The sequence below is a fragment of the Bos taurus genome, chromosome 6, assembly GCF_002263795.3.
Source record: "Bos taurus isolate L1 Dominette 01449 registration number 42190680 breed Hereford chromosome 6, ARS-UCD2.0, whole genome shotgun sequence".
NCBI lineage: Eukaryota > Metazoa > Chordata > Mammalia > Artiodactyla > Bovidae > Bos > Bos taurus.
In genome coordinates this window covers 2757164-2829252 of record NC_037333.1, presented here as the reverse complement: position 1 = coordinate 2829252, position 72089 = coordinate 2757164, and positions in this window count along the sequence as shown.

Here is a 72089-nt window from a genome sequence, read left to right as displayed (position 1 = left end):
TATATTATATCATGTAATCAGATATGATATATATTATATCACACCTGATTGTTTATAACACATCAGAGACTGCACTGTGCCAGATGTGCAAAGGTGAGCAGTGAAGCCCTGGGCCCAGCATTCTCAGCCAAGCATATCATGGGATACTCTTGGGTCACGTGCCTCTGGGACATGCGGCAGGAGGAAGAGTTGAATAGCCAAGGTGGGGCCAGAATAATGATGGTGCCAAGCTTTAGAGAGCACTGAGATGAGAGACCACTCCAATAACAACAATGCTGAGGGCCTGTGCTGTCGTAGACACTTTCTATTCGCCATCTTATTTAGCTCCAACGATTTAAATAGTCTTAGCTCCATTTGCAAATGAGGACACTAAAATTAACAAATTTCTTAAACTAATCTACATAGTAAAATTGAGAGCTAAGATTTGAACCCAAATCTCATAGTCTTAACATTTATGCTTTCTCCCTATACATTGCTTCTACACCAAAATCCAAGGAAAGGAGGAAATGGCATTCATGTTCAGTTTTATTAAAAAATTTTTTTGATGATATTCTCATTAATTCATGTCAATGACTAAGTGATTCTTGTGACTATTTCTACAACTGACTCCATAGCATTGAATACATCCTACACCTATGTGCTATCCAATAGCAAGAAACAGTGTATGTTCAATCTTCATAGATACGTTAAAGCCTGAAGTAAACAGCGTTGCTTCATCAGTGCAAGTTTAAAACAACCTAGCTGCATGTTTATGTCTGAAAATTACAAGAAAATAAAAGAGATGTTAGTATATTTTTAAAGGTAAATTTAAATTAGAGTAACAAATGTAAGCATACTACAACACTGATAAATTCAAAACTACTATTGTTAAGTCACTTTAGTTGTGTCCAGCTCTTTGTGACCCAATGTCCATGGGATTCTCCAGGCAAGAATACTGAAGTGGTTTGCCATTTCCTTCTCCAAAAATGTTATTAGGTCAGACTATGTGGTGACACTAGTGGTAAAGAACCCACCTGCCAGTGCAGGAGACACAGAAGATGCGGGAAGGATTCCTGTGTTGGGAAGATCCTGAGGAGGAGGCATAACAACTCACTCCAGTATTCTTGCCTGGAGAATTCCATGGACAGAGGAGCCCACAGGCTATAGTCCAGGGGGGTCACAAAGAGTCAGACACAACTAAATCAACTTAGCATGTATACATGCATGTTAAAACAAACCTTACCTAACAGATTATGCATTGTTTATACAGCCTCTCATTTACAGGACATTTATGAAAACAAGACCATTTGAGATGGTTCAGCAGTATAAAGTATAAACCACACTGTATGGATGCTGTTAGCAAATATGCTCCCAAAGGGAATAGTGCTTCTAAAGAATATTACTTTTGAGGAAAGTTCATGTTACAGCTTTCTCATGTCTCAGAAATGCAATTTTTAAAATTTGAAAAAAGTAAACTATATAAATATAACATATGTTAGTGCCCATCTTGATCTATATCTTTCATTTTCTTCTGACAGCAGTGCAAAGCTCGGAAATCCCAGAATCTACTATGAATAATGCATAAGCAATGACATTAGCTATGTTAAAAATCCTCAGATTCATGTTGGCATAAAGTAGGGGAGAGAGGATTCTTTATTTTCTAGTTCCGTGGACTGCTTTAGCTCACTCCTTGTTAAAGCGCACACACTCACACAGGTACATGTGCATGACACCCACCTGCACACACACACATACAGGAAGAGCAAGCAATTATTTCAAGCTAAGATATTCAAATCCAAAACTGTGAGCTACTAACAATAATGTTGGATGATTCATTGGATACAAGATAATATATACGTTACTTCAAAGAGCAAAATCATTACCCAAAGTGAATATGTCATTTTGAATATATTGTATTTACTTAAGTATATTCTCCGACAATAATTTGCATTGTGTTTGCTCACTTAGGCTTAACAAATAACACTACATCTAAAATGAGACTGGAGCACTGGAGTCTGAGAGATTCCATGTGCTGCAGACAGAAGGACAAGTGATTCCCAAGTAGTCTCAAGTCTTCCCGCTTCCTGGGTTCCTTCTTTTTTTCAGAATAAAGTAGCTTAATACTTCTTCATTTCAAGTACTCTAAGAACTGCACCACTGCCTCAAGTATTTCTGAAGTTCTTGAAGGAGGTGCTGTGTCAACTTTATGCCCAGATGTAAATTCCAGTGATTCCTGCATGGTTGGACTCCTGCCTGCCACTCACCTCCTGTAGCATCTTTCTTCTCTCTCTGTTCTATTGCTTTATGGGTGCTCTAATCCTTCATTCTCATTCCTTCTCTTAAATCTTCATTTGCATCCTTTGGTATCACCAACTTTGACTCAAGACTTTGGCAGAATGATGGAACACTAACAGAGTACATAAAAGAAAGCAATTTTAATTGCTTTAATTTAATGTATTACCTATGATTTCTGGGGCTTTCCTGGTGGCTCAGAGGTTAAAGCATCTGCCTGGAATTCAGGACACCCGGGTTCGATCCCTGGGTTGGGAAGATCCCCTGGAGAAGGAAATGGCAACCCACTCCAGTACTCTTGCCTGGAGAATCCCATGGAGGGAGGAGCCTGGTAGGCTACAGTCCATGGGGTTGAAAAGAGTCAGACACGACTGAGCGACTTCACTTTCACTATGATTTCTAGTTTTGTTATTCAATTGCTCAGTCGTGTCCAGTTCTTTGTGACCCTATGGACTGCATCCATGTCCTTCATTATCTCCCAGAGTTTTCTCAAACTCATATCCATTGAGTCAGTGATGCCATCCAACCATCTCATCCTCTGTCACCTCCTTCTCCTTCCTTCAATCTTTCCCAGCATTAGGGTCATTTCTAATGAATTGGCTCTTAGCATCAGGTGACCAAAGTATTGGAGCTTCAGTTTCAGCATCAGTCCTTCCAATGAGTACTCAGGACTGATTTCCTTTAGGATTGACTGGTTTGATCTCCTAACAGTCCAAGGGACTCTCAAGTGTCTTTTCCAACACCATGGTTCAAAAGAACCAATTCTTTGGTGCTCAGCTTTCTTTATAGTCCAACTCTCACATCCACACATGACTACTAGAAAAACCATAACTTTGACTAGATGGACCTTTTCAGCAAAGTAATATCTCTGCTTTTTAATATGTTGTCTGGGTTGGTCATAGCTTTTCTTCCAAGGAGCACACTTCTTTTAATTTCATGGCTGCATTCACTGCCCACAGTGATTTTGGAGCCTAAGAAAATAAAGTTTCTCACTGTTTTCATTGTTTCCCCATCTATTTGCCATGAAGTGATGGGAACAGATGCCATGATGTTAGTTTTTTAAATGTTGAATTTTAAGCCAGCTTAAATTGACAATTCCTAGTTAATTTTACTTATTTCACAAAATATTTAGGATTTTAAATTCTAACAAAAGTCAGAAAATAGCAAAGAATCCAAGGCTTGTATACTGGCTGACTCAGAAGCCAAATTGACAAGTTACCAAGCAGTTAGTAGAAAGAGTTGACCACAGAGAAATAAAACAAGGAATTCACAAAAATATTGGATCAAGCCATGAAACTGGGAGTTCCTTACAAGCTTTTCTCAGTCTTTTAACATTTCTTGAGTTAGGCATGACTTAGGTACTAAACCACCACCATCATGATCTTACTTATTTTTTGCATAGTTTACTCTCAGAGATAAGTATGCTAAAGTCTCTCACTAATATCTATCAGTAAAAAGATCCTTTCTATTCTGCTTAATGTTAAAGGAAAGCAATTTTAAAGTTATTACTAGATATCAGTGCCATTAACTGTATTGGTACAACATGGTCACACAAAACTTCCTACTAGTTGCTCTTATTCTAAACCTGATTATTTGCTTATTTTTAGAGAAATTTTTGTGTTTTCATTTCCTCTAACCAGAGCCTTCTCTCATCATGTCATCTTCACATTGTGGCCTCTTGTTCTCCTCTTCACGTTGCCCAGTCAAGAGCTCAAAACTCCAAATTTCTGTTATTTTATTGATATTAAGCAATTAAGGAGAGGAAATTAGTTCTCTCAGCTTCATTGTTATTCATACCAAAAGTTCATTAAAAGATTTCCCTAAACAAAAGATCTGTCACCTGTGAACTCCAGCTTAAGACATACCCAAACAGACAATCGAAAGTGAAGTTTTCCTTTCATATAAGATGAAAAGCAAACTCTGCTCCACACAGTCACTGAAAATGTAAGGAAGTTTTAGGAAATTGACTCGTTGAGCACTGAGAAAATCTGAATCATGATTGGTTGGTTGCTTACTTCTTACCATTTTACACAAAATTAAATTAGGGACATTAACCCTCTTGATTCTAAACTACAGCTCTGGAAAAGTTCAATTGTAAACATATTTTGGAGTGCATTTACAACAAAAACACAAGAAAGATGCTGGGTTTGTTTAGAGAGAGGACTTCTGCCTGTTTTTCCCCTGGTTCCCTCAAAAGCCCACCTTTTCACAAATACCTTCCCCATTTTGAGGCCAGTCTCAGCAATGCTAGCGTGGTATGTGTTGTGCAAAGTCAGTGGAAGATTTCTGCCCAAATAAGTCAGGGTGTTATCGAGTTCCTGCAGTCTGTATCAGCAAATTCAAAAAAACCAACACTTTTGAACCAAGATTTTCTCTGGGTGTGTGCCCAGGAGTGGGATTGGTAAGTAATCTGATAGTTCTATTTTTAATTTTTTCAGGAACCTCCAGACACTTCTCCGTAGTGGCTGTATTGATTTGCACTCCCACCAACAATGTAAGAGGATTGCTGTCCTCCCCCACCAGCATTTATTGTCTGCACATTTTGTGATGATGCTAATTCTGACCACTGCACCCCAGTGTTCCCTGGACCACTGTTTACAATAGCCAGGATATGGAAAGAACCTAAATGTCCATTAACATAAGAATAAATAAAAATGTGGTTACATATATAAAATGGAATATTGCTCATTCATAAAAGGTAATGAAATTGGGTCATTTGTAGAGATGTGGATGGATCTAGAGACTGTCATATAGAGTGAAGTGAGTCAAAAAGAGGAAAACAAATATAGTATGTTAATGCATGTATGTGAAATTTGAAAAAATGAGTATAGCCGATTTTATTTACAAAGCAGAAATAGAGACACAGACACAGAGAACAAACTTATGGATACCAAAGTGAAAGAGAAGGGTGGAAGGAATTGGGAAATTGGGATTGACAGATATACGTTATTGATACTATGTAAAATACATAACTAAGGAGAATTCACTGTTTATCACAGGGAACTCTTGCTCTACTGCTGCTGCTAAGTTGCTTCAGTCATGTCCGACTCTGTGCGACCCCATGGACTGCAGCCTACCAGGCTTCTCCGTCCATGGGATTCTCCAGGTAAGAACAGTGGAGTGGACGGCTATACTACTTCTCACCAAACTCCCCTGGGTTGAGACAGTTTTTTCAGGAACATGAGCCTGATGGCCCCTTCCCCCTTTGCTTGGAAAAGCAATAAAGCTATTTTTTTACTTCACCCAAAACTCTGTCTTCAAAATTTGATTCAGCACCAGCACACAGTCTGAATTTTTTGGTATCATCTTTGCAAGTTTTCATTCTTTCTAAACTGAGTAAGTGATGTTAAAACTAAGGTCAAATTAACTTCAGAAGTGAGTGGTAAGTCTTTTTTTATCTCTTCTCTAATGTTAATGTGAGAAAATAATGCTGGGTCAAATGAAATCTTTAGGAATGGTAATCCTCTAGGTGTTGATGTTTCCTTAAGGAAGAAACTCCATTAAAGGAACACTCCAATCTCTTTGACCTGATGCTCCTCACCTCTGGGAGGACAGTAAGGAAACCACTATACTCAGGATAGGACTTCTGTTTTCACAACCCCATGGAGATATTATTTACACTGTAGTCTCTAGATTCTTTAGGAAGTTATCAGTGAAACTAACCCTTATTGAAGGGTCTAATTAGCTACAGAGAGGTTGTTTTCCTTTGTTCTTAGCAAATAAACTCAACAAGGTATAGTCTTATAGTTTAAGGGGATAAATTTAATGATAAGGAGCAAAATTAACAAAACCACTTGTCTGCAAATCTAGGCTATATTTTCCACACAGTTTCCTCACACATGAAACTGATTTTTTTAATGTATTTATTTTTTAATTGAAGGATAATTGCTTTACAGAATTTTGCTGTTTTATGTCAAACCTCAACATGAATCAACCATAGGTATACATATATCCCTTCCCTTTTGAACTTCCTTCCCATATCTGCTCCCCCTGCCATCCCACCCCTCTAGGTTGATACAGAGCCCCTGTTTGAGTTAGAAACTGATATTTTTGACTCTCATGTTATTTACTTCCAAATTCATGTGCCAGGAAAGGGAATTTATTTATTTAGTGAGCCTCCTTAAATATCAATAATGGTTGCCTCTTTTTGTAAATCACTTCCAAAGCCCCATAAGAGGACAACAGGTGTGATCTTGGCTGTTGGCTGTCTGAGTATCTCAGAAGATAAATATAGGTGTCCACTGCCTGTGGAAAGAGAAATGGAGTGTTGTCTCCCGTCTCATTTTCTAAGACAGCAGAAGCCAGTAAACTCAACTTTTACATTTCTAGCATTTCTGTATTTTTAGCGTTGAAGTCTTGTACAAATCAATGCAGTCATTCATTTCACCCAAGTTAGTGTTCTACTGAGCTGGGAGCTACAGTTTTTCACATGAAGGCTCTGTAACTAAATTGTCATAAGAAACATTTTGTCCACCTGGGACACTGCTAAACTATCGTGATGTGATATATCAAGCATTAACAATTTGTCACTTGCCATTACAATGCTTTGGAAAACCACTGGGTTAATTAATTAGTAAGCATAACTAGTTCAAAACATTCAACAATAAATCAGTTAATTTACTTTTAGTAGAACTAGTATGGATACTAAATACCTCCCAGGAGAAAATGCAAAAATGGGCTGTAATGTTAGACAGGTTAGTCAAAATAACATAATCAGAATGTTGGGTAATTTCACAGTTGCTTTCCTAGTGAGGCCTTTATAACCACTCTTTCTAAAATTTCAACCTGATATCCTGACACTTTATAAGTCCCTTCTCTGTTTGTTTGCTTGCTTTTTCTTCTTGATTACTTATCACTGATTAAAGTGATATGTATATTGTTTATCTTTTTTTTTCTCCAAAATACACACTCCATGAAAACAAGGATCTTTTGCTCATTTCTGTGTCTCCAGACCCTGGAACAATACCTGACACATTACAGACTACGATAAAGGACAGAAATGGTAGGGACTTAACAGAGGCAGAAGATATTAAGAAGAGGGGGCAAGAATACCCAGAAACTGTACAAAAAAGATCTTCATGACCAAGATAATCACAATGGTGTGATCACTGACCTAGAGCCACACATCCTGGAATGTGAAGTCAAGTGGGCCTTAGAAAGCATCACTACGAACAAAGCTAGTGGAGGTAATGGAATTCCAGTTGAGCTATTTCAAATCCTGAAAAATGATGCTGTGAAAGTGCTGCACTCAATATGTCAGCAAATTTGGAAAACTCAGTAGTGGCCACAGGACTGGAAAAGGTCAGTTTTCATTCCAATCCCAAAGAAAGGCAATGCCAAAAAATACTCAAACTACCACACAATTGCACTCATCTCACACGCTAGTAAAGTAATGCTCAAAATTCTCCAAGCCAGGCTTCAGCAATACATGAACCATGAACTTCCAGTGTTCAAGCTGGTTTTAGAAAAGGCATAGGAAACAGAGATCAAATTGCCAACATCTGCTGGATCATAGAAAAAGCAAGAGAGTTCCAGAAAAAAAACTATTTCTGCTTTATTAACTATGCCAAAGCCTTTGACTGTGTGGATCACAATAAACTGTGGAAAATTCTGAAAGAGATGAGAATACCAGACCACCTGACCTGCCTCTTGAGAAACCTGTATGCAGGTCAGGAAGCAACAGTTAGAACTGGACATGGAACAACAGACTGGTTCCAAATAGGAAAAGGAGTATGTCAAGGTTGTATATTGTCACCCTGCTTATTTAACTTATATGCAGAGTACATCATGAGAAACGCTGGGCTGGAAGAAGCACAAGCTGGAATCAAGATTGCCAGGCAAAATATCAATAACCTCAGATATGCAGATGATACCACCCTTAAGGCAGAAAGTGAAGAGGAACTAAAAAGCCTCTTCATGAAAGTGAAAGTGGAGAGTGAAAAAGTTGGCTTAAAGCTCAACATTCAGAAAACAAAGATCATGACATCTGGTGCCATCACTTCATGGGAAATAGCTGGGGAAACAGTGGAAACAGTGTCAGACTTTATTTTGGGGGTCTCCAAAATCACTGCAGATGGTGACAGCAGCCATGAAATTAAAAAATGGTTACTCCTTGGAAGAAAACTTATGACCAACCTAGATAGCATATTCAAAAGCAGAGACATTACTTTGCCAACAAAGATCCATCTAGTCAAGGCTATGGTTTTTCCTGTGGTCATGTATGGATGTAAGAGTTGGACTGTGAAGAAAGCTGAGCACCAAAGAATTGATGCTTTTGAACTGTGGTGTTGGAGAAGACTCTTGAGAGTCCCTTGGACTACAAGGAGATCCAACCTGTCCATTCTGAAGGAGATCAGCCCTGGGATTTCTTTGGAAGGAAGGATGCTAAAGCTGAAACTCCAATACTTCGGCCACTTCATGTGAAGAGTTGACTCATTGGAAAAGACTCTGATGCTGGGAGGGATTGGGGGCAGGATGAGAAGGGGACGACAGAGGATGAGATGGCTGGATGGCATCGCAGACTCGATGGACGTGAGTCTGAGTGAACTCTGGGAGTTGGTGATGGACAGGGAGGCCTGGTGTGCTGCAATTCATGGGGTCGCAAAGAGTTGGACATGACTGAGCGACTTAACTGACTGAATAAGCATTTTTAAATGAATGAACAGATACATGAAGGACAAAATTCTGAAAAATTCCTTTAATTTTCTCTTCCTCGCAGTGAAGAAAATTACCTTTTTTGCAGGAAAGAAAACTGCTTTTCCCTGCCCCAACCTTGTCCCTGCAGAGTTCCTTTAACTTCACTTCATCACTCTGATCTACATCATTTCCCATAAAAACAACAATACAGACACTTAGAAACGTGTGAAATATGTACCTAAAAACATAGATTTGTTTTACCTCTCTCACTGAGGAGTTGTTTAATGTGGGCCTGTTATCTCACTTATGAAGTGGAAATACAAATACATTCACAAAGATGTAGAAAAGATTAAATTAGCATTGGAAAGTGCTCTGCAAACCTCAAAATCCTATATAAATATTTATAATAACAGGCCAACTGTCATTTCTACAAGAGCTTTTTCTTCTCCTTTCTGCCAAATCAGATCAGATCAGATCAGTCACTCAGTCATGTCCGACTCTTTGCAACCCCATGAATCACAGCATGCCAGGCCTCCCTGTCCATCATCAACTCCCAGAGTTCACTCAGACTCACGTCCATCGAGTCTGTGATGCCATCCAGCCATCTCATCCTCTGTCATCCCCTTCTCTTCTTGCCCCCAATCCCTCCCAGCATTAGAGACTTTTCCAATGAGTCAACTCTTTGCATGAGGTGGCCAGACTACTGGAGTTTCAGCTTTAGCATCATTCCTTCCAAAGAAATCCCAGGGCTGATCTCCTTCAGAATGGACTGGTTGGATCTCCTTGCAGTCCTTGCAAGGGACTCTCAAGAGTCTTCTCCAACACCACAGTTCAAAAGCATCAATTCTTCGGTGCTCAGCCTTCTTCACAGTCCAACTCTCACATCCATACATGACCACAGGAAAAAACATAGCCTTGACTAGATGAACCTTTGTTGGCAAAGTAATGTCTCTGCTTTTGAATATGCTATCTAGGTTGGTCATAACTTTCCTTCCAAGGAGTAAGCGTCTTTTAATTTCAATTCTCCAATCCCATATATGTGTGTTTTAATTGTAAATAAACCATTCCATGAGCTCTTTATTTGAAAATGGATAGAATGGCAGTCCAGGAGCTTCTGTACCACTGGTTATAGAGGTAAAGGCCAGGACATTGGCCATCATGTGTGTGACTGCTGCTGCTTACGGACCTCTGACAACCAGATGTAAATCCATGAGCTGATAGAAAAGATAATAACACATTAAAGGGTTCAACAGCCAAAGAGCAAAATATCAGACAAAGCAAACAAAGTACATGCATGGTAAATAAGCATGGTAAATAACAGCAGAAGTGGAGTAAGTAATATAATTAGAAGGGTACTAGAAAGATCTTTCCTCATTTGCTGTGGACTCTGAAATTACAAAATGAGATATTGATTTATTTGTTCCACGACATTTCTCTTCAGAAGTCTTCTATTAGTAAGTAAATGCCATCTGAGAGAGACACATAAAAGCCAGTAGCAATCTTCAGTATCTTTGCATAAATTAGGTTTTATAACTAGCCCTCTCATTGAGAGAATGGAGGGGTTTTTTCACTTCTGTATTTTTTTTTTTTTTTATGGCTGTGTTGGGTGTTAGTTGCAGTATACAGACTTCTGTAGTTGCAGAATGTGAGTTTCTCTCTAGTTGTTGCATGGGGGTTCCAGAGTGCCCTTGCTCAATAGTTGTGGCAAGCAGGCTTAGTTGCCCCACAGCATGTGGGATCTTTATTTCCCCAACCAGGAATCAAAGCTGTGTCTCCTACTTTGGAAGGTGGACTCTTAACCACTGTATCACTAGGGAAGTCCCCAAAAGAGTAGGTCAACCTATAGCAAGGTTCATCAAATCTTTTCCATAAAGGATCAGATAGTAAATATTTTAGGCTTTTCAGATTTGGTATCTATTACAACTACCCATCTCTGACATTGCAGTTGTCAAAAACAATAACCATATGAATGGGCATGGCTGGGTCCCAATAAAATTTTAATATTTACAAAAACAGGTATTGGACTGAATTGGCTGCTGTGCCATAATTTACCAACTATGGAAGTTTGGCCTGGAGGTTCGGCCTGGAGGTTCAAAATGGGCAGCCACAATTGGGATGCACCAGGGGGTGCCTGGGACAGTAGAGACCTGTTGGATGTTGGTACAGTTTGAGGTGGTTGTGAGCTCTCCCAGAGGAAGATTCCCCAATTCATGGCTCCCTGTGAGGAGCCATGCTGTTTAAGCCCCCAGCAAGGTGTGGGCAGTAACCTGTGCCTGCTCACAGCCTGGTGGTAGCTCCACCTCTGGCATCAGGACTGCATCAGCAGGGTTTTGTCCACCGCCTCAGGCACCTTCCCTGGGTTTGGCAGCGGCAGTCACACCTAATTCTGCAGCTGGGTCAAAGTAGCATTCTCAGCATATCCTCATGGCCAGCAGCCCACAGCCTCTCCCAGGGATCTTTGTTGGAGTCTTTTGCCACCTCCACCCTCTGATACAGGCAGAGGCTTGCTAGCCATTTCACTCAGCAACCTGTCCCCACCCTCCAGTCTGGGCTGAGGCTTGTGAGAAGTGTTGTTGGTTAGTGGCAGTGATTTTTGTGGTGAACTTTCTCTGTGTTTTGCCCTCTGAGCTCCCACTCAGAGGAAGATGCACTCTGAGGCTCCCATAGCTCCCCTTTGGCCCCTCCTGTGAGGTGGTTTCCTAGTGCATGGAAACTTCGCCTCCTTCAAGACTCCCTCCCCCACTAGAGGCATGAGTCCCCTTCCTGAAATACTTGTCTCTTTTTGTGTCTTTATCTTTTGTCCTACCTCATTCTAAGGAGATTGTCTTGTGAAAGTTTGTGGAAGTTTGGGGTCTTCTGCTATTGTTCAGAAGTTGTGTTAAGTAGGAATTGTTCCATATTCCAGTGAATTTTTGATATATTTGTGGGGAGGCAGTTGATCTCCCTGTCTTACTGCTCTGCCATCTAATTGAGAACATTTTTAAGAGTCCCTTCTAGTGAGGGATTCAGAATGACTGCTACTTAAATGAGTGTCCAGGGGATTTTGTAACTGTGATCTCTGAAGAATGACTATAGCAGAATCTACATAACAAGAGGGCTCTGGCTAATGATGAGCTTGCTGTTTTTCAGCTGTGTCCAACATTTTGCAATCCCATGGACTGCAGCACCTCAGGCTCTTCTGTCCTCCACTATCTCCTAGAGATTGCTTAAATTCATGTCCATTGAGTTGGTGATGCTATCTAGCCATCTCATCCTCTGTCATCCCTTTCTCCTTTTGCCTTCAATTTTTCCCAGCATCAGAGTCTGTTCCAATGAGTTGGCTTTTCACATCCGGTGGCCAAAGTATCAGAGCTTCAACTTTAGCATCAGTTCTTCCAATGCATATTCAGGACTGATTTCATTTAGGATTGACTGGTTGGATCTCCTTGCAGTCCAAGGGACTCTCAAAAGTCTTCTCCAACACCACAGTTCAAAAGCATCAACTCTTTGGAGTTCAGCTTTCTTTATGGTCCAATTTTCACACCTGCACATAACTCCTGGAAAAACCGTAGCTTTGACTATATAAACTTTTGTCAGCAAAGTGATGTCTTGCTTTTTAATAAGGAGCTTAGCAGCATCCCAAAGCCTGTTTTAAGGCTGCACTTTAAATTCTAAGATGTCTTAGCATTTTCTAGTCTTTGAAATGCATTTCGAAGAAGATCTTTCTTTTTTTTTTCTTTTTTTTTAATTTAATTTTATTTTTTTAAATTTTATTTTATTTTTAAACTTTAAATAATTGTATTAGTTTTGCCAAATATCAAAATGAATCCATCACAGGTATACATGTGCTCCCCATCCTGAACCCTCCTCCCTCCTCCCTCCCCATACCATCCCTCTGGGTCATCCCAGTGCACTAGCCCCAAGCATCCAGTATCGTGCATTGAACCTGGACTGGCATCTCGTTTCATACATGATATTTTACATGTTTCAATGCCATTCTCCCAAATCTTCCCACCCTCAACCTCTCCCAGAGAGTCCATAAGACTGTTCCATACATCAGCGTCACTTTTGCTGTCTCGTACACAGGGTTATTGTTACCATCTTTCTAAATTCCATATATATGTGTTAGTATACTGTATTGGTGTTTTTCCTTCTGGCTTACTTCACTCTGTATAATAGGCTCCAGTTTCATCCACCTCATTAGAACTGATTCAAATGTATTCTTTTTAATGGTTGAGTAATACTCCATTGTGTATATGTACCATAGCTTTCTTATCCATTCATCTGCTGATGGACATCTAGGTTGCTTCCATGTCCTGGCTATTGTAAACAGTGCTGCGATGAACATTGGGGTACACGTGTCTCTTTCCCTTCTGGTTCCCTCAGTGTGTATGCCCAGCAGTGGGATTGCTGGATCACAAGGCAGTTCTATTTCCAGTTTTTTAAGGAATCTCCACACTGTTCTCCATAGTGGCTGTACTAGTTGGCATTCCCACCAACAGTGTAAGAGGGTTCCCTTTCCTCCACACCCTCTCCAGCATTTATTATTTGTAGACTTTTGGATCGCAGCCATTCTGACTGGTGTGAAATGGTACCTCATAGTGGTCTTGATTTGCATTTCTCTGATAATGAGTGATGTTGAGCATCTTTTCATGTGTTTGTTAGCCATCTGTATGTCTTCTTTGGAGAGATCTTTCAAGTAACATGGATTAGTTTCTCAGGGCTGCCACAACAGTGTACTACAAGCTACGTAGCTTAAAACAAGAGAAATGTATCTTTTCAGTTCTGGAGCTAGAAGTCCACCCAGAAAGCTCTTGTGGAGGATTCTTCCTGACTTCTTTCATCTTCTCCTAGCTCCAGGCATTCCTGAGCCTATGGCAATGTGAGCCCGTATCTGCTTCATCCTCACACAGGACACTCTTCTCTGTGTCCTTCTTCTTACAGACATCCCTCAGGTTGTATTACCCACCCAAAGGCCCCTTCTTAACTTGGTTACATCTTAAAGACTCTACTTAAGGTAGCATTCACAGGTACCAGGAATTAGGATTTCAATATTTTTGAGGGACACAATTCAGTCCATAAGATAAGCAACAAACTTGTACAAATTTCATTTGTATTGTGTTGGGTTTTGAAGACATTGATTAACATTCCTTGCCACAAAGTAATTACATGTAGCCTTGGCTTATTATTAGGATCACTTGGGGGCTTTTAAACATCCCAGTGCTCAAGTCTGCACCATAAAACAATTAAATCAGCATCTCGGGAAGTGACCCAGTATCAGAATATTGAAAGCTCTTAGGTGATTTCAATATGTATCTAAAGGTTGAAAATTACTGTAGTGGACACAGGAGACAATAAGTATAAAGAAAATCTGCTTAACTCCTTGGTGATAGAACATCTTGATAATAGCAGGCTGCCCCTGCAGGGGCAGAGACTGGCCCGGTTGGCTTTTAGCATCTGGGCTGCCAGCAGTCAAGTCTGGGGAGTGAGGGGATCAGGCTAAGCCAGCACACACAGAGATTTCAATCATATCAATCAGATCAGTCTCCCATGGAGAGCAGTGAGAGGTAGAAAAAAGAATGGAAAGTTACTGCTGCTTCCAAGTATCAGATACTCATTCGGTTTTCCCTTCTGAAGAAGTAAACATAATTTCTAGTTATAAATGCAAAAGTACAATCTATTGATTGTTTTCATTCCCCACAAAATATTGTTAACCTAAAACTTAGTTTCTCCCCAATTGACTCATGTGACTTTTAATGGACTCCCTTTTTCCTATCCAATGGAATCCTCCTCAAATAAGACTTTCTACAGGAAATGTAACATCCTTTTTTATTTTCACAGCATTTTAACTATGATTATCTGTCCAAGAAAGATATAAATTGATTGATTCCTTTATGACTGCTCACATTCTGCTCATGAATCTCAGGTACTGTACTCTGAGCCAACAGGCAACTTTCTCATCCCTGTCTTGGAGTTTAGATTCTGTTAGGAAAGACAGAAAACAACAAGCAGACAATTAAATATTTTTGGTATTGGTAAGTGCTTTGGAAAAACAAAGCAGAATCAAGAAGAGAGTGTGACAAAACCCACGGGAGTGTGTGCAACCTGCTGTCTATTGGCTTTCCTCCAGGCCTGGTACCTCCCTTATAACTTTACCAGGATTCAGAGAAGAAGATCCATCTCCAGACTGCCTTTTCACAGCTCCTAAACACTAGGAGTGGTTTGGGTTCTACCAGGAAGATGTTCTTACAACAGATGTGGAACACTCAATGAATGAGAACCTTGCAGAACCAACTACCAGGCAAGTAGATGTGAGCATGTCCTAGGTACCAGAGTCCACTGTCTAATACTTGCTTCAGGGCGTGTGTACAGTAACATGAAGTTACAGTGCATCAGCTATTTCCTGACCTCTATAGGGGTGTGACCCAAAGTCAGTGGTGCTGTGCTGAAACCTTGATTTCTTTTCCATCTATTAACTTTGTAAGCTCCTAATTTTTAAAATAAATTTCTTTCTGTTTGAAATACCTATTGTTATTTCTGTTTCCTGCCCTAAGTAAAGGCGGCTTCTTAAAAAAAAAAAATGTAGCTAGGAAAGTGTCTAAAATGAGCTGACTTCTGGGTGGCGAAAGACCTCTGAATGAAGTCAGGGCTGTACTCATGCAATGACCAGGGGAAGAGAGTTCTAGGGGAAAACGGTTAAAATCGTAAATATGGGAGTTGAGTTCAACATGTCTACAACACTGCATCAAGTCTAGCACTTGGAAAAAAAATTGAGTAAAAAGAGGGTTCACACATAATATGGAAGGTAAGCAAAGGTAGGATCATGTCAGGCCCTGTAAGGCATGGAAAGATGATACGATTTATTCTTAGATGGAAAGTTATTGGAAAGTGGTAATGAGGGTGTGACACAAGCTTTCTCCTGTGCTGAGTGAAAGGGAAAGTCGCTCAGTCGTGTCTGACTCTTTGTGACCCCATGGATATACAGTCCATGGAATTCTCCAGGCCAGAATACTGGAGTGGATAGCCGTTCCCTTCTCCAGGGGATCTTTCCAACCCAGAGGTCAAACCCAGGTCTCCCTCATTGCAGGCAGATTTTTTACCAGCTCAACCTTCAGGGAAGCCCTGGGCTGAGAGTAGAATATAATTGGAGCAATTATAAAAGTAGGAAGACCAGTTTAAAGGTTGTTGCCATAATCCAAGTAAGAAAGAAGAATGTGGACAATGATAGTGTGTTGGAAATGGGGAGAAATGAATGAATACTAGATATTATGATATTTTAAATATATTTTAAAAGTAATGCCAGTAGGATTTTTGATGTGTTGTATAGGACTATTCCATGAAATTGAAATTGGGTAAAGCCAGAAGACCTTGAAAATAAATAAGGATCTTAATATTTCCTCTAAGAACACAAACATAAACTGAGACTGTCCTAAGCAAACTAGGTGTATAAATAAGGTATGCACTTTAAGCATAAAGAAAAGTATAAACAAGCATACACTTTAAGTATAAAGAAAATAAACACTTCAAGAATTACACAAAAGTTCTTAGTTTTAACCACTGGATGATAAGATTGTTGTTTTCAGGAAAAAAGGTGAGTGCAGCAGCTTAAATCAAGAATCCTGTCAGGGCTGGCCTCATGAACATGACACTATGCTAAGAAAGTGAAAGTGAAGTCGCTGAGTCGTGTCCGACTCTTTGTGACCCCGTGGACTGTAGCCCGCCAGGCTCCTCTGTCCATGGGATTCTCCAGGCAAGAATACTGGAGTGGGTTGCTGGGTTGCCATTTCCTTCTCCAGGGGATTTTCCCAACCCAGGGATCAAACCCGGGTCTCCTACCTTGCAGGCAGATGCTTTATCCTCTGAGCCACCAGGGAGGAGGTCTCCAAACCAGGGCTGCAGAGAAGATGCAGAAAGTTAAACTCACTTTAATTGTCTGAAAAATCTTCACATGACTAATAACAGAGCAGTTTGACTGTGAGTCTCAGAAGGCTGAAAAACGGATTCTCCTTTTGTCTGAATTTGGAATTGGTCTTAGATCTGGGGAAGCAACTAAACCTGCAAGTGACAGTCAGTTATTCTTATCACTGGGTTTAGGCAAGAAGGTACCCTAGGTGAACAGAAATGGGTATTGACTTGGATGCATGTTCTGCCATTACACACACACACACACACACACACACACTAGGGAGGGATTGGCAAAGAGGAGGGTTTGAAAACACAAAAGCTATACTAGATGCTACAAGTCACTAACATCTTCTACTTAATTTCATTTGGGTAAACATACAAATATGCTTCAAGACTGTGCTTTGAGGAACTGAAAGTAATGGGGAGGGAGGTGGGAGGGGGGTTCAGGATGGAGAACACGTGTACACCTGTGGTAGATGCATGTTGATGTATGGCAAATCCAATACAATATTGTAAAGTAAATAATAATAATAATAATTTTTAAAAAGAAAAGAAAAAAATACAGATAAAAAAATTACCTAAACATATCATTTTATAGCTAATTTGTATTTTTTCTTTTTCAGTTTTGCTGTTTCTTATTTCCTTTTACTTTTTTATTCTCTCCCACCTTGATGTCTCCTCCCTTTGTAAAATAGCATGTCACATTGGGTTATTTAAATGTAAACACCATCATTAATATTCAAAAGAAATGTGGTAACCATAATTTCTACTTAATACTTTGATTAGTCATTTGATATGTCTGTTTTTAAGTGAAATATTAATATTTGAATATGGATAATAAATCTGCATTTTATCCTGGTCAGGAAGATTACCTGGAGAAGGGAATGGGCTACCCAGTCCAGTACTCTTTCCTGGAGAATTCCATGGACAGAAGGGCCTCGCAGGTTATAGTCCATGGGGTTGCAAAGAGCTGGACATGACTATGAGACTAAGCACCAAACATGGATAATAAGTAGAAAACTGGTCATTATTTCAATAATTTTAAAATAAATCTAGATTTCTATAATGTTAATTTTAAAGGAAAATTATGAATAATCTGTTTAATTTTATATCATGTAAAATAACATTAAAAAGTCTTTAGTCAAAGCATTCCCTACTTAGATATTTCTGTCATAAATTCTAAAATTTTATCATAATTGACTCATATTAGCTATGACTTGACAACTATTACAATGCTCAGAAATAGGACACATCACATTTCTCTGATTTCTCTAAACAAATTTTAATGAGATCTGACCCCCTTTCCTGCAAAATTGGTAAGAATTTTGTGCTCAGTCTTTTTCGGGATCCTGTTCTCCCTCTGAGAACTTACAGTATAAAGGTCACTGGGCAGATCCCACAGCCCTTGAGAGTGTGAAACTCTGATGCTTTCCTACCACCCTTGAGTACAAGCTGTGTGTGTGTGTGTGTGTTGAAAGGAGGTGTGGTGACCCCAAGAGTCAGCTTCTTCTTTGTGACTCTGCAAACTCAGTTAAAGGGCTGCACTCCATATGGCAGCAAATTTGGGAAACTTAGCAGTGGTCACGGGACTGGAAAATGTAAGCTTTCATTCCAATCCCAAAGAAGGACAATGCCAAAGAATGTTCAAACTACTGCACAAGTGCACTCATCTCACATGCTAGCAAAGTAATGCTCAAAATTCTCTGAGTGAGGCTTCAGCAGTATGTGAACCATGAACTCCCTGATGTTCCTGCTGGATTTAGAAAAGGCAGAGGAACCAGAGATCAAATTGCCAACATCTGTTGGATCACAGAAAAAGCAAGAGAGTTCCAGAAAAACATCTACTTCTATTTTATTGACTATGCCAAGGCCTTTAACTGTGTGGATCACAACCAACTTTGGAAAATTCTTAAAGAGATGGGAATACCAGACTGCCTCACCTGCCTCCTGAGAAACCTGTATACAAGTCAAGAAGCAACAGTTAGAACAGTACATGAAACAATGGACTGGTTCCAAATTGGGAAAAGAGTCCGTCAAGTCTGTATATTGTCACCCTGGTTATTTAACTTCTATGCAGAGTACATCATGTGAAATGCTGGACTGGATGAAGCACAAGCTGGAATTAAGATTGCTAGTTGAAATAGCAATAACCTCAGATATATAGATAACACAACCTTAATGGCAAAAATGAAGAGGAATTGAACGTCTTGATGAAGGTGAAAGAAGAGAGTGAAAAAGCTGGCTTAAAACTCAACATTCAAAAAACGAAGGCCATGGCATCTAGTCCAAATGCTTCATGGAAAATAGATGGGGAAACAATGGAAACAGTGACAGACTTTATTTTTGGGGCTCCAAAATAATGTTTTTTTTGCTGACTCAGCCATGAAATTAAAAGACGCTTGTTCCTTGGAAGAAAAGCAATGACAAAATTAGGTAACAAAAAGCAAAGACATTGTTTTGCCTACAAAGGTCCATATAGTCAAATACTGGTTTTTCCAGTGGTCATGTACAGATGTGAGAGCTGAACAATAAAAAAGGCTGAGTGCTGAAGAGGTGATGCCTTCAAACTGTCATGCCAGAAAAGACTCTTGAGATTCCCTTGGACAGCAAGGAGATCAAACCGGTCCATCCTAAAGGAAATCAGTCCTGAACATTCATTGGAAGGACTGATGCTGAAGCTGAAACTCCAGTATTTTGGCCATCTGATGGGAAGAACTGACTCATTGGAAAAGACCCTGATGCTGGGAAAGATTGAAGGCAGGAGGAGAAGGGGATGACAGAGTATGAGATGGTTGGCGGCATCACCGATTCAATGGACATGAGTTTGATCAATCTCCGGAAGATGGTGAAAGACAGGAAAATCTGGCATACTGCAGTCCCTGGGGTTGCAAAGAGTCGGGCAAGACTGAGCAACTGAACAACAAAAACAAACTCAGTGGGTGCAGGACTCTGAAGCCTGATCCCACAGGCTCCCATCTTGCTGCCTGGCTCATCTGTGAACCAACTCACTCAGGTATTCCAATCAGTTTGAACAATATCAGAACTCTTTGTAAAACACTACTCTTATCCACATTTTCACTTTGTTGAAAGACGATTTTATGACCACCTTAAATCAACAAGCAGTTGTATTTTAAATGACTGCAGCTTTATATATTAAAAATGCAGTGGGTTGCCTGGGCTGGTGACCAGTTTCTAAGATCTGACTCTCTCAGCACATACCAAGTTTTCTGAACCATGCCTGTGAAGCTGCTTCTCCTGGGAAGAGAATTCTCCTGTCTCTCTGGGGCTGCTCCACCTTCTCAGTGTGCTTCTCAAAGAAAGCAGGATGCTACAGGCGCCTGGGCACTTACAAAGCTAAGATAAAAGAACAAACAGGGAGAGAGCTATTGTCTGAGAAAAACAACTTCTCAAGTCACGTGACTCTAGTGTCTCTGTAAGAACCAGACATGTAGAAGCTGCCCACACCTTTAATGACTGCTGATTTTTACATTATGAAGACATCAGATACAAATAGACTTATATGTAGCTAATAACTTTTATTTTTATTGAAAAGAGATTATTTGAAGGTTAAACTGGATCCATGCTAAGTACCCACCAACTCTGAAAATTCAATATGAGGGCTGTCTTGAGTATTGTAATGTACGGAAAATATTTCTGTAGTTTGGGTGTCTTGAAAAAGTCATAAAATTCCATAAATGGAGTAAAGACCATAAAATGGAAAAAAAATGGAAACTAATGTTCAGAAACATCTTTTATATTGGGCAAATGTCCCTGCTTAGAACCGTGATTCCTAACTTCCTTAATGGGATGCTTGGTGTCACCACTAAGAAAGAAAAGGTAATTTGTCCTTTTGTTCTCTGAGTCATAGCAATGAGTGGTCCTGAAACAAGATCTTAGTTCCCTTCCCAGGAATTGCACCTGGGTAGCCTGGATGACATTCAGGAATCCAAGCCACCAGCCCACCAGGGACTAGAGGCGAGAAGCAAAATTGCCTGACTCTTGCCCAAGTTTGAAAAACAAATTTCTCAAAAACAGGTGCAAGCTTTATTATCAGAGATACAGCATAATATGTGGGAGAGCATACAGATAAGTAGTTTATTTATTTAAGACAGAAGCAAGGCAGAAATGCATATGCATAGAGAAAGGTTGTGTCATCCTCCCTGATGAGGAGAAGTGCAATAAAGAGGTGGTTAAATCATTTATATAGGGTAGTTCTTCTGGATCTTTTTTACTTTTAGCCAATTAGCTCATTTATTTTCCATACTTGACTTGCTCTAGGACCCTTCCCAATATGTGTGTGCATCTTTTTGCCAAGATGAATTCCAGTGTAGAGGCTTGTAGGAGGTTTAACAACACTTATGGGATGACGCTGTCTATTTTTTTGACCCCTGAGAAGTCTTTCTGTACATGTGCAGTCAATGAGATTTCCCTGACTTCCTGAGTGATAAATATGTCATCTTATCTCTTTATTCCAGCAGAGCTCAGCTCCTGCCACTAACTTTGTCCTTGAAGTGTCTAGGGGAAACAAAACTCCAATATACTCCACTTAACAAATTCCAGCTGCTCTGCGCAGAGGTCCATGTGTCTCCTCAGTTCAGTGCAGTCACTCAGTCGTGTCTGACTCTTTGTGACCCCATGGACTGCAGCATGCCAGGCCTCCCTGTCCATCACCAACTCCCGGAGTTTACTCAGACTTGTGTCCATTGAGTCGATGATGCCATCCAACCATGTCATCCTCTGTGGTCCCCTTCTCCTCCCACCTTCAATCTTTCCCAGAATTTCCCATACATTCCATATTATGTCTTTTCCAAGAGTCAGTTCTTCACATCAGGTGGCCAAAGTATTGGAGTGTTAGCTTCAGCATCAGTCCTTCCAATGTATATTCAGGACTGATTTCCTTTAGGATAGACTGGTTGGATCTCCTTGCAGTCCAAGGGACTCTCAAGAGTCTTCTCCAACACGAGTTCAAAAGCATCAGTTCTTTGACTCTCAGCGAGTTCAAAAGCATCAGTTCTTTGGCTCTCAGCTTTCTTTATAGTCCAACTGTATATATAATCTAACTTTATAGTCCAATCTGTCTCCTGTTGCTGCTGCTAAGTCACTTTAGTTGTGTCTGACTCTGTGTGACCCCATAGACGACAGCCCACCAGGCTCCCCCATCCCTGAGATTCTCCAGGCAAGAACACTAGAGTAGGTTGCCATTTCCTACTTCACTCTAAATCCCTGACTTTCCTAACCTCACCCAGATATGGGCAGTTTTGAGACAAGAGAAGGGGCAAATCACAAAGTTTTTAAAAATAATTTGCTAGAATATGAGCTCAACTGAGGAGAGTTGATTTGATCTTCTTCACTGGTATATCCATGACCTACCACATGCGAGCAAATAGCTGATATTGTAAATATTTGTTGAATTAATTAATTAATTAACAGAGGAATGGGAGATAGTTATGGATGTATGAGTTTCTTTTTCTCTTTTTTCTTTTTAGGAACATTTGGAAACTTCTGCTAGCATAGTTTATCTGCGTCTTGCAGTAGGCTAATTAAGAACTCCTCCACTGCAAACACTATTCGCAATTTCAAATATTTAGCCTTGCTTCTGCCTTGAAGGAACAGCTCTCTCTCATGGCCAACAGTACAGCCTCTTGAAGTCTTCACTGAAGTCCGTCTTTCTAAACTAGCACTGAAAATTCCTATTAGATGTATTTTGGGTATTTTACAGTTGCATGTTTTTATTGATGGCCCTTAAGCCCTATCTCTTTAATTAATGAATATTTATATCATTGTTGTTTTCAGTCAGTAAGTTGTGTCAAACTCTGCAATTCCATGGACTGCAGCATGCCAGGCCTCCTGTCCTGCACAATTTCCCAGAGTTGGCTCAAATTCATGCTCATTGAGTTGCTGATAGCTATTTAACCACCTCATTCTGTAGTTCCCCCTTCTCCTTCAGGATATTTTATTTCCTGAATATCTCCATCAGGATGTATTCCAGTGTATTGGCTCTTCACATCAGGTGGTTAAAGTATTTGAGCTTCAGCATCAGTCCTTCCAATGAATATTCAAGGTTGATTTCCTTTAGAATTGACTGGTTTGATCTCCTTGCAGTCCAAGGGATTCTCAAGAGTCTTCTCCAGCAATATAAGATTTCTTTCACAGTCTTTTCTTTAACTTTCAGCTACAACTTGAACTCAAGAGCGTAAGTGTGGCAACAACTCCCATTCAATTTAGGAAAAGTAAGCCTAATGTAGAAGCACTAGCCTAACTCCTGGAGCCCCCTTCTAACACCTGGCTGTGCAGGTATAGTGCCTGCCTTCCCTTCTCTGTGGTCATAAGAGGTATGCTTTGTGTTACATCCCAGCTCCCTACAGGCAGTACAATCCCAGGCTGTGTTTGCCTGGAAAGTCTGAATATTATGTCATTGAAACAATATAAAATTTAAACTAATAGAACATATATTCAGAATAATCAAGTTTTTACCTGTGTATGGTTGGTCAAGCTTTATAACCAGAACTTCCATCCAGAAACTGACCTTTCTTGGAAGTGTCCTCATTTCTAAAAGTGCTTCTCCACCCACAGTGCCAGAAGTATTTGATTGTACATTTTTGTGGGTGTCTTTTCTTTCCCTTCTAATACAAAATAGTTTCAGATGTAACTGAGAGTCAGCAGCTTGACTAAAGAATTTATAGCAGTACCATTGTTTCCTAGGCCTGCCATAATGAAGTGCCAAAACTTGGGTAGCTTTGGACAACAGAATTTAGTGTCTCAGAGTTCTGGAAGCTAGAAGTCCAAGATCAAGGTGTCGAGTGAGCTCATGTTTTCTCTGATGGCTCTAGGGGAAAATGCATCCCTGTCTCTTCCAGCTTCTGGGGTCCACTGGCAATTCTTGGTGCTTCTTGGCTTGTAGATGTATCACTCCAGTCACATGGCTGTCTTCCTCCTGAGGGTCTTTATATCATCTTCCCTCTGTTCGTGTCTGTCTCTCTGTACAAATTACCTTTTTTATTTAAGGACATCAATCATACAAAATAAGACCCAGCCAGTAACTTAATTTTAACTTGATCAACTCTATAATCAAGGGTCTATGTCCAAGTAAGGTCACATTCTGAGATACTGGGGGTTAGGACTTCCACATTTATTGCATATGTGAGGGCACAACTCAACCCACAGCACACAGGAAGGATGAAGAGGGGACTGGGCATCATTAAGGAAGATGATGAGAGCTGAGTTTTCTTTGTGCCAGATTAGAAAGACCAAGGAGCCAATTACAACCCCACCCCCACTATGTGATGGGGAAGGAGGGGGCGACCTGCCATTTGCCCTGTGTTCACGGTCCCGGGACCACGGCTATGTTTCCTGCTACTCAGGGCGGTGGGTTGTCTGCAGGTGCCCACTGCCCTATGCCCTGGCTCTCAAGCTTCAGCATGCATCAGAATGACCTGGAATGTTCTGAGCCCACCTCAGAGTTTCTGTTCAAAAGGCCTAGAATGGCGCCAAGATGATCAGGTCCCAGTTTTCCAGCAACCACACATGGAAAACCACTGCTTTAGTGTAAACTGGGATATGGTAAACAACAAAATCTTATCACACTTATTAATTTATCTTCTAATTCCACTCACTTGAATGTAATGTCCCATCCTGACACGTACTATAGGTCCCCATCAATTTCAGTACAAGGTTTTTCTAATCAAATGTGAAGTCATATTGTCAGAAATGATAATATAAAACCCCTCCCAGAACACCCCCAGTCTGTGTTTACGTTCCACGTTTATCTTCTGTAAATGCTGACTTAACATCCTTGAAGACTCAACCTTCCCTCAGCTCCTCCTATTCAGACAGTTTGTCTAGCTTTAGTAATCCTATTTTTAACACTCCAATCTGACATTATCTCACAAGTACCTCAAATTCAGTCTGTCCAGAACTCACCTCCAGCTTCACCTGTCTGTACCTGCCCTACTAATGGCCCTCTAGTCACAGGACTGGCCCAGGAGGATCTCTCTGACCCCCTGCGTCATTTGCCAGGCTGACTGCCCTGCCTCTCCGGGTCCCCATTCATCCCTTCTATTTCTGCTGTGACCAGCATTCAGCCCTCAGCTCCTCGGCTAGGTCATCTCAAGCATTAAAGCCTCACCCCTGTCTTCAGCTTCCCTGACTCCAAGCTGGAGTCCATCTAGACCTCGCCAGGTGGCTGGTGCTGGGGGACACAGTGCTGATCACTGAGCTTCCTACTGGAAAGCTTCTGTGGTGCCTGCATTGAAAACCCCAGCCCAGCACTCAGGGCCCCCTGCATTCTAGCCCTCCCTACCTTTCCTTAAATTAACTTTTATTGGAGTATAGTAGCTTTACAATGTTGTATTCGTTTCTGCTCTATAGCAAAGTGAACCAGTTATATGTGTATGTATATCCCCTCTCCTTCGGATTTCTTTCCATTTAGGTTACTGAATAGAGTTAGCACTGAATAGAGTTCCCTATGCTGTACAGTAAGTTTTCATCAATTATCTCTTATACATAATAGTGTATATATGTCAATCCCAGTCTCCCAATTCTTCCCACACCCCTCCATGCCGTGGTATCCATAAATTTGTTCTCTACAGCTATGTCTCTATTTCTGCTTTGCAAATAACTTCCTCTGTACCGTTATGCATGTATATTGCTTGTGTGCATGCTAAGTGGCTTCAGTCGTGTCCGACTCTTTGCAACCCCATGGACTGTAGGCAAGAATACTGAAGAGGGCTGCCATGTCCTCCGCCAAGAGATCTTTGCCACACAGGGATCAAAACCACGTCTCTTACATCTCCTGCATTGATAGATGGGTTATTTATGACTAGCGCCACCTGGGGAGCCTGTGTGTGTGTGTGTGTGTGTGTGTGTGTGTGTGTGTGTGTATACATATATATATATATATATATATATATATATATATATATGGCCCATTCATATATATATGTATTCTTTTTCAGATTCTTTTCCCTTGAAAGTTATTCCAAGAAATTGAGTATAGTTCCCTGTGCTATATAATATGTCCTTTTGATTATCTATTTTATATATAATAGTATGTATATGTTAATCCCAAACTCCTATTTTATCCCTCCCCCACCTTTCCCCTGTGGTAACCATAAGTTTGTTTTCTTAGTTTATAAGTCTATTCCCATTTTGTAAGTAATTTCATTTGGATCATTTTTAGATTCCACATGTAAGTAATATCATATGATATTACTGTTTGACTGACTTCACTTAATATTATATAGATCTTAGTCTCTAATGGAGAAGGCAATGGCACCCCACTCCAGTACTCTTGCCTGGAAAATCCCATGGATGGAGGAGCCTGGTAGGCTGCAGTCCATGGGGTTGCTAAGAGTCAGATACGACTGAGCGACTTCCCTTTCACTTTTCACTTTCATGCATTGGAGAAGGAAATGGCAACCCACTCCAGTGTTCTTGCTTGGAGAATCCCAGGGACAGGGGAGTCTGGTGGGCTGCTGTCTATGGGTCGCACAGAGTCAGACACGACTGAAGTGACTTAGCAGCAGTCTCTAATACCATTCTCCAATCAAAAAGAAATGCCAAACTTAGAAATAGGGTAGGAAATACACAAGATGGGCCTGAAGAATCTTGTAGTGACAGAAAGTAAGAAAGTGCTCAAAAAAAGAGAAAGCCCACAATAATGGTATTAGGACGAATGCTCTGACTTAAAGAGCTCCCAATGGCCAAAGCTGGAGCCATGTGAGCAACACAATAAATACCATTGGATTGTAACCCAAGCTATAAAATAGGTACAATGAGTACATAAGTATATAAATTAGCAATTGACTAAGTCAATACAAGGGGGAAGAACAGACAAATCTCCAACATAAAAGAATTTCAAATAATTTATCTTAATACTGTGTCCTCATGGAGGAAGAATATAACTCCCTACTTGCATGGGTTGCATATTTTTTTCCCAAAAAGTACAGTATGGAAGGGAGGAAGACTAAGTGATGAAATATGACAAAATCTCAGTGTGTGATCAAGGTCAAGACTAACAGTGATAAATCAAAAGAGTCATGTATCCTTTTATGTAAATCACAATAGTGTGTACTCTTTATATGATGTGATGAAACGGTGCTGTATCTCTGTAGTGCTGCTCCTGAAAAACCTGTAACTGCCATCTAATCATAAGACAAACGTCAGACAAATTCTAGTTGGGAGGCATAGTACAATATATCTGACCAATTTGACTCATCATAACTGTCATGATCATCAAAAACAAGGAAGTCTGAGAAATTCTCACAGCCAAGTGGAGCCTAAAGAGACATGGCAACTAAGTGTCCTGTGGTGTCCTGGATGGGATCCTGGAGAAAAAAGATGTTATGCTAACACTAAGGAGATAAGAATCAAGTATGAACTTTAGTTTAATGTTAATTATAACGTATCAATACTGGCCCGCCAGTTAAAACAAATGAGCCATATGTATGTAAGATACTAACTAAAAGGAAACTGGATGAAAGCATATGGTAACTCTCTGTACTATCTACAGTTTTTCTCTATATCTAAAACTGATGTAAAATAAAGATGTTAAATAAATACACTGGCCTGTTTCTGTAGATTATAAATATCACTCATTTTATCCTCAATTACTTCTAGGATTTGTTAACATGAGGACAATTTCTTAAGGCATCATAAATCTCTGTGTTTCACCATCATCCAATGCAAAATAAAAGAAAGAGAACTAACACCTCTCTGGATCAATATATCCTACAGGTCTAATAGATAGTGAGCATTCACAGACCAATGAAGGAAATTCCAATGCTCCCAGACCCAGACGCATTACTGCAACCGCTTGTGGACAACTCTCACAAGACCAGCTAGTGTCATATCAGCAACATCATCCATCTTCAAACTCTCCCCTGGACCACAGGACATTCTGCTGATGAAACTCTTACCAGCAGATCACAGTTTATGGTCCATCAGTGAGAAGCTTTGGCAGCAGAGAAGAAGATACCCTTATTCTCTTGGGCAGCGACATTCAGTGGTCTGGATAAATGACAAGTGTACATTTGCATCACCTTCTGGGTATTCTTTAATTCAGTTCTTCAAGAGGTTGGAGCCACAGGCACTGCTTTCCTGGGAATCATGCAGTTTCTTGATTTCTTGTATAACAGTGGTTGTTTCTCTTGACTTGCCCTCCTCTGATCTTCCAAAGATTCTGCAGGTAACCAATTTCTTACATTAAATTTATTCTCATTTGACACATCTTGAATGTTGGCTGGTTTACTAACAAAACACTAATTCAATTCATTAGTAGTTTGGTCGATGAATGCAGCTATCTTGTTTTCAGGGTCATTTAATTTCCAAATATGTGTGTGTGTGTGTGTATGCTCAGTCACTCAGTCATATTTGACTCTTTGCAGCCTCATGAACGGTAGTCCTCTAGTCTTCTCTGTCCATGGAATTTTCCAGCCAAGAATACTGGGGCAGGTTGCCATTTCCTACTCCAGAGGATCTTCCAAACCCAGGGATTGAACCCATGTCTCTTTCTTCTGCATTGACAAGCAGATTCTTTGCAGCTGCACCACCTGCTGACCCCAAATATACTGCCTCACAATCTAGTAGTAATTTATGATATTCCCATACCAGAAAAGGTTATTCAATCTGATATACAGGAGACTGATATACAACTGATGTAGCTTATAATTCACCCATTCTTTGGTTCCAAAGGTTGTAATTCTGGCCCACATAACTTTAACCCAATCTCTACATGGTTATTCTGAGTTGCATCATTTATTTTAGTAATTAATATCTCTGATATACAATAAAAAGTAAAATTTCAAACCAAGTTAGAACTGTTCAGTATTTCCCCACTGACAGAGATTAATCCAACGTGGCATTCAGAGGTCCATGTAGTAAAAATAGGTATTTTTACAAAATCATCTTAAATATATTCCAAAGTTCTTGAATTAAGCTAGAAAATAAACTTAACATAGATACACCTCAACAGTGCTAACAGTTGCAGCAGCCCCAAATAAAACACACATTGCTGCTAAGTCGCTTCAGTCGTGTCCAACTCTGTGCAACCCCATAGACGGCAGCCCACCAGGCTCCCCTGTCCCTGGGATTCTCCAGGCAAGATCACTGGAGTGGGCCGCCATTTCCTTCTCCAATGCATGACAGTGAAAAGTGAAAGTGAGGTCGCTCAGTCGTGTCCGACTCTTCACGACTCCATGGACTGCAGCCCACCAGGCTCCTCCGTCCATGGGATTTTCTAGGCAAGAGTACTGGAGTGGGGTGCCATCACTTTCTCCGAAAACACACATTAGAAGAACAAAAATCCAATCAGTCCCTGATGCTGCTTCCTTGGAAAGCCATGTCTTTATGCAAGAACAAGGTGTGTTTTGCTATTCTGCATATATCTGTATAAGGAAATGTGTTGTACTCATAAACCCCAGTTCTGAAGCATGAGAGGAGGTAAAATGTGTCTCAGCCTTTAAGCAATAATAGCCATCTAATAAGATAATAACCATCATCTTTGAGCAATAATAACCATAATAATAAGAAAAAAGAGAGGGGGAAGGAAGGAGTAAAGAAAGAAAAAAAAATTTTTAATTACATAAAGGAGAATAGAAAGGGAAGAATTGGAGGCAGAAAAAGAATGAATAAAAAAAGAAAGAAATATATAATATTTCCTTTATCCATATTAATTTTTAATGAGAATTCTTGACTCAAGCTAAGAACTCACTTACTCTAGCTAAGATAAATATTTTTAAGTTCATTTCTATAGTACTACATGAATTTCCCAGAAAGGTTTGTCTGTAAAAATTCAAGCATGCATTATTATATGGTATGCAAATTATATGCTATGCTATGCTATGCTAAGTCACTTCAGTCGTGTCCGACTCTGTGTGACCCCACAGACGGCAGCCCACCAGGCTCCCCTGTCCCTGGGATTCTCCAGGCAAGAACAATGGAGTGGGTTGCCATTTCCTTCTCCAATGCATGAAAGTGAAGAGAAAATGAAGTCGCTCAGTTGTGTCCGACTCTTAGCGACCCCAAGGACTGCAGCCTACCAGGCTCCTCCATCCATGGGATTTTCCAGGCAAGAGTACCGGAGTGGGGTGTGCAAATTATATATTACTTATCAATTATAAGTTATGAAATTGGACTACTGAGAACATACAAAGTAAGTTTTACTATATCCATATCTGCTACAAAATAGGTGCTCAGATTTTTGAACATTAATAAACACTTCTAATTGCAATATTAATTAAAATATCTAAATTTATTTTATACTTATTATAAGGAGGCATATTATGATCATTATCCTGTTTAAGGCTCAATGATGTCATTTAAGGTATCTTGTATACTATTACTCCCTTTATACAAGTATGAAACATGATGTACAGAGTTTTAATAACATAAACACACAATCCACATACACACACACTTTTTTTGTCAAGGTTTTATTTATTTATTTGGTCTAAGGAAAGACCATAGAATCAACCTTTGAAAAAATGCGGACTTAAGACAAACTAAACTGCCCAACCTGTGAGGATGGCTACAAATTAGATGAAATCCCATTAAATGACATTAGAACTTCTGTTATGCTTATGCACAACACTGTTCAGTGAAGAACTTAACCACAAGAATTTTAGTGAACCAAAAAGCATTAAACAGAAATTAGTTAATTTATAACTAAATAACAACTTAGCTGTTAATAAGGAAAATTTGACTCTACTACTTTTATTATTTCTTTCAGTTTGAATTATAACAATTAAGCTAGACTTCTAAAAGCAAGCAAAACCTCCCCCATGCTCTGTATTTTTGTAAAAATGGAGTTCTGACTATTCTTTGGGATAATTAAAATTTATTACACAGTTTTCACATGCGTCTGAAGCTTGGAATACACAGACATAGTTCACATTTACTTAAAAGTGTTTTAGTTTTTTACCTCTCCCATTTTTTTCCCAAGTCCTATTTTGCAGTAAATTACTTATAGCAGCAGACCTGAAGCACCAAGTCTTCTGTTTCATCCTAATTGCTATAATCATTTTTCCTACATATTTAGATGCGATGAATCACTTTTTAGAAACGCAATGTGTATATTTAGTATGAATTGGTGTCCTAAATTTACTAAGGAAGACACAATATCCTGAAACTGTCATTGCGTATTATAACAGACTTAATATTACTTTGACATGTCAAAAATACTGCTGTATCCTAGTCAAGCTTTCCTGAAGTATTTCACTGTTACCATTCAGTTTCTCTCAAGTTAAATAACTAGGTAAATAGCATGAGTTCTAACGATTCACCTAAACTACTTATAGGGGAACATGTAAGTATATTTGAAAGTTTACATAAGTTACATTTGACTACAAGTACCTGTAGCTCAATTTAGAAAAGAATAATCTATGATTCTTCTTCACCAGCTTGAAAAAAAATTGTTCTTGATGTCTTTTCTGGGTTTATCAGAAACTTCTAGAGCAGAATTCCTGCTAGAGAGGTGACCCTAACAAATTTTGATATCTATTATATAAAAATATGATTTCAATCAGAGAGTGTCAATTCTGCTAAGCCACACAAGATAGGATGGACATTTAGAGTAGGCAGTGGAACTTGGGGAAAGCTGAAGAAGAATACATGTGTGTATGAAAGTCACTTCAGTCCTGTCTGACTCTGTGTGACCCCATGGACTATAACTCGCCAGGCTCCTCTGTCCATGGGGATTCTCCAGGCAATACTGGAGTGGGTTGCCATTTCCTCCTCCAGGGGATCTTCCCAACCCAGGGATCAAGCCCACGTCACCTGCTTTGGCAGGTGGGTTCTTTAGCACTGAGCCACCTGGGAAGCTAGTGAAGAGGAATAAATCCTCTTTTATTTCACCAAAACTCATATAGGTCTTTGCAGTTGTTGTTCTATTAACAAAAGGTAAAAAGTAAATGTCTTTTTGACTTTTGCTGTTTTAAAATGTCCTTAAATGGAAGCCAAATATTTCTCCTATGTGCTTCCTTTGAAAGGAAAGAGAAATTAACAATTAATGTTAATTCTATCTATACCAGACAGATATCTTTGCAAACAATTGTAATGCAGAGGTCTATGCACCTGTCCATTCACTTACAACAGAATGTACCTTCTTTTTTTTTAATTAACTTTCATTTCATTTTGGATAATTAGTCACAACTTTTAAACACTGTATTTTTGTTTTATTTTATCAAAATTCTTTTCGTTTAGTCCTTTATTCTTACCTCTGAGATGCGTTTTTTCCTGCACTCTTTCTCTTTTTTGCAGACAGTGAATTTACTTTTAACATTTTAACTTCTCAAAAAAAAAAACACACACAAATTCTTTGTTATTGTTTTTTAAAATATAAAGCACTAAACTTCTAAAAGTCCTCTAAAGGACTGCCTAATAATAAACATACACTAATATTATTAAACCCTTTAGGTACTCTCTGGAGACTCAGGACTAATCTGGAAATCTTTTCATCTCTGATGAAAACTTGGCTACTTCAGTTTCCCAGAGACTTTGGTAACTAAAAATGGTCAAGGAGAGAAATAAAGTGTGATGCCATCATGTACTCTGAAAACACACTGTGAAACTCTCCCAGGCCTCCTTCTAACAGGCTGGGGTTGGACATGAGCAATGTTTCCTGAGTTAGAAATAGGAACTGACAAACAATATGAATTATTTAGGCCTTAAGTTAGTAATTTTAGCTGTGATGTTTGCAGACGGTGTCTCCTTTTTAAAAGTGAATTAGCAAATGTAAAAATCGAAATCTGGTCGATATTGATGAATGTACTTGCACCTCTGATTAATCCCTGTTTTTTAGAGAAGTCTAACTTTGTTTCCATTCCATGGGACCATCTCATCTGGAGGGTAACTTCAATGCCAGGGATTAGCAAAGGAAAAAGCTCCATAAGCAAGAATGGTGAGGACGTGTTAATTTTTTTTTTTTTAAGTTTGAAGGAAACTCAGGAGGGCAATTGGGCTTCCCTGGTGGCTCAGGTAAAGAATCTCCCTGCCAATGTAGGAGACACAAACTCCATCCCTGTGTCAGGAAGATTTCCTGGAGAAGGAAATGGAAACTCACTCTAGTATTCTTGCCTGGAAAATCCCATGATCAGAGAAGACTGGAGTGCTACAGTCCATGGGTTTGCAAAGAGCCAGCCATGACTTAGTGACTGAAAAACAACAGGAGGCAACTGACTTAGACATTCTCTATCCTTAGTTTCCAGAAGAAGGCAATGGCACCCCACTCCAGTACTCCTGCCTGGAAAATCCCATGGACCGAGGAGCCTGGTGGGCTGCAGTCCATGGGGTCGCTAAGAGTCGGACACGACTGAGCGACTTCACTTTCACTTTTCACTGTCATGCATTGGAGAAGGAAATGGCAACCCACTCCAGTGTTCTCGCCTGGAGAATCCCAGGGACGGGGGAGCCTGGTGGGCTGCCGTCTATGGGGTCGCACAGAGTCGGACACAGCTGAAGCGACTTAGCAGCAGCAGCAGCAGCATCCTTAGTTTCTAGTGTGACCAATTTTAACAACAAAGGATCAGACACCAGCAGCCAAGTACCGCTGGAACACATGACATTCTCACGCCATCTCCTGAGGAGTTCGGTTTTGCCACTGTCCTATTAACAAAAGGAAGAAAAGACAGCGCCTTTTAGCCTTTCGCTATTTTACTGCTACTGCTAAGTCGCTTCAGTCGTGTCCGACTCTGTACGACCCCATAGACGGCAGCCCACCAGGCTCCCCCATCCCTGGGATTCTCCAGGCAAGAACACTGGAGTGGGTTGCCATTTCCTTCTCCAATGCATGAAAGTGAAGAGTGAAAGTGAAGTCACTCAGTCGTGTCCGACTCTTAGCGACCCCATGGACTGCAGCCTACCAGGCTCCTCCATCCATGGGATTTTCCAGGCAAAAGTACTGGAGTGGGGTGCCATTGCCCTCTCCCTACCTTCCCTTACCCTGGTGGTCTAGTGGCTAGGACTCAGCACCCCCACCACTGCGCTGTTTTAAAATGTCCTTAAAAGGAAGCTAAAGGGTTCTATGTGTTTCTAAGTGAAAGAGAAATTAACAATTAATATTGATTCTATCTATATCAGAAATACATCTTTGCAAGCATTTACAGTGCAAGGGGAATATGCACCTAGACGTTCACTTATAACAGGAAGTAACTTCTTTGTGTCTTTTTTTTAAATTAACTTTCTTTTAATTTTCAAAAATTATTCATAATATTTTAACTGTATTTTCCCCAATAAAAGTAACTTTGCAGATTTTCTCTGCCAGAAGTCATTTTTATAACAATTTACAGCTGGTTAAACTAAACTAAAAAGAGGTCAAATGCCTTGTCCCAAAAGATTACCAAATTAGTTACAGTGTCAGGAAATAGAAACCAAGTCTCATGATTCTCTATCCAGTATTCTAGTTCACACTGAAAATCTGAATTATTAAAAATAGTTCTAGAGAAGAAATACTCTTATGGGGCCTATACATTTGAAATAAGACAATTGCCCCTGTGTTAACTATAAAGAATAAGAATTTGATTCTTGTTTAAAGTATAATTAAAAAGTAATTATGTGTTCCTTCTATAGAAAGGCATTATAAAGCTATTTAAACATTAGCTTCAGATGGATACCCTCTGGCTCAGCTGGAAAAGGATCTGCCTGCAGTGCAGGAAACCCGGGTTTGATACCTGGATTGGGAATATCCCCTGGAGAAGGGAAAAGCTACCCACTCCAGTATTCTGGCCTAGAGAATTCCATGGACTAGAGAAATCCATGGGGTCGAAAGAATTGGACATGACTGAGCGACTTTCACTTTTCATTCACTTTCAGATGGATACACAAAGTGTTGTGTTTTTTTTTTTTTTAAACCACAATAGCACTCCCGGTCAAAGCAACTGCATAATATCTGCAGTGACTGTGTTAAATCTCACAAAATGGATTACCTGTAATACAAAGTCATTGACATTTTATAGGTGAGGAAAATGAGGCTAGGAAAAGAATAAATACACTCCCTAGAGGCTTCCCTGGTGGTTCAGTGGTAAAGAATCTGCCTGCTAATTCAGGAGACACAGGTTCAATCCCTGATCCGGAAAGATCGCACATGATGCAGAGTTAACTAGGCCCGTGCACTGTAACCACTGAGCCTGCGCTCTAGAACCCTGGAGCCGCAACTACAGTGCCCACGTGTCCCGGCTACTGAGCCCGAGCGCTGCAGAGCCCATATTCCACAACAAGAGCGGTCACTGCAGTGAGAAGCCTGTGCACTGCAACTGGAGAACAGCCCCTGCTCACAGCAACTAGAGAAAAGCACAGACAAAAATATAAATAAATAATTATAAATGCATTCCCTAAGTCAAACTGTTGGAAAAGGACGTTTTTGTGACTTGAACCTTTGAGGACTCTAAGTCCCATTACGTGCTCTTACTAAGTAGAATACTTGTTTTTTCTATTATGAGGAGCCCAAGACCAATAATAAGGTCCACTTATACAATGCTGCTAAGTTGCTTCAGTCGTGTCCAACTCTGTGCGACCCCAGAGAGGACAGCCCAGCAGGCTCCCCTGTGTCTGGGATTCTCCAGGCAAGAACACTGGAGTGGGTTGCCATTTCCTTCTCCAATGCATGAAACTGAAAGTGAAAGTGAAGTCGCTCAGTCGTGTCTGACTCCTAGCGACCCCATGGACTGCAGCCTACCAGGCTCCTCGGTCCATGGGATTTTCCAGGCAAGAGTACTGGAGTGGGGTGCCGTTGCCTTCTCCCACTTATACAATAAGTGATATAAAAATCATTAAAGCAATTTATATGTAGAGATAAAGCTTGGAGTTTGTCAATATTTGTTTAATCTATAACAGGATGGAAAATTTTTTTAAAAACTCATTCATACAACAAAGTCAGCCTTAAAAAGTTATAGAAGCAATTACATTTTCAAATAAAAATAAATGATGAGTGAGTAACTTTCCACTGGGACATTTAAGGACATTTATTTCAACCAACATCTACTGAGCACTACCATGTCAGGTCAAAACTTCACATGGCCCTCCAGTCTCATCTGTCTTGTCCAGAGTCAAGACCCTCATCAGGACCTGGTTCTGTCTTACCTGCTCTGACATGGGACTCACTTACGTATGGTAACATGACCACAAATTATCACTACATATAGCAGCTGGTCCACATGAGGCATCAAGTCACAAAGAAACAAATGCTTTATTTTAAAATTTATTTTATTGAAGTATAGTTGATTTACAATGTTGTGTTAATTTCTGCTTCACAACAGTGACTCAGCCAAATATAATATATATAATATTATAATACATATAATATATAATTATATAATGTAATATATAATACACAAATATTTTATAATATATATAATTATATATTATATTATATATTATATTGTATATATTATTATATATTATGTATAATATATAATATAATATATATTATATATATTATTATAATAATATATATTATATTGTATATTATAAAATATATATTATATATATTATATTATATTATTCTTAAATAATATTATATATTACATATAATATATATTATACATATTACTATATAATTTTATATATTATATGTATATAATTTACATATAATTATTTATTATATATAATATATAACATATTATATATTATATATAATGTTTTTAATATTATATATTATCTATATATAATACTATATATATTATTAATTATATATATTAATATATATAATACTATATTATAATATATTAGTTGTATATTATATATATTAATCTATATATAATATTATAGAGAATATAATCTATAATATATTAAAAGAGAAAGAAATTAGCTGTGTGCTAGACAACTGTAAATAATGGAAGGGAAATGATGAATAAAAGGCTAAAGGGATTCTGCATTAAGTTGTCTGTAAGGATTTTAATGTTCTTGTTCTACTCTAAGAGTCATAAACTATAAATCTTAGGATAATATATTATGATTGTGGTTTAGGCAAGAAAGGCAACTTGAGTATCTGATCACAGATTTTTAACCAAAGCAGTCTTAAGTCTGACAACCTAAAGATTGCAAATGACTGTAAATATATAGATGTTAAGCTAAAAAAATTGGAAATGTGTAATTATATAATATTATATGTATTATATAATTATATATTATACATTATATAATATATAATTATATATAATATTTTATATATTATAAAATATATAAAATATAAATATATATTTATTATATTGTTATATAAATATATATAATACTTATATATAATATTTTATAAAATATATAATATTATATATAATTATATATAATAATTATATAATATATAATATAATGTACTATCTGGTATCTGGTCCCATCACTTCATGGGAAATAGATGGGGAAACAGTGGAAACAATGTCAGGCTTTATTTTGGAGGGCTCCAAAATCACTGCAGATGGTGACTGCAGCCACAAAATTAAAAGACGCTTACTCTTTGGAAGAAAAGTGATGATGAACCTAGATAGCATATTGAAAAGCAGAGACATTACTTTGCCAACAAAGGTCCATCTAGTCAAGGCTATGGTTTTTCCTGTGGTCAGGTATGGATGTGAGAGTTGGACTGTGAAGAAGGCTGAGCGCTGAAGAATTGATGCTTTTGAACTGTGGTGTTGGAGAAGACTCTTGAGAGTCCCTTGGACTGCAAGGAGATCCAACCAGTCCATTCTGAAGGAGATCAGCCCTGGGATTTCTTTGGAGGGAACGATGCTAAAGCTGAAACTCCAGTACGTTAGCCACCTCATGCGAAGAGTTGACTCACTGGAAAAGACTCTGATGCTGGGAGGGATTGGGGGCAGGAGAAGGGGACGACACATCACTGATTCAATGGACGTGAGTCTGGGTGAACTCCGGGAGTTGGTGATGGACAGGAAGGCCTGGCATGCTGTGATTCATGGGGTTACAGAGTCGGACACAACTGAGCAACTGAACTGAACTGATGTATATATAACAAATCACTTTGCTGTATAGCAGAAAGTAACACAACATTGTAAATCAACTATATTTCAATAAAAAACTCTTATAAAAAGAAAAAAGTGTGTGTGTATTTTTATGTATGTATCAGTTCAGTTCAGTTCAGTCGCTCAGTCATGTCCAACCCTTTGCGACCCCATGAATCACAGCATGCCAGGCCTCCCTGTCCATCACCAGCTCCCGGAGTTCACCCAGACTCACGTCCATCGAGTCAGTGATGCCATCCAGCCATCATACATATATATAATTTTAAAACTGTCAATCAGTTTTATTGGCATTTTAAATGTCTTCTAAAATATTGTCCAAGGGTGTGAAATCGGCCTATTAAGAGCAATTTTTGAGCTGAAGTAAGAGCCAAAAGATGGAATTTCTCCTTTTAGCATTAATTTTTCATTAAAAATCATGAGGTTCAATTTCTACCATATTATTTTCACAAATCATTGTTTTATACAAAGAAAAGTAAACCAGTAATTTTTTAGGCATAATGTGATTTGGATTCACTTTATACAGAAACTTAACTGTACAAAGTGCTGAATATATGTGAGGATTTTTTGTTTGCTTGCTTGATAACTTTTCTTAACATTTGCTTCATTTCACTTAAGTTCAGCTGCTCAGTCATGTCGAACTCTTTGCAACCCCATGGACTGCAGAACGCCAGGCCACCCTGTCCATCACCAACTCCCGGAGTTTAATCAAACTCATGTCCATTCAGTCAGTGATGCTATCCAACGATCTCATCCTCTCTCGTCCCCTTCTCCTCCTGCCTTCAATCTTTCTCAGCATCAGAGTCCTTTCAAATGAGCCAGTTCTTCCCATCAGATGGCCAAATCATTGGAGTTTCAGCTTCAGCATCAGTCCTTCCAAAGAATATTCAGGACTGATTTCCTATTTCCTTTAGGATGGACTGATTGGATCTCATTGCAGTCCAAGGGACTCTCAAGAGTCTTCTCCAGTATCACAGTTCAAAAGCATCAATTCTTTGGCATTCAGCTTTCTTTAAGTCGAACTCTCATATCCATACATGACCACTGGAAAAACCACAGCCTTGACTAGATGGACCTTTGTTAGCAAAGTACTGTCTCTGCTTTTTTTTTTTTAATTAATTAATTATTTATTTATTTTAAATAAATTTATTTTTTAAAAATAAATTTACTTATTTTAATTGGACACTAATTACTTTACAATATTGTATTGGTTTTGTCATACATCAACATGAATCTGCCAAGGTATACACATGTTCCCCATCCTGAACCCCCCTCCCACCTCCTTCCCCGTACCATCCCTCTGGGTCATCCCAGTGCACCAGCCTTAAGCATCCTGTATCCTGCATCAAACCTGGTCTGGCGATTTGTTTCATATATGATATTATACATGTTTCAATGCCATTCTCCCAAATCATCCCACCCTCTCCCTCTCCAACAGAGTCTAAAAGACTGTTCTTTACATCTGTGTCTCTTCTGCTGTCTCGCATACAGGGTTATCATTACCATCTTTCTAAATTCCATCTATATGCGTTAGTATACTGTATTGGTGTTTTTCTTTCTGGCTTACTTCACTCTGTATAATAGGCTCCAGTTTCATCCACCTCATTAGAACTGATTCAAATGTATTCTTTTTAATGGCTGAGTAATACTGCATTGTGTATATGTACCACAGCTTTCTTATCCATTCATCTGCTGATGGACATCTAGGTTGCTTCCATGTCCTGGCTATTATAAACAGTGCTGTGATGAACATTGGGGCACACGTGTCTCTTCCAATTCTGGTTTCCTCAGTATATATGCTGTCTCTGCTTTTTAATATGCTGTCTAGGTTGGTCATAACTTTTCTTCCAAGGAGTAAGCATCTTTTAATTTCATGGCTGCAGTCACCATCTACAGTGGTTTTGGAGCCCCCAAAATAACGTCTGTCACTGTTTCTCCATCTATTTGCCATGAAGTGATAGGACCAGATACCATGATCTTAGTCTTCTGAATGCTGAGCTTTAAGCTAACTTTTTTCGCCCTCCTCTTCAACTTTCATCAAGAGGTTCTTGAGTTCTTCTTCACTTTCTGCCATAAGGGTGGTGTCATCTGCATATCTGAGGTTATTGTTATTTCTCCCAGCAATCTTGATTCCAGCTTGTGCTTCATCCAGCCCAGCATTTCTCATGATGTACTTTGCATATAAGTTAAATAAGCAGGATGACAATATACAGCCTTTACATATTCCTTTTCCTATTTGGAACCAGTCTGTTGTTGCATGTCCAGTTCTAACTGTTGCTTCTTGACCTGCATACAGATTTCTCAGGTGGCAGGTCAGGTGGTCTGGTGTTCCCATCTCTTTCAGAATTCTCCGCAGTTTGCTGTGATCCACACAGTCAAAGGCTTTGGCATAGTCAATAAAGCAGAAGTAGATGTTTATCTGGAACTCTGTTGCTTTTTCAATGATCAAGTGGATTTTGGCAATTTGATCTCTGGTTCCTCTGCCTTTTCTAAATCCAGCTTGAACATCCAGAAGTTCATTGTTCTCATATAGTTGAAGCCTGGCTTGGAGAATTTTAAGCATTACTTTACTAGCGTGTTAGATGAGTGCAATTGTGCAGTAGTTTGAGCATTCTTTGGCATTGCCTTTCTTTGAGATTGGAATGAAAACTGACCTTTTCCAGTCCTGTGGCCACTGCTGAGTTTTCCAAATTTGCTGGCATATTGAGTGCAGCACTTTCATAGCATCATCTTTCAGGATTTGAAATTTCTAAACTGGAATTCCATCACCTCCACTAGCTTTGTTCATAGTGATGTTTCCTGCTAATGCTGCTGCTAAGTCGCTTCAGTCGTGTCTGACTCTGTGTGACTCCATGGACTGCAGCCTACCAGGCTTCTCCATCCATGGGATTCTCCAGGCAAGAACACTGGAGTGGGTTGCCATTTCCTTCAGCCACCTAACTTCAAATTCCAGGATATCTGACTCTAGGTGAGTGATCACATCATCATGATTATCTGGTTCGTGAAGCTTTTTTCTGTACAGTTCTTCTGTGTATTCTTGCCACCTCTTCTTAATATCTTCTGCTTCTTTTAAGTCAGTCTTACTTAGCTCTTATTCAGTCTGGATCATATATCAATGTATGGTGTGTATGCCCAGCAGTGGGATGGCTAGGTCATAGGCGTTGAAGCAGCTGTGAGGAGATACCCTCCCTCCAAGGACAAAGGAGAAGGCACAGCAAGACAGTGGGAGGGGTAAATTCACATTTAGAATCAAACCCCATTCCCGCCAGAGATGCTCAGAGGGCTCAAGCACACCTTGTGTGCACCAGGACCCAGGGGCCCCACAGAGACTGAGACAGAACTGTGTTTGAGCATCTCCAGTGGAGGTACAGGTCAGCAGTGGACTGTTGCAGCAGCAGGGGCTCTGGGTGCAGCAGACCTGGGTATGGCATAAGCCTTCTTGGAGGAGGTCACCATTAACACCACCATAGAGCTGCCAGCACTTACACAGGACTGGGAAATAGACTCTTGGCAGGTACAAAGATAGCCTTGTGCACCAGGGCCCAGGAGAAAGGAGCAGTGACCCCCACAAGAGACTGACCAAGACTTGCCTGGGAGTGTCCAGGAGTCTCCAGCAGAGGCATGGGTCGGTGGTGGCCTGCTGCAGGGTTGCGGACGCTGAGTGTAGCAGTGCCTGCATGGGATCTTTTGAAGGAGGTCACCATTATCTTCATTACCTCCACCATAGTTTGGCCCCAGGTAAATCACAGGGAGGGACCACAGCTCCACCCATCAACAGGAAATTGGATTAAAGATTTACTGAGTATGGCCATGCCCATCAGAACAAGACCCAGTTACCCCCTCAGGCAGTCTCTCCCATCAGGAAGCTTCCATAACCCTCTAATCCTTCTCCATCAGAGGGCAGATAGACTGAAAACCACAGTCACTGAAAACTAACTAATCTAATCACATGGACCACAGCCTTGTCTAACACCGTCTTGTCTAACTCAAAAAACTATGAGCCAAGCCCTGTAGGCCCAAGACAGATGATTCATGGTGGAGAGTTCTGACAAAATCTGGTCCACTGGAGAAGGGAATAGCAAACACTTCTGTATTCTTGCCTTGAGAACCCCATGAATGTATGAAAAGGCAAAAAGATAGGACACTGAAAGAGGAACTCCCCAGGTCAGTAGGTGCCCAATATGCTACTGAAGACCAGTGGAGAAATAATTCCAGAAAGAATGAAGAGATAGAGTTAAAGCAAAAATAACACCCAGTTGTGGATGTGACTGGTGATGGAAGCAAGATTTGATGCTGTAAAGGGCAACATTGCATAGGAGCCTGGGATGTTAGGTCCATGTGAAGTGAAGTGAAGTCTCTCAGTCGTGTCCTACTCTTTGTGACCCTATGGACACGAGGCTCCTCTGTCCATGGGATTTTCTAGGCAAGAATACTGGAGTGGGTTGCCATTTCCTTCTCCAGGGAACTTCCCAACCCAGGGATCGAACCCAGGTCTCCCACACTGTAGACAGACGCTTTACCGTCTGAGGGTCCATGAATCAAGGCAAATTGGAAATGGTCAAACAGGAGATGGGAAGAATGAACGTTGACATTTTAGGAATCAGTGAAGTAAAGTGGACTGGAATGGGTGAATTTAACTCAGATGACCATTATATCTACTACTGTGGGCAAGAATTCTTTAGAACAAATGGAGTAGCCATCATAGTCAAGAAAAGAGTCTGAAATGCAGTACTTGGATGCAGTCTCAAAAACGACAGAATGATCTCTGTTCGTTTCCAAGGCAAACTATTCAATATCATGGTAATCCAAGTCTATGCCCCGAGCAATAACACTGAAGAAACTGAAATGGAATGGTTCTATGAAGACCTTCAAGACCTTCTAGAATTAACACCTGAAAAGATGTCCTTTTCATTTTAGGGGACTGGAATGAGAAAGTAGGAAGTCAAGAAGCACCTGGAGTAACAGGCAAATTTGCCCTTGGAGTACAGAATGAAGCAGGGCAAAGACTAATAGAGTTCTGCCAAGAGAATGCACTGGTCATAGCAAACACCCTCTTCCAACAACACAAGAGAAGACTCTATACATGGACATCACCACATGGTCAACACAAAATCAGATTAATTATATTCTTTGCAGCCAACCCAAAGATGGAGAAGCTCTATACAGTCAGCAAAAACAAGACCAGGAGCTGACTGTGGCTCAGATCATGAACACCTTATTGCCAAATTCAGACTTAAATTGAAGAAAGTAGGGAAAACCACTAGACCATTCAGGTATGACCTAAATAAAATCCTTTATGATTATACAGTGGAAGTGAGAAATAGATTTAAGGGATTAGATCTGATAGAGTGCCTGATGAACTATGGATGGAGGTTTGTGACATTGTACAGGAGGCAGGGATCAAGACCATCCCCAAGAAAAAGAAATGCAAAAAAGGAAAATGGTATCTGGGGAGACGTTACAAATAGTTGTGAAAAGAAGAGAAGTGAAAAGCAAAGGAGAAAAGGAAAGATATACCCATCTGAATGCAGAGTTCCAAAGAATAGCAAGGAGAGATAAGAAAGCCTTCCTCAGTGATCAGTGAAAAGAAACAGAGGGAAACAATAGAATAGGAAAGTCTAGCGATCTCTTCAAGAAAATTAGATATACCAAGGGAACATTTCAGCCAAAGATGGGCTCAATAAAGGACAGAAATGTTATGGACCTAACAGAAATATTTGCTTAAGTACCGCTAAAAAAGGCATTCCCTAAGCAAGCATTAAATGAACAAAATTAAGTTTACAGTCTGTATTAAGTCTATTGGAAATCTTACAAGTAAAGGTGAGTTTTAGTAACATCTTCCAATTGCTGTAATCAAAGGATTGTTTGCAGTGTTTTTTTCTTTACCTGAACATATGACATCCGATACTGCTTATCACACCTTCGTTGAAGTGCTGTCATCACTTTTCTTTCACTGCTTCACCTTTGTTGGTTCTTTTAAATGCTCTCTTTGTTCTCGTTCTTCACTACAAACAACCTTCGTGACTCAAATCTTAATTGTTGCTGCTCTTACAGTTACTTCCATCCTTGGACTTCTCTTCCATGTTTTGTCTTGGTGGCCTGAGCCATTTCACTGACTTCAGTCACCACAACTTCAAATTCTGCATCTCCAGGTCCTTCTTCTCAACTCTGTACTGCAACTATCTCATCTAAATAGGTCAATTTTTCTGAAATTATAACAATCCATATATCTTACAAGGATTATTGTATAATCCATGTATAATGGATTATATTCCATGTATAATCCATGGCTGCATAATCCATGTATCTTACAACTATAAGCACTTGTTTTTTGTTTGGGGTTCTATGGGTCGACAGCAGAGGCTCTGCTCCTGATAGTGAGATATGATCCATTATGGGATGGGTGAAGGAGTAAATTTAAGGTTTTGATGTCTTGGTGGTGGAGAGCAGGAACAATCATGAGAAATGAAAACATGTCTTTTAAGGCTCTGTTTGGAACAGGCAACCTGAAGCTTCTACTTTTATTTTATTAGTGCAAGAAAATTACACATTCAATCCCAAAATTAATGGGGCAGGGAAGCATATTCTATCCACATTAAATCAATGCAGAGGATAGAAAGGAAAACAAATTAAACAAATTAAATAATTTTTCAGTTATATCTGAAAGCAGAAGTTTCAAATTGATAATAGTTATAATTTCAAAATAGCTGTTATCATCCTAAGAATCCTGAGCATTACCATTTTTCACTGTTACCATCTTCCCAGCTGAAAAACTAAAAATTATTCTCTGCTCTTCCATTTTTTTCATGGTAAATTAGTCAATGTCCCTTGCTGCTTCTCTCTCCTAAACACCTGTTATAAAATTCATTTCTTTCTAGCCCCATTACCACTGCACTGTTTCAGGATCTTCCCATCCTTCACCAATCCATAGTGGTAGCTTTCTCTCATTTGAAAGAATCTACTATTACAGATTAAGCACAAAACCTCAGTAACTTAACACAATAGAAATTTATTTTTCACTCATAAAATATCCAAAATAGGTCTTCTAACTTCATGGATGCTATTCTTCCAAATAGGGACCCAGAAAACTATAAAGCTTCTACTAATGGCTCTGCCATCTTCATGTACTTCTTCCTAAGGGTCTAGAATATGCAGAATTGCATGTTTTTTCACGTCTTTTTATTGATTTTGTTACAATATTGCTTCTGTTTTATGTCTTGATGTTTTGGCCACAGGCATGTAGGATCTGCGTTTCCTGATCAGGGATCAAACCTACATCCTCTGCATTGAAAGGCGAAGTCTTAACCTGTGGGCCACCAGGGAAGTCCCCAGAATTGCATGCTACTGAATCTTGGGTGCCAGGCCTAGAAGTGACACATATCACTTCTACCCACTTTCCTTTGCCTAGAACTCATCTTTTGGCTTTACCCATCTGTAAGACTGGAATATACCATCTAGTTGTGTGCTCAGGAGGAAGAGAAATGTGTTTGGTGAACTGCTAATCAGACTGTGCTACAAACTTCTAGCTGATCTCTTTGCCAGCAGGAATGGTCACCATTGTCAGAATAATATCTATATATATTATTATTATGTATAATATATATATATATATTATATTATATATATATTATAATTATAGATAATTATATATTATCTATAATATATATCTAGTGTTCAATGATGTTATTCTGCAGGTTAAAAACTGTTCATAACTCTAGAAGAATTGAAAGTGAAAGTCATTCAGTTGTGGCCAACTCTTTGTGAGCCCATGGACTACACAGTCCATGGAATTCTCCAGGCCACAGTACTGGAGTAGGTAGCCATTCCCTTCTCCAGGGGGTCTTCCAAACCCAGGGATCAAACCCAGGTCTCCTGCATTGCGGCAGATTCTTCACCAGCTGAGCCACCAGGGAAGCCCAAGAACACTGCAGTGGGTAGCCTATCCCTTCTCCAGCGGATCTACCCGACCCAGGAATCCAACCAGGGTCTCCTACATTATGATCAGATTCAAGAATTGAAAGCAAAGGTCAAATTTCTCAATGAGATTTTCAAGGCACTTGTTATGAAGATAACATAGAATATAACAAGGCAGATGTGTTAATATTCTAGGGACAGAACTCAGCTCATCCAGATGAAATCAAGTGACAGAAATCTCCCTAAGACTACATATCATCTACAAGTTTTCCAGAAACGTGTAGGCTACTTAACTCTCCAGATTCTTATTCTCTGATTCTGAAAAGATGGCAATGCCTGTACAATTATTCTAGCCATTCCACATATACTGAGAACTTTTCATCAGTGAAAATTATTTTAAAAGCTACTGTGTTAATTATTAAACTTGGTATTAACTACAGATAGAGTTAAATCCTTACTAGTGAAGCTTTCTGATTAGTGTGTGTCAAAGGCAAAATAATGTCTCTGCTTTTTATTATGCTGTCTATGTTGGTCATAGCTTTTCTTCCAAGGACAAATATCACATCTAGAGTTAATATTACATCTAGAGCTATACTTGTGCGCAAATTTGTTGATTTTTCAGAAAATTAGAATGACCAGAATATCAGAAAACATCATATAGCATTCACTGTACTCTACATAGAGTTAAGAATGGAAATCCATAAGTGCTTCAGTGTATCATCAATAAGCATAAGATCAAATTAAATAAATGAAAGTAAAACTGAAATAATAGAAGAGAGTTCCCAGGCACCAGGAGGCTGCAACTTCTCAATCCATCCTGGATCTTACTCCTGTGGGTTGTGAAGAGCACCAAGGGAATCCTGGGGGTGGTAAAAAGGGCTATGGACCAAACAGAAAAAGAGTGATAAGAAATGGGAGATCAGAAGTGAGGCTACTTCTATGTCCAAACATCTTAATGTGTGAGTTTCCATATCATTTCTTTTGTTAGTTTGTTTACAATGGGTTGCTGTTTAGATAATATAAAATATCTTCATTCATTTAGAAAATGTGAATCATATGATGGAATACTACCCAGCTGTAAAACAAAGAAGGAATAATGCCATTTATAGCAACATGGGTGGACCTATGATACTAAGTGAAGTAAGACAGAGAAAGGCAAATACCATGATATCACTTATATATGGAATTTAAATTATGACACAAATCAAACTTATTTACAAAACACAAATAGACTCACAGACATGAAAGCAAACTTATGGTCACCAAAGGTGAAAGAGAGGAGGAAAGAGGAATAAACTAGGAGTTTGGGATTATCGGGGGCTTCCCTGGTGGCTCAGACAGTACAGAATCTGCCTGCAAGTTTGGAACTTGGGTTTGACTCCTGGGTCAGGTAGATTTCCTGGAGGAGAAAATGACAACCCTCTCCAGTATTCTTGCTTGGAGAATTCCATGGACAGGGGAGCCTGGCAGGCTACAGTCCATGGAGTTACAAAGAAGACATGACTGAGCAGCTAACACTTGGAATTAACAGGTACATGGCATGATAGCTTGGTAGCGCAGATGGTAAAGAATCTGCCTGAGATGCAGGAGACACGGATTCAGTCCCTGGGTTGGGAAGATCTCCTAGACAAGTAAATGGCTACTCACTCCAGAATTCTTGCCTGCAGAATCCCATGGACAGAGGAGCTTGTAGGCTACAGTCCACGGGGTCGCAAGGAATCAGACACAACTGAATGACTTCCACTCACCACGATATATAAATAGATAAACAACAGGACCTCTGGTATACCACAGAGAACTATATTCAATATTTTACAAAAATCTATAAGGGAAAAGAATCTGAAAAAGTCCATATACATATACATGTGTATCTACGCTTGTGCTCAGCCTCTAAGCCATGTCCAATATAAACATGAACCACTGTGCTGTACATTTGAAACTAACACAACATTGTAAATCGACTATACTTCAATTAAAAAATAAAATATGCTCTTTTAAAGTGGTCTGAATTTTTCTCAGCTATCAGGAGTAATTGAGTTAATCATTATAAGTAGACATCTTAGTTCAGTTCAGTTCAGTAGCTCAGTCATGTCCGACTCTTTGCAACCCCATGAATTGCATAGCGCCAGGCCTCCCTGTCCCTCACCAACTCCCGGAGTTCACCCAAACTCATGTGCATCAAGTCGGTGATGCCATCCAGCCATCTCATCTTCCGTCGTCCCCTTTTCCTCCTGCCCCCAATCCCTCCCAGAATCAGGGTCTTTTCCAATGAGTCAACTCTTCGCATGAGGTGGCCAAAGTATTGGAGTTTCAGCTTCAGCATCAGTCCTTCCAATGAACACCCAGGACTGGTCTCCTTTAGGATGGACTGGTTGGATCTCTTTTCAGTCTAAGGGACTCTCAAGAGTCTTCTCCAGCACCACAGTTCAAAAGCATCAATTCGGTGCTCAGCTTTCTTCACAGTCCAACTCTCACATCCATACATGACCACTGGAAAAACCATAGCCTTGACTAGACAGACCTTTGTTAGCAAAGTAAAGAAAGAAAGAAAGTGAAGTCGCTCAGTTGTGTCCAACTCTTTGTGACCCCGTAGACTGTAGCCTACCAGGCTCCTCCATCCATGGAATTTTCCAGGCAAGAATACTGGAGTGGGTTGCCATTTCCTTCTCCAGGGAATCTTTCTGACCCAGGGATCAAACATGGGTCTCCTGCATTGCAGGCAGACACTTTATGATCTGAGCCACCAGGGAAGCCCTGGCAAAGTAATGTCTCTGCTTTTTAATATGCTGTCTAGGTTGATCACATTTAATATGGTGTCTAGATTGATCATATACCATGCACTATAATATACACACTATAAATTATATAAAATTGCATTTTAGAAAACTTAAAGGTGATTAATGCTTTTTAATTTAATTATTAATACTATAAAGCATTTCTTTTCAATGACATCTATTATTACCATGTTTAATGATAACAATGGGCTGATTTTTTTTTAAATATTGGTCTAATATTTTGTGATGCAGGGTAATACAAGTCAGTTTCTAAGTTTTGTTTACTTAGATACTGGGTATTAATGGCTCTCATAGCCAAAACTATACCCCTAAAAGATTTATTAACTCAAATGAAAGAGATGTACCACTGACAGTATTTTTCTACATTTTAATTTCTAAAAAGTTTCATTCACATATTTTTACCATACAGTACTAGTAATAAGGAGCTTCTCAGGTGACTCAGTGGTAGGAATCCACGTGCCAGTGCAGTAGACTCAGGAAATTCAGATTTGATCCCCGGTCAGGAAGATTCCCTGGAAGAGGAAATGGCACCCACTCCAGTATTCTTGCCTGGAAAATCCCATGGACAGAAGAGCCTAATGGGTTATAGTCCACGGGGTCACAAAGAGTCAGAGATGACTGAGTGACTGAACACACACATAGACAATAACATTTTATTGTAAATAAAATGTTTAAAACATGCATTTAAAAAATGCTTATTTTTACTGTATATAGTTAATAAAATGTGTATGTTTATATTTTATAAATTATAATAAATATTTGAATATTGAGAACTCACACTGAACATTTTTAATGTTTGTGTTTTGGCTACCCACTGCTCTATCATCAGTCAGTCACTGATGTCGTGTCCAACTCTTTGCGACCCCATGACTACCAAAAACTAGGTAATTTAATACATCACACACTTACTATTTCACTGTTTGTAAGGGTCAAGGTTTTGAATGAAGCTGATCCAGGGTCCTCCACATGGGGTCCACAGACTGAAGGCAAGGTCTTAGTCAGGCTTATTCTATTCTGAAAGCTGGAGTACAGAAACCATTTCCAAGTTCACCTAGATTGGTTTCCTTGCAGAAAAAAATATAGCCATAGAAATAAAAGTATAAGTAAAAGGCAATGAGTAACTGGAGCCCTGGCTTTTTCTTTGCTGCTGCATAGAAGCTGCACACAGGTCCCAGAGGCCACCTCATTTCCCTGCCACATGGGCCACCCACATGGCTATGTGGTTCTTTCAGGCCATCAAGGGAAAAAGAGTTTCTACCCAGAATAGGGCTCCGATCTGATGAAACCACTAGAGAAGGAAATGGCAACCTGCTCTAGTATTTTTACCTGGAAAATCCCACGTACAGAGAAGCCTGCTGCTGCTGCTGCTAAGTAGCTTCAGTTATGTCCTACTCTGTGGGACCCCATAGACAGCAGCCCATTAGGTTCCCCCATCCCTGGGATTCTCCAGGCAAGAACACTGGAGTTTGGAGGGCTACAGTTCATGGAGTTGCAAAGAGTCAAACATGATTTAGTGACTGAGCCCGCACGCACCCTAATAAAACTGATGGTGGGATATGCCAGCCCTTCTGGCTGCATTGACAGAGATCTGACAGCCCTATTGTCCTGTCAATTACAAGCAAGTTATAAATCCCACCCACATTCAAGGGGAGTGAATTACACAGGATGTGACTGCCAGGGGTAAGGATCTTTGGAGGTCACATTAGAGTTTGGCCTTCAGTTGTGTTATAAAAAAAAAAAATGAAGGTTTGGAGGTCACCATTTTAGACTAATACATGACAATCTGTGTAAAAAGCCACCTAGGCCATAGTGATATAAAGCAACAAGAATTTATTATTTCTTGGTATTGTGTAGGGTGTCCGATCACATGTAAGGAGATTTTTTGCTGCACATTGTGTTGGGTGGGGACATTCATGAACTGCATTTAACTCTTGCCTGGAGAATCCCAGGGACGGGGGAGCCTGGTGGGCTGCCATCTCTGGGGTTGCACAGAGTCGGACATGACTGAAGTGACTTAGCAGCAGCAGCAAGCTGGAATTGAAATGTCCAAGATGGCTTTTCTCGTATGTCTAAGACTTCATCTGGGGATACCATTTAATGTTTAGAGCTTTATTTTGTTAAGTTTACAAATAATAGATGCTGTAGAAGGTATGGAGAAAAGGGAACCCTCCTATAATGTTTGTGGGAATGTAAATTGGTGCAACCACAATGGAGAACAGTATGGAGATTCTTCAGAAAACTAAAAGTAAAGGTACCATATGATCCAGCAATCCCACTCCTGAGCACATATCTGAGAAAATGATAATTCTAAAGGATACATTCATCCCAATGTTTACAGGAGCACTGTTTACAGTAGCCAAGACCTGTCAGCAGCCTAAATGTCCACATACAAATGAATGGATAACAAAGATGCTGTACATACACATAGTGGAATACCACTCTTTCTTGTGAAAGAATGAAATAATGCCATTTGCAGCAACATGGATGGACCTAGAGATGACCATACTAAGTGCAGCAAATCAGACAGAGAAAGACTAATATCATATGATATCACTTATATGTGGAATCTAAAAAGATGGTACAAAGGTACTTATTTATAAAACAGACTCACAGACATAGAAAACAAATTATGGTTACCAAAGGGGAAAAGTAGGGGGAGAGATACATTGGAAGATTGGGCTTGACACACACACACACTACTATATATGAAAGCAATAAAAAACAAGGACATATTGGGACTTCCCTGGTGGTCCAGTGGTTAAGAATCTGCCTTCCAATGCAGGGATATGGGTTCAATACCCGGTTGGGGAGCTAAGATTCCACATGCTGTGGGGCAACCAAGCCTGCATGCCACAATTAGAAAGAAACAGCCATGCAGCCACTAAGACACAGTGCAGCCCAAAATAAATTGATGAATTAATTAAAGAACAAAAAGGACTTACCCTATAGCACAGGGACCTATGCTCAATATTTTGCAATAATCTATATGGGAAAAGAACAGACTGGTTCCAAATAGGAAAAGGAGTACGTGAAGGCTGTATATTGTCACCCTGTTTATTTAACTTATATGCATAGTACATCATGAGAAACACTGGGCTGGATGAAGCACAAGCTGGAATCAAGATTGCCAGGAGAAATATCAATAACCTCAGATATGCAGATGACACCACCCTTATGGCAGAAAGTGAAGAGGAACTAAAAAGCCTCTTCATGAAAGTGAAAGAGGAGAGTGAAAAGGTTGGCTTAAAGCTCAACATTCAGAAAACTAAGATCATGGCATCCAGTCCAATCACTTCATGGCAAATGGATGGGGAAACAGTGGAAACAATGGCAGACTTTATTTTGGGGGGCTCCAAAATCACTGCAGATGGTGACTGCAGCCATGAAATTAAAAGATGCTTGCTCCTTAGAAGAAAATCTATGACCAACCTAGATAGCATATTCAAAAGCAGAGACATTACTTTGCCAACAAAGGTCTGTCTAGTCAAAGCTATGTTTTTTCCAGTAGTCATGTATGCATGTGAAAGTTGGACTATAAAGAAAGCTGAGCACTGAAGAATTGATGCTTTTGAGCTATGGTGTTGGAGAAGACTCTTGAGAGTCCCTTGGACTGCAAGGAGATCCAACCAGTCCATCCTAAAGGAGATCAGTTCTGGGTGTTCATTGGAAGGACTGATGCTGAAGCCGAAACTCCAATACTTTGGCTACCTCATGCGAAGAGCTGACTCATTTGAAAAGACCCTGATGCTGGGAAAGATTGAAGGCAGGAGGAGAAGGGGACGACAGAGGATGAGATGGTTGGATGGCATCACTGATTCGATGGACATGGGTTTGAGTAAATTCCAGTAGTTGGTAATGGACAGGGAGGCCCGGCATGCTGCAGTCCATGGGGTGGCAAAGAGTCAGACACGACTGAGCGACTGAACTGAACTGAATATATATATACACAACTAATCACTTTCCTGTACCTGAAACTAACACACATTGTAAGTCAACTTTACTTCAATAAACAATAAATATAAAAAACAACTTTATTTTGTTATTTTTGTTATTTATTGTATTTATATATTTTCCTACAAAGTGTTGCTTTTATTTCATTGTGGATGCATCTTTTTTTTTTTTTTTCAAAAATAATATAGCCATGGTAGCAAAAAAGTAAAAATAATGTAGGATTTTGGAAAATGAACTTTTATTTAAATGCTCAGAAAAGTAATTTTGGTTAGGGTAAATGATATTTACATGCATTTATACAGGAGTCGGAGAAGGGAATGGCACCCCACTCCAGTACTCTTGCCTGGAAAATCCCATGGATGGAGGAGCCTGGTAGGCTTCAGTCTGTGGGGTCACTAGGAGTCGGACATGACTGAGTGACTTCACTTTCACTTTTCACTTTCATGCATTGGAGAAGGAAATGGCAACCCACTCCAGTATTCTTGCCTGGAGAATCCCAGGGATAGGGGAGCCTGGTGGGCTGCTGTCTACGGGGTCTCGCAGAGTCGGACACGACTGAAGCGACTTGGCAATGGCAGCAGCATACAGGAGTCAGGCTTCCCTGGTGGCTCAAAGGTAAAGAACCCACTGGACAATGCAGGAAAGGTGCGTTCAATCCCTGGGTCAAAAAGGAAAGGGCAACCCACTTTAGTATTCTTGCCTGGGAAATCCCATGGACAGAGGTGTCTGGCGTGCTACAGTCCCAGGGGGTTGCAACTAAGCAACAACAATAACAATACAGTAGCAAGAGCTAAAACTGTTTCTTAAACAATAAACATAAGAGAAAAATGATAAATCTGAGTTTGTCTGCTTGCTCAAAATGCATAAGACTGTACAGAAGAGAAAAAGAAATCATTAAAATGATGCAATTAGAAACTCCTCAGATTAGTTTATTTATACAGTTGTCAAAGTAATACATGACATAAGTGAAGAAATATTTCTTGCATACAGATGGTTGTTTCTGTTTCTTGAAGATTGTCAGCAGGCTATTAAATTTGCATTTTCAAAAATTAAAAATCTCATGGCTTCAGGAGAAAGGAAAAAAGAGCTAGAGAGAAAGCAAAATGCTATACTCTAGAGAAGTCTAAAATCTCCCCACTTTGGAGGCTTAAGCTCCAAAGAAAGAGAGATTAAGAAGCACTTACTTGATTCTCAGTTTTCCTAATGCAGAAGAGATCTATATCCAGTGCTTTTCTTTGAAACTCTGATAATCAGAAGCCCACAGAAGCTCAGTACCTTATCACAGTCTAATGGGAAAGCAGCTGGAAGTCTGGGCTCTTGAAGAGGATGCAGAATTTAGTAAGAAATTAAACACAAGTAAGACCAAGAAGGTGTTTCCTTGTTGCAGGGAGGAATCACATCAGAAGTGGAAATTGGCATAGATCACACACCCGGGTACAACTGGGGACAGGAATTCCTTAGAAATAGTGCTGAGAGGGATCTGCAGAGACCCAGAAAATGCTGTCCACTTCAGGGGAGGCCAGAGTGGACAGCTGCTGACCAAAGACCAGCTCCTTCACTTAGTGCTGAACGACCACGTAAGCCCCTCTTCCAGAACTCAGGTGATCCTCCAAAGAAAAGCCTGAAGGATATTCCTTGAGTTGAACAAGTTTAAACCAGAGAGAGCAGTGTTTTCCTGGAAGCTGTGATCAGATAGAATAAGAATTCAAAAGAGAAGCTGAATTAATTTAAGAGAATAGAGGGCATTATATTTCTCATATACCTCAATTCATGGCCTCTGAAGGTCAAATGAGCATGAGTGCTCAGTCACTCAGTCATATGTGACTCTTTGTGACCCTATGGATGTAGCCTGCCAGTCTCCTCTGTCCATGGGATTCTTCAGGTAAGAACACTGGAGTGAGTTGCCATTTCCTTCTCCAGGGGATCTTCCCGACCAAGGATCAAACCCATGTCTCCTGCATCTCCTACTTTAGCAGGTGAATTCTTTACCCCTGAGCCACCTGGGAAGCCCAAAGTTCAAATACAATAATTTGCTTATTCAAAGAATTAAAATTAAAAGCTGTGTCACCTCTGAGATTTCTTATTGCTTATCTATTCAGCTCGGAAAAGTACTGATTTATGTGTTATGTTTAACTTTGAAAGATGAAACTGAAAGGATAATCTGGAGAGCATAATGGAGAAATCAGTGGTTTGACGTATTGAATCTGAAACTTCCGGGAAAATAAGACTCACATGCAGAACTTGGGGAAAAAAAAGACAATTTAGTGAGTCTGGAATACAGCATAGCATTCTGCATTTTTATCACTTTAATACTTCAATCAAAGATAATCTGTCAGCAAGAATGTAGAGAAAAAAGAACCATTGTACACTACTGACATGAATGAAAATTGGTACAGCCAATATGGAAAATAGCATGCAGAGTTCTTAAAAAAAAATGGAACTATTATATGATTCAGCAAGATAACTTCTGAGCATATATTCAAAGGAAATAAAATCATGATCTCAAAGACACAGCTGCACTTCCATGAAAATTGAAGCATTATTCACAATAGCCAAGATATGGAAATACCTAAGCGTCTGTCTGTCAATAAATGAATGGATAAGGAAAATGAAGTACATTTACAGACACACTTCAGAGATATTTCAGGTTCATGGCAATAAAGCAAATATCCCAGTAAAGCTAATCAGATTTGCAGCATATTTATAACAGCCAAGGCATGGAAGCAACCTAAGTGTCCATCGACAGATAAATGGATGAAGAAGTAGTATTGCAAAATGCAATACTACTCAGTCATGAAAAGGAATGAAATATTGCCATTTTCAGCAACATGAATGGACCTATAGATTATTATACAAAGTGAAGTTAAGTCAGAGAAAGACAACTAGTATATGATATCACTTATATGTAGTATCTAAAACATAACAAATAAATCTATTTATAAGACTCACAGACATAGAAAACAAACTACGGTTATCAAAGGGAAAAGGGAGGGAGGAGGAATGAATTAAGAGTTTGGATAAATAGATACTTACCACTATATATTAAATAGATAAAATCAAGTGTCCATTATATAGCACAGGGACCTATACTCAATCTTGTAATAACCTATAAGGGAAATAATCTAAAAGCACAAATCCATATTTCTAACTGTATCACTTTGCTGTACATCTGAAACTAACACATTATTGTAAATCAGCTATGCTTCAACTAAATAAAAAGAAGGAAATTCTGACATTTACAACAATGTGAATAAAACTGGAGGGCATTATGTTAAGCGAAACTAGCCAGACAGAGAAAACTATCACTTTTATGTAGAATCTAAAAGAGTTGAACTCATAGAGGCAGAGAGTAGAATGGTGACTACTAAGATCTAGGGGCTTGGGTAATCAAGAAATGTTGGTCAAAAGGTATAAAGTTTTATACAAAATGAAAAAAGACTGGACGTCTAATGTAAAGCATGATGACTGTAATTAATAATACTACATTGTATATATGAAATTTCTAAGAGAATAGAATTTAATTGTTCTCCCCCCTCCACCCCCCAAGAAAAGGATTATGTGAAATGATGGATATGTAATTTAGCTTAACTGTAGTAATCACTTTAACAATGCATACATATATCGAGACAGCTCACACACACACACTCAAAAAATTTTTGTGAATAATAGAATTTTTGTTTGTGAACTACGAACATGTATGAAAAGGCAAAATGTTATGACACCAGACGGAGAAGGCAATGGCACCCCACTCCAGTACTTTTGCCTAGAAAATCCCATGGATGAAGGAGCCTGGTGGGCTGCCGTCTATGGGGTCGCACAGAGTCGGACACGACTGAAGCGACTTAGCAGCAACAGCAGCAGCAGCATGACACCAGAATGAGCCCCTCAGGTTGGAAAGTGTCCAGTATGCTACTGGCAAAGAGCAGAGGGTAATTAATAACAGTTCCCGAAAGAAAGAAGCAGTGGGCCAAAGCAGAAACGATGCTCACTTGTAGATGTGTCTGGTTGTCAGTCTGATGCTGTAAAGAACAATATTTCTCTTCCTGGACCTGGAATATTAGGTTCATAAATCAAAGTAAATTAGACTTTGGTCAAGCAGGAGATGTCAAGATTGGACACTGACAGTTTAAGATTCAGTGAACTAAAATGGATGGTAATGGGCAAATTTAAATCAGATGACCATTATATCTGCTACTCTGGGCAAGAATTCCTTAGAAGAAATGGAGTAGCCCTCCTAGTCAATAAGAGAGAGTCCAAAATGCAGTACTTACGTGCAACCTCGCAAGCAACAGAGTGATCACGTTTCGTTGCTAAGGCAAACCATCCAACATCACAGTTATCTAAGTCCATGCCCCGACTACTGATGCCCAAGAAGGTGATGTTGATCAGTCCTGATGATCAAGATACCTACAAAACCATCTAGAACTAACACATGAAAAAGATGTCGTTTTCATCATAGGCTGCTGCTGCTGCTGCTAAGTCGCTTCAGTCATGTCCAACTCTGTGCGACCCCATAGACGGCAGCCCACCAGGCTCCTGCATCCATGAGATTCTCCAGGCAAGAGTACTGGAGTGGGTTGCCATTGAAATGAAAAAGTAGGAAGCCAAGAGAGAGTCAGAATAACAGGCAAGTTTGGCACTGGAGTACAAAATGAAGTGTGGCAAAAGCTAATAGAGTTTTGTAGAGAAAATGCTGGTCACAACAAACACCCTTTTCCAACAACCCAAGAAATGACTCACATGGACATCACCAGCTGGTCAATACTGAAATTAGATTGATTACATTCTTTGCAGCTGAAGATAGAGACCTCTATAAGTCAGCAAAAATAAGACCTGGAGCTGACTGTGGCTCATATCATGAACTTATTATTGCAAAATTCAGACTTAAACTGAAGAAACTAGGCAAAACCACTGGCCATTCAGGTATGACCAAATCAAATCCCTTATGATTACACAGTGAAGGTGATGAATAGATTCAAGGGATTAGATCTGGTAGACAGAGTGTCTGAAGAACTAAGGACGGAGGTTCATAACATTACACAGGAGGTAGAGATCAAAACTATCCAAAGAAAAAAGAAATGCAAGAAGGCAAAATGGTTGTCTGAGATTTTGCAAATAGTTGAAAAAAGAAGAGAGTGAAAGGAAAGGGAAAATGGAAAAGATATACCCAATTGAATGCAGAGTTCAGGGGAGTAGCAAGGAGAGTTAAGAAGACCTTCTTAAATGAGCAATGCAAAGAAATAGAAGAAAACCAGAAGAGTCAGAAAATGTTTTTCCAGTGAAGTGAACATCTACTGCCAAGGATGTGAATTTTTTATACCCATCCCAGATGATTCAGAAAGGCACTATGATTTGTGAACTACCACTGAATGCCGTATACCAATGAATTCTCCATTTCTGAAGAGGGAAAATAAAATATACATCACTGAAATGACCCTGAATATAAATTTACTGTAACTTAATCTGTAGAATAAAACAAACTCTTGCCTTAAAAAAAAAAAAAAAAAAGAAATAGAAGAAAACAACAGAAGTGGAAAGATTATCGGTCTCTTCAAGAAAATTGGATATATCAATGGGAACACTTCATGCAAGGATGGCACAATAAAGGAAAGAAATGGTAAGGACTTAACAGAAGCAGAAGAGATTAAGAAGAGGTGGCAAGCATACACACACACACAAAAACTATACAAAAAAAAAAAAGGTCTTAAATGACCTGGATAACCATGATGGTGTGGTCACTCACTTAGAGCCAGACATCCTGGAATGTGAAGTCAAGTGGGCCTCAGGAAGCATTACTAAAAACAAAGCTAGTGGAGGTGATGGAATTCCAGCTGAGCTATTAAAAATCCTAAAATATATTCCGTTAAAGTGCTGCACTCAATATGTCAGCAAATTTGGAAAACTCAGCAGTGGCCATAGGACTGGAAAATGTCAGTTTTCATTCCAATTCCAAAGAAGGGCAATGCCAAAGAATATTCAAACTACCATACAATTACCCTTATTTCACATGCTAGCAAGTTTATGCTCTAAATTCTTCAAGCTAGGCTTCAGCAGTACATGAACCAAGAACTTCCAGAGATACAAGCTGGGTTTCGAAGAGGCAGAAGAAGCAGAAATCAAATTGCCAACATTCGTTGAATCATGGAGAAAGCAAAGGAATTCCAGAAAAACATCTACTTTTGCTTCATTGACTACACTAAAGCCTTTGACTATGTGGACCACAACAAACTGTGGAAAATTCTTAGACATGGGAGTACCAGACCACCTTACATATCTCCTTAGAAACCTCTATGTGGATCAAGAAGCAGAAGTTAGAACTGGACATGGAGCAACTGACTGGTTCACAACTGGGAAAAAAGTACAACAAGGCTATATATTGTCACCCTGCTTATTTAACTTATATGCAGAGCTGTTGTTTAGTCACTAAATCATATATCACTCTTTGTGACCCCATGGACTGTAGCCTGCCAGGCTCCTCTGCCAGTGGGGATTCTGCTGGCCAGAATACTGGATGGGTACCCGTTCCCTTCTTCAGGGGATCTTCCTGACCCAGAAATTAAACCAGGGTCTCCTGAATCGCAGGCGGATTCTTTACCAGCCGAACTACCAGGAAAGCCCACTCTGACTATACAGACCTTTGTCGGCAAAGTGATGTCTCCTCTTTTTAATACACTTTCTAGTTTTCTCATAGCTTTCCTTTCAAGGAGCAATTCCAAGGTTTGCCTTTTAATTTCATGGCTTCAGTCACTGTCCACAGTGATTTGGGAGCCAAAAAAAACAAATGTCACAGTGTCCACTTTTCCCCCTTTTATTTGCAATGATGTGATGGGTTCAGATTCCATGATCTTAGTTTTATTGAGTTTCAAGCCAGCTTTTTTTCATTCTCTTCTTTCATTTTCATCAAGATACTCTTTAGTTCCTCCTCACTTTCTGACATTAGAATGGTAACATCTACAGATCTAAGGTTGTTGATATTTCTCCCAGCAACCTTGATTCTATCTTGTGATTCATCCAGTCTGTAATTTTGCTCAGTGTACTTTGCTTATGAAAATAAAAGATGCTTTCTCCTTGTAAGGAAATCTATAACATCATATAAAAAGCAGAGATACCACTTTGCCATCAAAGGTCGGTATAGTCAAAGCTATGCTTTTCTCCTGTAGTCATATACAGATGTGAGAGTCTATAAAAAAGGCTGAGGACAGAAGAATTGATACTTTCAATTTCTAGTGCTGGAGAAGACTTCTGAAAGTCCCTTGGACTGCAAGAACAGAGCAGTCAGTCTTAAAGGAAATCAACCCTGAGTATTCATTGGAAGGGCTGATGCTGAAGATGAAGCTCCAACACTTTGGCCACCTGGTGAAAAGAGCTGAAAGTGAAAGTGAAATCACTCAGTCGTGTCCGACCCTTTGCGACCCCATGGACTGTAGACTACCAGGCTCCTCTGTCCATGGGATTTTCCAGGCAATAGTACTGGAGTGGATTGTTATTTCCTTGTCCAGGGGATCTTACCAACCCAGGGATTGAACCGGGTCTCCCGTGTTGTAGAGACGCTTTACCGTCTGAGCCACCAGGGAAGCCCAAGATTCTGATGCTGGGAAAGACTGAAGGCAAAAGGAGAAGAGGGCAACAGGGGATGAGATGGTTAGACAGCATTACTGACTCAATGGACATGAATTTGAGCAAACTCCAGGAGATAATGGAGACAGAAAAGTCTGACGTGCTGCAGTCCATGGGACTGAAAAGAGTTGGACAGGATTTAACTACTGAACAACAATATACCTGGGGTAACAAAGAGCCAAACAAAACGTATCCTCTCCAAAAAAAGTAAATTAAAAAAAAATATATATATATACAACGTTGTGTTTTGTGTATATTCATATGGCATCACTAATATCTACTTTCAGATTATTTATAGATTTTTTTAATTTTATAAATATATTAGAATGAACACACATGAAATTTCTAAAAGAGTCTGGTGCCAAGCACATGATTACCCACTCAGCAATCCTGGATAATTCTAGCTGCCAAAGGCAGTATATGAAAAATATCTTCTGGGATCCTTTTTGCAAATTTCTCTAGATTTGTCTTTCTTCTATGTCTTTAGCAGCTCTCTCTCTCCTTTAGTTCCCAAGCTCTGTGGCCTTACATTTGGTGGGTTTGTTTATTTGTTTATTTGTTTGTTTTTGGTATTGCCTTGATTGGATCATGGATGTTTTTTGAAATGTTGATCTTGCTTTTGACCTAGAAATCCAAAAGATGCTATATATGAGGGTTATCAAGCGCCACATATTGCAGAAAACTCCCAGAATGCTGGCTTATCTCTCCCACTCTCCAATCCAGAGAGGAAGATCAGATAGGATAGTTCTAAGTCATTTGAAAATAATATGCTGATATAAGGGGAAATTTTCTGACTGATTTATACTCTGAACATTCTGACAAAAAGTTCTCCAGAAGGTTTCAAGATGATGGTGGAGGAATAACCTGAACTTACCTTCTATTATGGACACAACAAATCTACAACAACATATGAAAAAATTCCCTCAGAATGAGCTCTGAAAACTGGATCGATAGAACTTCCACAACAAAGGGTAAAAGAACATTATTGAGATAGCCAGAAGAGGCAGAGATAGACTCACTAAGAGAAAAAAGTCACCCTAGCTACAGCAACTCACAATGGGGAGGGATCAGAAAAGTTTGCATCTTCTCCCTGAGAAGTGAGGGATTCCAAGTCCATGTCAAGCGTTCTACCCCTAGATCCTGCACAGGAGAGAAGAGCCCAGTGGGGAATACATACAAGAAAACTATTCAGGGAATGAAAATATTGCTTAAAAAAGAGCTCACAAGCAAACTTTTTGATTCAATAACCAATGCAAAAAACAGTAGCAATCATGCAAGAAAAAGAAATAAAAGGAATCCAAATTGTAAAAGAAAAAGTAAAATCATTACTATTTGCAGATGACATGATTTTATATATAAAAAATCCAGAAAATCCACCAAAAAGTGTTAGAATTAATAAATAATTCAATAATTTTGAAAATTAAAAAAATAAATACACAGAAGTCTGCTGCATTTCTATGTACTAATAATGAACTATTAGAGAAATTAAGAAAACAATCCCATTTACAATTGCATCAAAAAGAATAAAATACCTAGAAATACATTTGACTAAGGAAGTGAAAGATTTGTACACTAAAAACTGTAAGGTACTGATGAAAGATACTGAAGACACAGATAAATGACAAGATATTTCATTCTCATGGATAGGAAGAATTCATATTGTTAAAATATCCCTGATACCCAAAAGCAATCTTCAGATTTATATGTAGTCCCAAAATTCCAATGGCATGTTTCACAGAAGTAGAAAAAAATAATTCAAAAATTTGTATGGAACCACAAAAGATACTGAATAGCCAAAACAATCTTGAGAAAGAAAAATGAAGGTGAAGGTATCACAATCCCTGATTTTAAACTATACTACAACACTACAATCCAATACTTTGGCCACCTGATGTGAAGAGCTGACTCATTTGAAAAGACCTTGATGCTAGGAAAGATTAAGGACAGGAGGAGAAGGGGACAACAGAAGACGAGATGGTTGGATGGCATCACCGACTCAATGGACATGGGTTTGGGTAGACTCTGGCAGTTGGTGATGGACAGGGAGGCCTGGAGTGCTGTGGTTCGTGGGGTCTCAAAGAGTCAGACGCAACTGAGCAACTGACCTGAACTGAACTGAACAACACTACAATAACCAAAACAGTATGATGCTGGCACAAATTTAAACACACAAACCAATGAAACAGCATTGAGAGCCCAGAAATAAATCAAAACATATATGGACAATTAATTTAAGACAAAGGAGCAAAAAACATATAATGGAGAAAGGATAGTCTCTTCAATAAATGGTGTTGGGGAAACAACAGCTACATGCAAAAGAATGAGATGATACCACAATCTTATGCCATACACAAAAAATAACTCAAAATGGATTAAAGACCTAAATGTAAGACTGGAAACCATGAAACTCCTAGAAGAAAACTCAGTCAATATGTTTTGACATTAGACTCAGGAGCAGTTTTTTGGATCCATCTCCTCAGGCAAAGGAAACAAAAGCAGAAATAAATAAATGAAACCTAATCAAACTTAAAACCTTTTACACAGTGAAGTAAATTGCCAACAAAATTAAAAGATAACCCACTGAATGGCAGGAGATAATTGTAAATGGTATATCTAATAAATGGTTCATATACAGAATATATTAAGAGATCATATGACACACACACACACACACAAAATCCCACAAGCAAACCTATTTAAAAAATAGGCAGAGGATCTGAATAAACATTTTTCCAAAGATGACATGCAAATGACTAATAGGTACATGAAAAGATACCCAACATCACTAATCATCAGAGACATGAAAATCAAACAATGAGATGCCAATTCACAATGGTCAGAATAGCTATTATCAAAAAGACAAATGTTAGAGAGGATTTGGAAAAAGAGAACCCTTGTAGACTGTTATTGGGATTGTAAATTAGTGCAATATGGGACTTCCTCAAAAAATTAAGAATACAATTATCATAGGACCCAGCTACTCTACTTCTTAATATTTATCTGAAGAACATGAAAACACTAATTTGTAAAGATACATGCACTCCCATTTTCACTGCAGCATTATTTTCAATAGCCAAGGCATGGAAACCTCTTAGGTGTCCATCAGTGGCTAAGTGGATAAAGAAGATGTGATATTGGTAGATAGACAGACAATGTATTTCTATTCAGCCACAGAAAAGTATGTGCTCTTGTTACTTGTAACAAGATGGATAGACCTAGGTAGTATTATGCTAAGGGAAATAAGTCAGATGGAGAAAGATAAATACCATATGATTTCAGTCATATGTAAAGTCTAAAGCAAGAACAAAAAACAAATGAACAAACAAAATAAACTAATAGATACAGAGACCAGATTAGTGATTTCCAGAGTTGAAGGGTGTTGGAGGTGAACAAAACAAGAGAAGTAATGTAAGTGATATGTGGCAACTAGACTTGTGGTGGTTACCGCATTGTAGTCACATTATAAGGTGTGCACTTGCTGTTCACTTGAAAGTTTTATAATAGAAAAGAAGAGAAAGGAAAAGAAAAGCACTCTGAAAAGAAAATCCTTCTGTGGTTAAAGGACTCCTTGACAGTAACTAGTTTCCCTACACTCAGTCTCTGAGTTAAATTCTCATAAAGTTATACTTTTCATGGGCAAGAAATTCAAGCCTTTCTAAATCACATAGAAGATTCAGAAAAATAAAATATTATCAATAATGGGGCACATGTGTTCATTTCCCTTAATTGCTCACTTATTAATTTGTTCATTCACAAATATTTTTAGAACTTAATGAATAGAGAATAAATGTGAAGCCAAGGAGGAAAAATAGGTCAATAATAATTCTGCAACATGCCAAGAATGGTATTATAGAAATAGGCAAATGATATGATGTTTTCCTTTTCTTAAGTTGCTGATGTGTCCCTGAGGTATCATTAAGAGAAGATGTAGAACAGATGATGGTGGTTTACCTCTGTTTCTGAAGGATTTTGCAATTGCATCATTTACTATTCATCAATTTTATCTCTATTCTTTTAGTACTACACTCATATTCTCAATGAATAATTAATTCCTATCCTTGTGTATTTGATTGAAAGCAACATGCAGTTCCTTACTTTTTATCCTCAGAGCTGTTTGGGGGGATTTTTTAGATAAATAAATAATTCAATGCATAATTCCTCTCTTTTGTTTTGCTCTTAGAACTAGCACAGTGATCTATGCATTTCCTTTTTCTTCCCCTTACACAGCAAAGAGTTATTTATTTTCTTAAGATAAGATTTTATTTGGAGTAAAACCCCATATCCACTTCCATGGCCTTTTAAACCATAAATTGTAGCAGCACACTAGTATCTTTCTGGAGCTGAGAGGTAGCATACATTGATATATTGCACATTCTGTCTTCAAATTATTAAAAGAGAGCAAGAGAATAAATTGCTTTCCTCAGTTTACCTTTTTGACATATGCTAATAGAATCCTAAGTACCTGCATTGAACAGACCGTAAAAGGACATTTACTTCATTTAACTAAGAGATTATCAGGGAAGTCAAGTCCACAATCATAAGACAAAAGTGATTGCTGGATTGCTAAAAGATTACTACTTTCAGTAGAAAATGCTTAAATTTCTATTTCCTACAGTCTACATATAAAAATGTAACTCAGATAGAACTGACACTGAAGGATAAACCAAAAAAAGATAATCTCCTGCGAGTTTGATTGGTATGCTAGTTTGTACCTGATGAAATAGGGAAGAGAGATAAGTAGCTTGCATTATTCTCCAAAAGTCAGTCACTAGATTTCAATATTATCTAAAAGAAATGGAAAGGGAAAACCTACCAGCAGGAGGTCTAACTTCAGTGTAAAGTAAATGATAGAAGCAATTTATTTTAAATGTTGCTAGAGAACATTTGCTTATAGGGAGAAAGACTAAAATTGATTCAAGCAAGATAGGAGGACTGCTATACTGAGTCATGCTAATGTAATTACATCCATTCCTTTTCATTTCTAAACTTCTATGTCAACACAAAGAATGGGAGCTTAGTGAAAATTTCATAGGAGTAAGAAATCAAGACACAATAATAGCATTACAGATGAGGATCTCTGATTCCACAGAACCATAATGTATCACTGAAAGTTCTTCAATCAAATCAGACATTACAGACCCTTTTAGACTCACTAGCTCATTTTACATCCAAGGTAAGGAGCAGCGGCTGCACTTTGCTGGAGCAGCCGTGAAGACATACCCCACGTGCAAAGTAAGAGAAACCCAAGTAAGATGGTAGGCACTAAGAGAGGGTATCAGAGGGCAGACAGACTGAAACCACAGTCACAGAAAACTAGCCAATCTGATCACATGGACCACAGCCTTGTCTAATTCAATGAAACTAAGCCATGCCATGTGGGGCCACCCAAGACGGGCAGGTCATGGTGGAGAGGTCTGACAGAATGTGATCCACTGGGGAAGGGAATGGCAAATCACTTCAGTATTCTTGCCTTGAGAACCACATGAACAGTATGAAAAGGCAAAAAGATAGGACACTGAAAGATTAACTCCCCAGGTCAGTAGGTGCCCAATATGGAGATCAGTGGAGAAATAACTCCAGAAAGAATGAAGGGATGGAGCCAAAGCAAAAACAACACTCAGCTGTGGATGTGACTCGTGATAGAAGCAAGGTCTGATGCTGTAAAGAGCAATATTGCATAGGAATCTAGAATGTCAGGTCCATGAATCAAGGCAAACTGGAAGTGGTCAAATAGGAGATGGCAAGAGTGAACGTTGACATTCTAGGAATCAGCGAACTAAAATGGACTGGAATGGGTGAATTTAATTCAGATGACAATTATATCTACTACTGTGGGCAGGAATCCCTTAGAAGAAATGGAGTAGCCATTATAGTCAACAAAAGAGTCCGAAATGCAGTACTTGGATGCAGTCTCAACAACGACAGACTGATCTCTGTTCGTTTCCAACACAAACCATTCAATATCATGGTAATCCAAGTCTATGCCCTGAGCAGTAACGCTGAAGAAGCTGAAGCTGACCGGTTCTATGAAGACCTGCAAGACCTTATAGAACTAACAACCAAAAAAGATGTCCTTGTCATTATAGGGGACTGGAATGTAAAAGTAGGAAGTCAAGAAGCACCTGGAGTAACAGGCAAATTCTGCCTTGGAGTACAGAATGAAGCAGGGCAAAGGCTAATAGAGCTTTGCCAAGAGAATGCACTGGTCATAGCAAACACCCTCTTCCAACAACAAAAGGAGAGACTCTACACATGAGCATCACCAGATGGTCAACACTGAAATCAGATTGATCATATTCTTTGCAGCCAAAGATGGAGAAGCTCTATACAGTCAGCAAAAACAAGACCAGGAGCTGACTGTGGCTCAGATCATGAACTCCTCATTGCCAAGTTCAGACTTAAATTGAAGAAAGTGGGGAATACCACTAGACCATTCAGGTATGACCTAAATCAAATCCCTTATGATAATACAGTGGAAGTGAGAAATAGATTTAAGGGACTAGATCTGATAGACAGATTGCCTGATGAACTATGGACAGAGATTCATGGCATTGTACAGGAGACAGGGATTAAATCATCCCCACAAAAAAAGAAATTCAAAAAAGCAAAATGGCTGTATGAGGAGGCCTTACAAATAGCTGTGAAAAGAAGAGAAGTGAAAAGCAAAGCAGAAAAGGAAAGATATACCCATTTGAATGCAGAGTTCCAAAGAATAGCAAGGAGAGATAAGAAAGCCTTCCTCAGTGATCAGTGCAAAGAAATAGAGAAAAATATTAGAATGGGAAAGACTAGAGATCTCTTCAAGAAAATTTGAGATACCAAGGGAATATTTCATGCAAAGATGGGCACAATAAAGGACAGAAGTGGTATGGACCTAACAGAAGCAGAAGATATTAAGAAGAGGTGGCAAAAATACAAAAGAAGAATTACACAAAAAAGATCTTCACTACCCCAGTAATCACGGTGGTGTGATCACTGACCTAGAGCCAGACATCCTGGAATGTGAAGTCTAGTGGACCTTAGGAAGCATCACTACAAACAAAGCTAGTGGAAGTGATGGAATTCCAGTTGAGTTGTTTCAAATCCTAAAAGATGAAGCTCTGAAAGTGCCACACTCAATATGCCAGCAAATCTGAAAAACTCAGCAGTGGCCACAGGACTGGAAAAGTTCAGTTTTCATACAATCCCAAAGAAAGGGATTGGCAAGGAATGCTCAAACTACCGCACAATTGCACTCATCTCACATGCTAGTAAAGTAATGCTCAAAATTCTCCAAGCCAGGCTTCAGCAATACATTAACCATGAACTTCCAGATGTTCAAGCTGGTTTTAGAAAGGCAGAGGAACCAGAGATCAAATTGCCAAAATCCACTGGATCATCAAAAAAGCAAGAGAGTTCCAGAAAAATATCTATTTCTGTTTTATTGACTATGCCAAAGCCTTTGACTGTGTGGATCACAGCAAACTGTGGAAAATTCTGAAAGAGATGAGAATACCAGACCACCTGACCTGCCTCTTGAGAAACCTGTATGCAGGTCAGGAAGCAACAGTTAGAACTGGACATAGAACATCAGACTGGTTCCAAATAGGGAAAAAAGTACATCAAGGTTGTATATTGTCACCCTGCTTATTTAATTTATATGCAGAGTACATCATGAGAAATGCTGGGCTGACAGAAGCACAAGTGGAAACAAGATTGCCAGGAGGAATATCAATAACCTCAGATATGCAGATGACACCACCCTTATGGCAGAAAGTGAAGAAGAACTAAAGAGCCTCTTGATGCAAGTGAAAGAGGAGAGTTAAAAAGTTGGCTTAAAGCTCAACATTTAGAAAACTAAGATCATGGCATCTGGTCCCATCACTTCATGGGAAATAGATAGGGAAACAGTGGAAACAGTGTCAGACTTTATTTTTCTGGGCTCCAAAATCACTGCAGATGGTCATTGCAGCCATGAAATTAAAAGACGCTTACTCCTTGGAAGGAAAGTTATGAACAACCTAGACAGCATATTCAAAAGCAGAGACATTACTTTGTCAACAAAGATATCTAGTCAAGGCTATGGTTTTTCCAGTGGTCATGTATGGATGTGAGAGTTGGAGTATAAAGAAAGCTAAGGGCCAAAGAATTGATGCTTTTGAACTGTGGTGCTGGAGAAGACTCTTGAGAGTCCCTTGAACTGCAAGAAGATCCAACCAGTCCATCCTAAAGGAGATCAGTCCTGGGTGTTCATTTGAAGGGACTGATGTTGAAGCTGAAACTCCAATACTTTGGCCACCTGATGTGAAGAGCTGACTCCTTGGAAAAGACCCTGATGCTGGGAAAGATTGAAGGCAGGAGGAGAAGGGGATGACAGAGGATAAGATGGTTGGATGGCATCACCGACTCAATGGACATGAATTTGAGTAAACTCCGTGAGTTGATGATGGACAGGGAGGCCTGGCATGCTGTGGTTCATAGGGTCGCAAAAAGTCGGACACGACTTAGCAACTGAACTGAACTGAAGTTCATTTTAAAGAAAATACTTCATTTTAAAGGTGAAAAAGGAAACCAGGTAAAGATCAGAAGGTAGTATATTGAATGAGACACATGAAAACTACATAATGGAAACTGTAGGCCTGAACCTCAGCCCTCTGTTCTCCACATTTAGTGAATTTTCACATGTTCATACTGGGGTAAATCACTACTACTACTAAGCCGCTTCAGTGGTGTTCGACTCTGTGTAACCCCATGGACTGCAGCCTATCAGGCTTCTCCGTCCATGGGATTCTCCAGGCAAGAACACTGGAGTGGGTTGCCATTTCCTTCTCCCATGCATGAAAGTGGAAAGTGAAAGTGAAGTCGCTCAGTTGTGTCCGACTCTTAGCGACCCCATGGACTGCAGCCTACCAGGTTCCTCTATCCATGGGATTTTCTGGGCAACAGTACTGGAGTGGGGTGCCATTGCTTTCTCCCAGGGTAAATCACAGACTAAATTATGTACATCACAGATTGAATTATATATATCATCACAGACTGAACTATACATATGAGCCATATACATATGTACTTAAGGTATCTTCTTTAGCTATAATGACATTAAACAAAATTATTTAAAAAATGGTTTTATTTAGCTTAACAGCAATTAACTAAAAAAAAAGTAAGTTACACTATAAGGAAAAAGTACTACAATAATAAGTATTTATCATATATTGTTCTGCCAACTATGAGATGGTTAGAGTCTCTAAAAATATTAGAGAAGGGGCTTCCCTGGAGGTCCAGTGGTTGGAACTCTGAGCTTCTACTGCAGCAATTGGGGGTTTGATTGCTGATCAGGGAACTAAGATCTTGCATGCCTCACAGCATGGCCAACTTTTTTTTGACTAAAATAAATTTAGTTCAGTTCAGTTCAGTCGCTCAGTCGTGTCTGACTCTTTGCGACCCCATGAACTGCAGCAAGCCAGGCCTCCTTGTCCATCACCAACTCCTGGAGTCCACACAAACTCATGTGCATCAAGTCAGTGATGCCATCCAGCCATCTCATCCTCTGTTGTCCCCTTCTCCTCCTACCTTCAATCCCTCCCAGCATCAGGGACTTTTCCAAGGAGTCAACTCTTCTCATGAGGTGGCCAAAATATTGGACTTTCAGCTTCAGCATCAGTCCCTTCAAATGAACACCCAGGACTGATCTCCTTTAGGATGGACTGGTTGTATCTCCTTGCAGTCCAGGAGACTCTCAAGAGTCTTCTCCAGTACCACACTTCAAAAGCATCAATTCTTTGGCGCTCAGCTTTCTTCACAGTCCAACTCTCACATCCATACATAATCACTGAAAAAACCATAGCCTTGGGGGTTCGAATAGCATTAATTTAATTTTCGTAAATTTTTACAATATAAATTATTAAATTTCCATGAACAAGAACTTTTTTAATGTAAGAGACAAAAGATGTAAGAATATTTCTCCATTATGTCGCTGCTAATAACTGTGATTTATATTACTGTGGGGGGATATTTGCTACCTATAAAATCACTCTTTGCAAAAGTTACTACAATTTAATCCATAGACAAAAACAGGAACCCATATTTTTTTAATTTAAATGAAACATATGCAAAGTATCAAAAAATGCAGATAGTTGTTTATAAACATTATTATATATAAAAAAGAATTTTAATGAAATTGTTTTGATATCAAGAAAATAGAATAACTGAAGATCTGTAAGGGCAAAGTAACTACCTAGGAAACATGAAAAAGTAATTATGAAACTTGCAAAGCAGAGGGTTATAACCCACCTTTGAGCTCCAATGCATCCATTTTTATACCACTGCCATTTCCAAAAGCTTTCATTTTAATATATGACTCCCCTACTTAAAGACTTTTAATTCCCTATTTCCCACAATGCAAAATCCATATCCTAACACATGGAACTCTACATAGAACTCCACCAATACAACCAGCACCTTTAGATGTTTGATTGGTTATGAACTCTACCTTATTTGTTCTTCCCACAAGATCTGCTCCACCATGTTGTTCTGGTAGGAACACACCACAATAAATCCTATCTTCCTGAGTTTCCTCTGACTTTTCTGCTCACATCATTGGGAGCATCCTCTTCCTGTTCAGACACATCCACATCCTGTCTTTATGCAAATTCATTTCTTCCAAGAAGCCCCTCCTGACCAATCATTGAATTACTCTAATGATGTAATCAGTAATTTTGCTATTTTTATCATCATAAATAACTATCTGGTGGATATCACAGTCTGTTTGGGCAAAAATAATTTTTATCCTACTCAGCATCTCAAAAGGTGCATTGTACAACACATGAGCATCATAGTCATTCAATAAATAGTGAATACATAAATAATAGGTTTTAGAAAGGGACATATCTTCAGGTAACTGGAGGAAATATGTAATTGATGATTGTCAATTTTATGCTTGAAATTCAGCATTTATTTTCTGACTTGTAGACTTTTTAAAAGTTCTCATCTCTTACAGAAGATTAAAAAAAAATAAACAGTAACCCAAGAACATGAGATGTTCTAATACCCCGTAAACTGGACATAAATCCAAAACTAAAATACTGGGAAGAAAATTCCCAGTCTTACGTTGAATCTAGAGAAGATAGGTAAAGTGTAAGCAATGGGGACTATTGGCACAAGAAACAGTAATAATACAGAAAACAGATCTATACATTTTTTTTCAAACTTCTACAAAATTTTCTTAACAGCAGAAGTTGCCAACTGTCTCCTGATCTACAAATATCAAATGATTTTCAAAGTTTTGCATGTAATCTTGAATTTAGCTTTTAAATCAAGGCAATATGAGCTGATATTTTAAAACACTAAATAGGACAAAGATGAGTCACTCTTCCCACACGACTCTATTCCCGTCCCGCCTCCCATGTGCGATCGCTTTTATCCTTCCTGTTTCAATTTTTCTAGCGGTCATCTCTAACCTTCTGAGCTTGTCCCCTATTTCCTGATTCATAAACTTTCAACTTTATTCATTAGCATCCTGACATGATAAATGAGTTTTTTTCACTTGTAAGGATGCCCTACCACCTCCTCCAAATTTGAGATCATAACACTCAGTTCTTAACTGGTTACTACTGAAAACTAAAATCTATTCAACCTGCTGTTTCTTTTTTCTACTGGTCATGGGTATTTTGTCTGGACTGCGTGCTTTGTGAGATGAGAACATAAGCTTCAGTTAGTTTCAACTTATTTTTAAGGGTGCTTAAAATAAGAAATTCTAATAAACACATGAAAGGATGACTTAAGATGAATTTAAAATACAAAACTAAGTCATATAGGTCTTAACACTCTTTCACAATTGTACATTTTTTATGCTGTGTTCAAGAAAATGGGCTTTTACTGTAATGCAATAAGGAAAATACCTACTATGCTAATATATGTGAAAAATACAATTTTAATATGTTATATTCCATAATATAGGATAAAATATAATTTTAGAGCTGTGAGAGTCTGAGACAAAAATTATTAAAGAACTTATTCCATCACAATTTTTATTATTTTTAATAGGAAGAAACAATTGTGTTGCTTTTCTCTTTGAATATTCTATTAA